The sequence below is a fragment of the Sturnus vulgaris genome, chromosome 29, assembly GCF_052056855.1.
Source record: "Sturnus vulgaris isolate bStuVul1 chromosome 29, bStuVul1.hap1, whole genome shotgun sequence".
Taxonomy (NCBI): Eukaryota; Metazoa; Chordata; class Aves; order Passeriformes; family Sturnidae; genus Sturnus; species Sturnus vulgaris.
In genome coordinates this window covers 4270869-4332385 of record NC_142271.1, presented here as the reverse complement: position 1 = coordinate 4332385, position 61517 = coordinate 4270869, and the positions used below count along the sequence as shown (strand labels likewise).

Here is a 61517-nt window from a genome sequence, read left to right as displayed (position 1 = left end):
AGGCCCTGCTGGAACTGCAGCCACAGCTCAGAGCAGGACAGAGAGAGAGGGACAGAGCAAGAGTGAGAGGAGAGAGTAAAAGAGAAGAGAGAAGAGTGTAAGAGAGCTTAAGAGAGAGATTTCCCCCTTTACAATACAATAAATCTTCTTCTATGTTGAATATTCTAATTTCTACATGACTGTAGGAATTGCTGAGTGGGGATGGTCATGACAAACTCAGGTGCTCTCTGTGTTCTGTCTTGATTTTTGCAGTTTATTTTGTAGGGTTTGGGTTTATATGAGGCCCTGCTGGAACTGCAGCCACAGCTCAGAGCAGGACACAGAAGAGAGTGTAAGAGAGAGATTTTCCCCTTTACAATACAATAAATCTTCTTCTACGTTGAATATTTTAATTTCCACTAACCAATCTAATACAAGATACAAATTCTTTAACATTTGCATGCAACCTATAGGAATCACTGTATCACCGTGTTTTACTGCTTTTTTTTATTTTTAAATTTTATCTGGGACCCTTCCTGCCGTGCCTAGGGAGGATGTCTGTTTGATTTTTGGCATTCTCAGCATCCAACATTATCTAACCAAAGGAGCCTTCAGGCATTCAGTTGCTTTCAGCCACACAGTCCAAAACTGCTCTCATTTCTATTTCACTTATATTTTCCATATTCTCAAAGTCTTTTGCTAGGTACTCATATTTATAAGGTTTCCCTAATTCATCCTTCCCAACAGTTAGTAAGTCAGGAATCTTTGAATCTTTTCGAGAGAGATCAGAGCACAGAGGTTGAATTAAAGCCTTTGAATGGACTGAATTATGTCAGGCCACTCGCACATAAAGCAAAAGTGAAAGTTTAAATTTCAGTATAGGTGAGCAAGCAAGCAAGTATGTAGAATAAGTTTTAAGCTCCAAGAAGCTAGCTTCAGACATAACAGAGTTAGAGTTTAAAATATTGCTTACATTTTTCAGTTCGAACAAAATAGACCCAGTGCTAAAAAAACTAAAATTCTAATAATTTAAAAAGTAGCAGTCTGAGTTTGTGTCTTGGCTAGTTGGAAAGTTTCTATATAAAAACATGCATTAAGAAAAGCTAGTGCATTTTACCATTGCATTTTACCATTGCATTTTGCCACTTGCTTTTATTCCATTGCTTTACTGTGTTTTTGCCTTTGAAATTGATGTGCTTTTACAATAAATACAGTAACTATGAGCTGCTCAGCTCGTGAAAGAAAAACATCCTGAAATTGGGTGCCTAACAGTGCCCAGAAATCCTAACTTCACATTTGGTGCCCCGTGTTTGGTGCCGTGCTTTACTTTGCTTTGAGCTACTGTCAGGCTTCCTCCAATGTCACTGAGGGGGTTTTTGGGGTCCCTTTGGGGTCCCTGAGGCTGCTCCTGCAGCCCCCAGTGACAGAGCAAATTCCCTAACCTTGCCCAGATGGAATTTTGGCTCGTGGGGAGCTCTCAGACCAGCGGGGTGAAGAGATTGGGATATGCAGAAAGGCACAAATCCATGGTTTATTCTGTGAAGGCCTCCTATCTACATACACCACAGTTATTGTTTTACAGGGGTTTTTTTAATCTTTTGAGGGTTTTACAATTTGCTTTCTTCTTCATGAATGTTTTCTGCTCCCTCCACACTCAAAGGCCTCATTGAAGTGTGGAAAGGGAAAGGCACAGCCCAGTGACAGAGAGCAGAGGGGGAGATGCTGCTCCTTCCTTCAGCTTAGGGAGCACGTTGAGACACTCTGGTAGAGACCTAGGAAAATTACAGCCAGGAAAAAATCATTCCCAGGCTGGAGTTTCTCCTGGTTCTCTCCCACATCCATTCCCAAGCTGACAGCTTGTTCAGCACCAGTTAGGAAAACTTTCCCCCAGGATGATAATTTAGTCAAAATAAAATTAAGAACATTAAATTAACACCTAATACCAACTGTAAGACTCGTACTACAGTCCCAGAAACGTTTTCCCAATTATCCAATGAGCTACTATCTTGTCTTAACTCTGCAGAACATCCTATAAAAGTACAAATTGTACTCTCAATAAATGCCTTCTTCTCTCTAAAAAAGCCCACGTGTGTTCCTGTCATTGCTCTCTCAGTAACCACACAAACACATCCAGGGGAGGCAAAGAGCCTGGTGAGGGGATTGGAACACAAACCCTGTGAGGAACAACTGAGGGAGCTGCGGGTGTTTATCCTGGAGAAAAGGAGACTCAGGGGTGATTTTCTCACTCTTACACCTCCCTGAAAGGTGGCTGTGCTCAGCTGGGGTTGGTCTCTCTCCAGGCAGCACTGACAGAAATAAGACACAGACTCAAACTGCACCACGGGAAATTCAGGCTGGATGTTAGGAAAATGTTTTACATGGGAAGAGTGATAAAATTCTGGAATTGTCTGCCCGGGGAGGTGGTGGAGTCACCATCCCTGGATGTGTTTAAAAAAGCCTGGATGTGGCACTGGGTGCCTGGGTTAGTGCAGGTGCTGGGCCGGGTTGGATCTTGAAGGGCTCTTGAACCCTGGGATTCTGTGAATTCTCTGGGCTGAGGGTAGGGAGGGGACTCTGCCCTTTTCCTTTTCCTTTCCTTCCCTTTCCTCCTTTTCCTTTCCCTTTCCTTTTCTCTCTCTTTCCTTTTCTCTTTTCCTTTTTTCCTTTTCTCATTTCCTTTTCTCTTTTCCTTTTTTCCTTTTCTCATTTCCTTTCCATTTCTCTTTTCCTTCCCCTTACCTTTTCTTCTTTCCCTTTCCTTTTCTCCTTTTCCTTTCTCCTTTCCTTTCCTTTCCTTTCCTTTCCTTTCCTTTCCTTTCCTTTCCTTTCCTTTCCTTTCCTTTCCTTTCCTTTCCTTTCCTTTCCTTTCCTTTCCTTTCCTTTCCTTTCCTTTCCTTTCCTTCCCTTCCCTTCCCTTCCCTTCCCTTCCCTCTTCTCCTTTCCCTTTTCTCCTTCCCCTTGCCTTTTCCCTTTCCCTTTCTCATTTTCCCCTTTCCCTTTCCTTCTCCCTCTCCCCTTCCCCTCTCCCCACACTCCCCACGTGCTCACCAGCGAAGAGCAGGGTGAAGATGATGGTGAGCTGGTAGACGGCGTGGCCCAGGATGTTTTTCATCATGGTGCGGGAGATGAGCGGTTTGTTCCTCCCGTAGGGTTTGCGCAGCAGCAGCGACTCCGACGGCGGCTCCGTGGCCAAGGCCAGCGAGGCGAACGTGTCCATGATCAGGTTCACCCACAGCATCTGCACGGCCTTCAGGGGAGAGTCCTGCCAAAAAAAATCCACCCCCGTGTCACCCCTGGGTTCGCTGTCCTCCTGAAAACCTCTCCAGGATTGCTCCGGGATATTTAACGCTTTCCTAAAAACACTCCTCAAACATTTCCCCTTTTCTCCAAGTTCCCTGCACGGCCTTCAGGGGAGAGTCCTGCCAAAAAATCCACCCAGTGTCACTCTTTGTTTCACTTTCCTCCTGAAAACCTCTCCAGGATTGCTCTGGGATATTTAATGCTTTCCTAAAAACACTTCCCATATATTTCTCCAAGTTCCCTTCAGGGGAGGGTCCTGCCAAAAAATCCACCCTGTGTCACTCTTTGTTTCACTCTCCTCCTGCAGAGAACTCCAGAAAGGCTCTGGGCAACATCTTCCTAAAAATACTCCTCAAATATTTCTGTAAGCTCCCTGCACGGCCTTCAGGGAAGAGTCCTGCAAAAAAATCAACCTTCTTCCCTCTTTGCTTCACTCTCCTCCTGAAAACCTCTCTAGAATCATTCTTGGGTATCTAACACTTTCCTAAAAACATTTCCCAAATATTTCTCCAAGTTCCCTGCACGGCCTTCAGGGAAGAGTCCTGCCAAAAAATCCACCCTGTGTCACTCTTGGGTTCACTCTCCTCCTGAAGAGAACTCCAGAATGGCTCTGGAGTATTTAACAGCTTCCTAGACCACTCCCCAAATATCTCTGCAAGTTCCCTGCACGGCTTTCGGGGAGAGGTCCTGCCAAAAAATCCACCCTGTGTCACTCTTTGTTTCACTCTCCTCCTGAGAACCTCTCTAGAATCATTCTTGGGTGTTTAACACCTTCCTAAAAACACTTCCCCTTTTCTCTAAGTTCCTTGCACGGCCTTCAGGGCAGAGTCCTGCCAAAAAATCCACCCTGTGTCAATCTTGGGTTCGTTCTCCTCCTGAAAACAACTCCAGAATCACACCTCCCCCATGTCCCAGCCCCCCAGGTGAGACCTCCCCCATGTCCCACCTGCCCAGGTGAGCTCACCTGTGTGATGCAGGCCCCGGTAAAGACCACAATGACACTTTCCCCATGTCCCACCTGCCCAGGTGAGCTCACCTGTGTGATGCAGGCCCCGGTGAAGGCCACGATCACGGCCACCACGTTGACGGTGAGCTGGAACTGCAGGAATTTGGAGATGCTGTCGTAGACGTTGCGGCCCCACATGACGGCCTTGACGATGCTGGTGAAGTTGTCGTCGGTCAGGATGATGTCAGACGCCTCCTTGGCCACGTCCGTGCCAGCAATGCCCTTGGGGACAAAGCCAGGCCTGAGTGACAGTCCCTGCCTGGCTCTGCTGCTTCCCAGAACTGCTCCCAGCAGGAAATGCCCTGGGGCTGCTGCCAGGCTGTGTTTGGCCGGGGCAGCAGAGCTCGAGAAACTTCAAGGACAGGCTCAGCTTTTTCCCAGACAGAGCCGTGGGGCAGAGAAGCTGGGAAACAGCTGGGAAACAGCTGGGAAACGGCTGGGAAACAGCTGGGAAACGGCTGGGAAACGGCTGGGAAACGGCTGGGAAACAGCCAGGAAATGGCCAGGAAACAGCTGGAGAATGGCTGGGAAACAGCTGGGAAACAGCCAGAAAAAAAAAACAGGAAACAGGTGGGAAAAAGCTGGAAAACAGCTGGAAAATGGCTGGGAAACAGCCAGCTGGGAAACAGTCAGAAAAAAAGCCAGGAAACAGCTGGGAAACAGCTGGGACACAGCTGGGAAACAACTGGAAAATGGCTGGGAAACAGCCAGCAAAAAAAAACAAACAGGAAACAGGTGGAAAAAAGCTGGGAAACAGCCAGCTGGGAAACAGTCAGAAAAAAAAGCCAGGAAACAGCTGGGAAACAACTGGAAAATGGTTGGGAAACAGCTGGGAAATGGCTGGGAAACAGTCAGATGGGAAACAGTCAGAAAAAAAAGCCAGGAAACAGCTGGGAAATGGCCAGGATGTAGTTGGAAAAAAAACCCTGGAAAATGGCTGGGGCACAGCTGGGAAACAACTGGAAAAAGGCTGGGAAACAGCCAGGAAATGGCCAGGAAACAGCTGGGACACAGCTGGAAAACAGCCAGAAAAAAACAAACAAACAAACCAACCAGGAAACAGGTGGAAAACAGCTGGAAAATGGTTGGGAAACAGCCATAAAACAGCTGGGACACAGCTGGGAAACAGAAAAAAGCCAGGAAAATGGCTTGGAAAACAGCCAGGAAACAGCCAGGAAAAAAAGACAGGAAACAGCTGGAAAACAGCTGGAAAGCAGCTCCCTGCTCAGGGCAGGGAATGGCTCCATCCCGGGCTGGTGGCCCAAAGGAGGAGAACTGAGCCCAGAGGTTCCTGCCCTGCCCCGGGGTGAGAGCGGCCCTGCAGCTTCCCAAAAAAAAAATCTCCAGACTTCCCAAAAAATCTCCAGACTTTCCAAAAAAAATCTCTCCAGTCTTCCCAAAAATCTGCAGGGCTGCGTTTCCCGGTGCTGGCACAGAGAGGCGCTCGCCCCCCAGGAATTCCATGCAGGAATTCCATGCAGGAATTCCAAGCTGTTCCCAAAGCCCATTCCCTTTCCCCGGCGTTTTCCCGGATTATCCCAGATCCCAATCCCACCTCAAAGGGGAAATCCCTGCCTGCTGCAGGGCATGGGGTTTAGGGGAACCTTCCCTGCTCGTCCTAAAGGTTCTGGAATTGCATTTGGATGCTCAACACGTTCCTAAAAACATTTCCCAAAAATCGTTTGCTCAAAATTCCCTGTGCAGCCTCCTCCCCATCCAGCTCCTGCTCACATCCCTAAAATTAATCCACAGGGAACCTGTTAAACACAACAGGTTTATTTCCCTGCTCCTTTCAGACAGGATAGAAAAGCATCAAAATGGAGTTTTCCACCAGAAATAAATTCCCAAAGCCTGATCCATCACTGTGCCTGGAATTGGGGTGAAGAGCTGCAAGGAAAACCAAATTATGGAAGAAACACCAGGAAAGGGCAGGTCCCTGCTCTGGGACCTCCAAGGAATTCCCAACCCCTTGCTCACAGTCCTGTGCAGCTCAGACTCAGATCAAACATCCTAAGAAAATTCTCTTTTTGGGTTTTTAGGCCGTCCTAGAGATTTGGAAAAGTTTCCATGGCGTGGAAACGATTCCAGTGGAAACATCCCCCCCCAAAAAAAAAACACTCGGCACATTCCTGGCACCCCGTGCACAAAAATGGGGGCATTCCCCTCCCACAGCTCCTTCCAGCTTTCCCAAACCCACCCAAAAAATACTCAGCACATTCCTGGAACCCCATCCATAGAAGGGACACATCCCCCCTCTAAATGAACCCAAAAAAACACTCGGCACATTCCTGACACCCCATCCACTAAAGGGGCACATTCCCCTTTTCCACAGCCCCCTCCAGATTTCCTAAATCCCCCCCAAAAAACGCTCAGCACATTGCTGTCACCCCATCTATAGAAGGGACACGCCCCCCTCCTCCAGACTTCCTAAATGCACCCCAAAAAATTTGGCACATTCCTGTCACCCCATCCACTAAAAAGGGGCACATTCCCCCTTCCACAACCCCCTGCACCCTTCCCAAACCCACCCAAAACCCACTCAGCACAGCCCAGCGACCCCACAGAGCAAAGGCAAACCCCAAAACCGGCCCTACCATGGCAAACCCAACATCTGCTTTCTTCAGGGCTGGGCCATCGTTGGTCCCATCCCCTGTCACGGCCACCACCTGCCTCTGGTCACCCACGGTGCTGTCGATGATTCCTGCGATGGGAACGAGAAATTGGAAAAAAAAAAAAATCAAAAAGGAAAATAAAAATGGGAAAGGGGAAAAGCTCCATCAGGCTGGAAAAATGCCAGGGATGAGCCCTGGGGAGGGGCAGTGCCCACCTTTCACCAGGGTGTGCTTGTCCGTGGGTGAGGAACGTGCCAGCACCCTCAGCTTGGGCCAGATCTTGTCCAGCTGCTCCTGCTCCACCTGCAGGACCAGGGGAAAAAAAAAGGGAGGTGAATTCCCTCCAGGAATTTCCTGTCCCACCAGAGAGTGAATCCCAAGCAGGGCAGGGCAGTGGCTTCACCCCAAGCACTGCTGAGCATCCCAGCAGCTTCCCTGTGCAGGGAGAAGGGGAAAACCCAGCAGGGTTTGGGAAAATCAGTGGGATTTGGGAAACCCAGTAAGATTTGTAAAATCCATCAGGATTCTGAAAACCCAGCGGGGTTTGGGAAAATCAGTGGGATTTGGGAAACCCAGTAAGATTTGTAAAATCCACCAGGATTCTGAAAACCCAGGAGGATTTGGGAAACCCAACAGGACTTGGAAAACCCAGCAGGATCTGAAAAACCCATTAGGATTTAGGACAGCCATCAGGATGTGGGAAATCCATCAGGATTCTGAAAACCCATCATGATTTGGGACACCCTTCAGGATTTTGGGACACCCAGGGGGATTTTGGGACACCCATGAGGATTTTGGGACACCCATCAGGATTTGGGACACCCATGGGAATTTGGGACACCCATCAGGATTTTGGGACACCCATGGGGATTTTGGGACACCCATCAGGATTTGGGACACCCATGGGAATTTGGGACACCCATCAGGATTTTGGGACACCCATGGGGATTTGGGACACCCAACAGGATTTGGGACACCCAGGGGGATTTTGGGACACCCATGAGGATTTGGGACACCCATGGGGATTTGGGACACCCATGGGGATTTGGGACACCCATGGGGATTTTGGGACACCCATCAGGATTTGGGACACCCAGGGGGATTTTGGGACACCCATCAGAATTTGGAACACCCAGGGGGATTTTGGGACACCCATCAGAATTTGGAACACCCATGGGGATTTTGGGACACCCATCAGGATTTTGGGACACCCATGAGGATTTGGGACACCCATCAGGATTTTGGGACACCCATCAGGATTTTGGGACACCCATCATGATTTTGGGACACCCATGGCGATTTTGGGACACCCAGGGGGATTTTGGGACACCCATGGCGATTTTCTCTTTGTGCTGCTGGAGGCGCCTCCCCGGCCCTGCCCCACCTCTCCCTTCTCGTTTCGGATGAGCCTGTTGAATTCCTTCCCCTCCAGGCACAGGAAGTCCTCCCCGGGCAGCAGGATGCCACACTTGGTGGCGATGGCACGGGCAGTGTTGATGTTGTCCCCTGTCACCATGCGCACGGTGATGCCGGCGCGCTGGCACTTCAGGATGGCATCGGGCACCTGGGGACAGGGACGGGGGTGGCACTGGGAATTCCGGGAATGTGGCAGCTCCTTGTTCCCGAAAGGATCTGGAAAAGGCTCTGGAGGGGGGAGAGGGAGCTGCAACTGCCACCCCAAGGGGAAGGGACCTCGCTGTCACCTCACTGTCACCTCCCCTGGGTGCCCATCCATAAAAAACAGGGATTTCCTCCTCTCCCACCCCACCAATGGCTTTATCCATCAGGGAGCACTGAGGGGAGAGAGGATGTTTGAGTGAGGAATGAGCAAATCGAATCAGGAGCCTCCAGAGCCGCTGCAGCCAGGGATCTGTAATGCAATTCCCAGATTGCCAGATCCCAGAATATCTCATCAGGGAGCAGCAGAGCAGGGGGGGAGCTCCAAACTGCAATCCAGAGGCAGGAACAGAGGGAATTATTGCATTAGCCCAGCAGACAGCTCAGAAAAACCAGCTCCAGGAGCTCAGGGATTCTTCCTGGCTGTTTCCATCCACCTTTGGCGCAGCCTGGAGCAGCACAGAACCCAAAAATTGGGAATTTCGGGTGGGAACATGCTGCCATGGTGTTGTTTAGTCCAAAAATGGGAGAGAAACACCTGCAGCAGGGAGCTGGGGGCACATCGGGGATGGGCACAGAGGGAATGCTGGAATTCCTGAAGGGATCATGGCCCCGAGCAGCAGGAATAGGGCCGGGATCAGCACAGGACAGGGGGGATTTGGTACCTCAGGCCTTACAGGATCCTCAATCCCCACCACAGCAATGCAGGTCAGGTCTGACAGGATCTCGTTCTCGCTGTCCCAGTCGGGCTCTGTGTCGGCAGGGAAGTCCCGGAATGCCAGGCAGATGGTCCTGAGCCCGTGGCAGGCCATGGGCTCGATCACCTTCTTCACCATCTCGTCCCTGTCCTTCACCTTGAACAGCCGGGGCTCCCCGTTCTTGTCCAGGATCTTGGTGCACCTGAGGAGGGAGTGGGAGGTGAGGCAGTGGCACAATCCTGGCACCACAAAAAGGGGCTGTTCCCTTTTCCACAGCTCCTTCCAGCTTCCCCAAACCCACCCAAAAAATACTCAGCACATTCCTGCAACCCCATCCACAAAAAGGGGCACGTTCCCCTTCCACAGCCCCCTCCAGCTTCCCTAAACCCCCCAAAAACCCCATGGGCACCTCCCACCATCCCTGCCTGCCCCATGGGCACCTCCCACCCTCCATCCCTGCCCCATGGGCACCTCCCACCCTCCATCCCTGCCCCATGGGCACCTCCCACCATCCATCCCTGCCCCATGGACACCTCCCACCCTCCATCCCCGCCCCATGGGCACCTCCCACCATCCATCCCTGCCCCATGGGCATCTCCCACCATCCATCCCTGCCCCATGGGCACCTCCCACCATCCCTCCCCGCCCCACGGGCACCTCCCACCCTCCATCCCTGCCCCATGGGCACCTCCCACCATCCATCCCCGCCCCGTGGGCACAGCAGATCCCGGCGATCCCAGGGCAGGGGGGGCAGGAGCAGGATTTACTTGCGCAGGATGATCTCGGAGGCGCCCTTGCTGTACATGCGGAAGCCGCCGCCGCTGCTCCTGAGCACGGTGCTCATGGATTTGCGCACGGAGTTGAAGGTGTAAACTTTGTAAAGCTTCTCCTCGGGCACCTCGTTCCTCACGGCCTGGTAATCCTGCTTCAGGTCCAGCACGAAGCCCAGCAGGGCACACTCGGTCTTGTTGCCCACCTGGCGGGGCAGCCCCCCTTCCTTCTCTGGAGGCTGCAAAAAGGATGGAAAATCCGTGCTAAAAGCAGGAAAAACACAGCGGGAAAAGCAGGGAAATTCATGCCAAACCCGTGCCAAAAGCAGGAAAAGTTCTGCCCAAAGCAGCAAAAGCAGGAAAAGCCATGGCAAAAGAAGGAAAAGCCATGGCAAAAGGATGAAAAAATCCTGCCAAAAGTAGGAAAATCCGTGGTAAAAGCAGGAAAAGCCCTGCAAAAAGCAGGAAAAGCTGTGCCAAAAGGATGGGAAAACCCTGCCAAAGGCAGGAAAATGTGGTAAAAGCAGGAAAAAGCTGTGCTGAAAGCAGGAAAAGCTGTGCTGAAAGCAGGAAAAGCTGTGCCAAACCCGTGGCAAAAGCAGGAAAGCCACAGTAAAAGTAGGAAAACTTGTGCCAAAAGCAGGAAAAGCCGTGACAAAAGCAGGAAAAGTTGTGTCAAAAGCAGGAGAAGCTGTGCCAAAAGCAGGAAGAGCTGTGCCAAACCCATGCCAAAAGCAGGAAGAGCTGTGCCAAACCCATGCCAAAAGCAGGAAAAGCCGTGCCAAACCCATGCCAAAAGCAGGAGAAGTTGTGCCAAACCCATGCCAAAAGCAGGAAAAGCCGTGCCAAAAGCAGGAAAAACTGTGCCAACCCCGTGCCAAAGGCAGAAGCCCTGCCAAAAGCAGGAAAAGCCATGCCAAAAGCAGGAAAAGCCATGCCAAAAGCAGGAAAAGCCATGCCAAAAGCAGGAGAAGCAGTGCCAAACCCATTCCCAAAGCAGGAGAAGCCGTGCCATCCCCGTGCCATCCCCGGTGCCACCCCCGTGCGGGACGAAGCGCGGCGCCTCACCAGGATTTTGGAGGTGTAGGCCGAGTTGATGGCCACGCCGTGCACGATGAGGTCGAGGATTTTGGGCAGGATGGCCTCGGGGTCGGGGATCTGGCGGAAATGAGTGTCCCCCACGAAGGCCTGCACCACCGTCATGCGGTTCATGGTCAGCGTGCCCGTCTTGTCCGAGCAGATGGCCGTGGCGTTGCCCATGGTCTCACACGCGTCCAGGTGCCTCACCAGGTTGTTGTCCTTCATCATTTTCTGCAAACAGATGGGGGGTTTGGGGTGTTCAGCAATCTGGAGAGGGGTTGCTGTGCTTCCAGATCGCCCCCCCCGCTCCTTTGGAAAACACAGCTCGGCACCGGAGACCTTGGAGGAGGCTTGTAAATGTGAGTGATGAGATAAAATCATAAATGGGCGGTGGGTTAGTGTAGGATTTATTTCGTGGGGATGGTCGGGACAAACTCAGGTGCTCTCCGTGTTCTGGTCTTGATTTTTGCAGTTTGTTTTGTAGGGTTTGGGTTTATATGAGGCCCTGCTGGAACTGCAGCCACAGCTCAGAGCAGGACAGAGAGAGAGGGACAGAGCAAGAGTGAGAGGAGAGAGTAAGAGAGCTTAAAAAGTAAGAACAAGGAGAGAAATTTTCCCATTTACAATACAATAAATCTTATTCTATGTTGAATATTTTAATTTCCATTAACCAATCTAAGATACAAATTCTCTAACATTTGCATGCAACCTATAGGAATCACTGTATCACCGTGTTTTACTGCTTTTCTCATCTCTAAATTTTATCTGGGACCCTTCCTGCCGTGCCTAGGGAGGATGTCTGTTTGATTTTTGGTATTCTCAGCATCCAACATTATCTAACCAAAGGAGCCTTCAGGCATTCAGTTGCTTTCAGCCACACAGTCAAAAATTGCTCTCATTTCTATTTCACTTATATTTTCCATATTCTCCAAGTCTTTTGCTAGGCCCTCGTATTTATCAGGTTTCCCTAATTCATCCTTCCCAACAGGTTAGTGTGGACACACACATGAGAAAGCTGGGAGGATGGTGATGCCTTAAACTTTAAGTTTTATTCTCCTTGGATGTGCTTTTCTGATGTGCTGGGGTGATGAAGACAAAACAATCCCATTCCAGTTGAGAACTCAAGGACAGTTTCTCCAAACTTCAGGCCCTGAGCACAAACAAGGTGGAAAGAGGAGGGTGGGTTCATGCAAATGAACCAAAACCTATAAAAATGTGAGATTTTGGGACCAACCCCTCCTTTTGTTTCCATCTTGGAGCCATCCAGGTAAGGGCCACTGATATTGCCAGGGTGTGGCTTTTGTAGGCCTCTCAATAAATAAATAAATACTCATTTTATTCTCCTTAACTCTGTGTGTAGCCTCTGTTCCAGCTCCTCGAGGCATCAGTGGCAGCCTGGAAAATATTCCAGGCCAGAGCTTCTCGGCTCTGCTCTCAGAATGATAAACTGGTTTTAGCTTTAGCTGGGGAGCAATTCTCCCAGGATGATAAGCTGGTGAAAACAACAGAATGGAATTAATAACAAAAATAAAACACCTGTTTCAGTGTGTGGCCAGGCCTGGCAGAGGGGTGTCTTCTCTCTGCACCAATCAGATTCACCCTGTCTTTTAAATTTTGGAAAAAACTGTACTTCAGCACGGGGGTTTCTAAATAAAACTTGTCTCCCTCCTATCCTGAAGGGTAACCACGTAGCTGTGTTTTATTTCTGCTGCACCTAAAGGGTTAATACCCCTTTCCACAGCTACAGGTTAGCTGTGTGTGTGTTTTCACTTGGTGATGGGTTTTAAATTTGAGGTTTTTACACAATAGTGGTGGGTATGGGACAAGATGGAGAATTTTGGGTGGTGTCTTTCTCTTTGTTCATCTTCTTTTTCAGTTTTCTCCACAGAACTCAGGCAGTGACCTTTGGTTGGTCAGTCAATGTCACTCTAAGAATCTATTATTGGGTTAAAGGATCAATAATGGAGGTGTTAAACTTTTATTGGTTTGTTTGGCTTTAAAAGGCCTTGAAGCAGCCTCAGCTGGGGCCATTTTTTCCCCCCATTTCTAGCAAGGAGCTGGAGGTGCTGCCCCACTTTCTGTAATTTCTGATAAAATACAAGAAACACCCAAACCCGAACACGAGAATCACCTCAACCGTGTTTGCATCAACCCTGGCTCTGGGGGGAAACAGAGACTGGTGACAAAGCTCTCCTGAGTGCTGCAAAGCCCAGCTTAAACCCCCCCCCGAGCCCTCCTGCCCTGCCTCACCTTGACAGAGTAAGCCAGCGAGATGGTGACGGCCAGCGGGAGCCCCTCGGGCACGGCCACCACCAGCACGGTGACACCGATGATGAAGAACTTGACGAAGTACTGGATGTAGATGGGGGTGCACTCGGCCAGCCAGGGCCGCTTCTGCACCCCAAAGGTGTCGATGACGAAGTAGAGCACCAGGATGATGACGGTGATGGCCGACATGATCAGGCCTGGGGATGAGAGCCAGGTGAGGGGACACGGGGGACAGGACAAGGTGAGGGGACACGGGGGACAGGGACAAGAACGAGGTGAGGGGACACTGAGGACAGGGACAGCCCCTTTCCCAGCAGTTCTGGGGTCACAGGGTTAGGATGAAGTGAGGGCACACAGGGGACAGGGACAGCCCTGCCCCAGCAGTTCTGGGGACACTGGGAACAGGACAAGGTGAGGGGACACAGGGGACAGGGACAGCCCTATCCCATCAGCTCTGGGAACACGGGGGACAGGGAGAAAAACGAGATGAGAGGACACTGAGGACAGGGACAGCCCTACCCCAGCATCTCTGTGGTCACTGGGGACAAGACAAGGCGAGGGGACACAGGGGACAGGGACAGCCCTGCCCCAGCAGCTCTGGGATCACAGGGGACAGGACAAGGAGAGGTGACAGAAGGGACAGTCACAGCCCTATCCCAGCAGGTGAGGGGACACAGGGGACAGGGTCAACCCTGTCCAGCTCAGGGGACAGGAACAAGGATGAGGTAAGGGGACAGAGGGGACAGGACGAGGTGAGGGGACAGGCACAGCCCTTCCCTACCAGCTCTGGGGACACTGGGGATGGAGACAAGGACGAGGTGAGGGGACACAGGGGACAGTCACAGCCCTGCCCCAGCAGCTCTGGGGTCACTGGGGACAGGGACGAGGTGAGGGGACACAGGGGACAGGGTCAGCCCTGCCCCAGCAGCTCTGGGGTCACTGGGGACATGGACGAGGTGAGGGGACACAGGGGACAGGGTCAGCCCTGCCCCAGCAGCTCTGGGGACACTGGGGATGGGGACAAAGATGAGGTGAGGGGACAGGGACAGCCCTACCAGAGCAGCTCAGGGCTCACTGTCACTGTCACTCACCTGCCTTCCCAATCTGCACGGCCAGGCGTGTGAGCTTCCCCTGCAGCACCGACTTCTCCTTCTTGGGCACTTTCACCTTCTTCTTCTCCTTCTCCTCGTTCTCCACCCCCTCCTGGCTCTTCAGGGGCTGGATCTCTAAGGCCACACCATCCTGAGTTTTAGCTACAGCCCGGGGGGGGCAAAAGAAGAAGAAGACACCAGGTGTGAACAGGTGAGAGACCCGGAGCAGCCTGGAGGACACCACTGAGGAGGATGGCGGTGGCAGAGAGAGCGAGAGAGAGAAATCCCAGGACAAGAAACCACTCCTGACCACACACACGTCCGAGCACATGGAAGCTCCGTGTCCCAGGGCCCTGCCACCTCTCTCCAGGCTGGTTTTGTCACCAACCCCCTGCCCATGGGTAAGGGATCCTCAGAGGTGACTCGGTCACACATCTGTAAGAAACCCTCTAGGTCGGATTTTGGGGTCTCTTCAGGCTCTAAGCGCTTTGGGATGAGCCCAGAGATGTTCCAGTGCCCCCAATCCCTCGATGAGTGTCCCAAATTTCCCCCTGGTGCCACCTCTGCAGTGCCTTGCAGGAAATACTCTCCAGGGAAGGACTGAGGGGGTGAGATGGAGGGGAAGGTTAGAAATTGGGATGGAGATTGAAGAGCAGGGAGCCAGGAATCCTCGAATCCCAGCCTGGAGCCATCCACCACGAGACAGCCTGGCTTCCTGTTCCTAAAACTGGGCTACTCCAGCTGCAAGGCTGCCCCGGGCAAACCCAAGCCTGGAAGTTTTGGAGAGGGATGGGAACCCTCCCCCCCCCTCTCCAGAGGCTCCTGTTGAGCCACTGGAGCTGGAGGAGCAGCAGTGGCCCCGGGGCCACCCCCTGTCCCCTCCTGGCAGCTCCACAGAGGAACGTCCACGGTGACAACAGACCCGACACGGACACAACAAAGCACCCGGACACATCTGACGGCAAGGAGGGCAACTCAAACTGCTGAGAGGAGAGAGAGAAAAGAGAGAGAGAGAAAGAGGGGTGGAGAGAGAGAGAGAGAGAGAGGTGCAGAAATGGGGCTTCCTCCACAGCCTGCAAAGAACAGTGTGAGAAACACTGGCGAGGAGACGCTCACGGAGTCGAGGCCATGGCAGGACAGGGTGCAAACGTCCCGTGGGCCCGGCCCTGGGGACACAGCTCACCCCAGGAAGGGCAGGAGTGATGCCTTCAGTTTGAGGTTTGTTCTATTCTGCCTTGGGTGTGCTTTTCTGATGGGCTGGGGTGATGAAGACAAAACAATCCCGGTCCAGTTGAGAACTCAAGGACAGTTTCTCCAAAATTCAGACCCTGAAAGAGGAGGGCGGGTTCATGCAAATGAACCAAAACCTAGAAAAATGTGAGATTTTGGGACCAACCTCTGCTTTGCTTCCAGGCAGGGGCCACTGACAGTAGGGTGTGGCCTCTCCATAAATAAAACACCCATTTTATTCCCCTTAACTCTGTGAGCAGCCTCTGTTCCAGCTCCCCTAGGCATCAGAGGGCACCCCCAGCTCTGCCCTGAGCACCAACCCTGAGCAGGGACTGAGCTTTAAAGCACCAAACCCTGCTGTGACTCACGGAGTTATCCCAAGGGATGCTCTGCTGGAAGAGCCCTCCCTGAAAAATGGCTTTTCCCCACACAGAGACAACAGGAAGGTTCATCTCAGTGTTGCCTTAGGATTTCAGCTTTTCTGTTTTTTATGCATTTATAATCCTGCAATTTTTTTAGTGTATAACTCCAAACTCCATATTCAGTGCTGGCTGCTGCTTTCCCATTTTGGGCAGACACAACAATTCCTCTCCAGGCCTGGGAATCAAGGACACCTCACTGCCTCAGGCCCTGAGAAATGTAAACAAAAGTGAATTGAAGGGTGAGCAAACTGAAGGTTAATTACTTCATTACCTGAAGCTGTAATTGAAAAATTAATCCCCAATATGCAAATGGACCAAACTTATCAAAGTGTGCAAACCCGTGGTCCATTTTGGGTGCAGCCCTGAGGGTTTTGTTTGCCCTAAACACACCTGGAGGCCCTTCAATAAATACAAATACGCTTTTTATTCCTTTAATTCTGCCTGCCCTCTGGTTTTGGGTATTCCCAACAAGGCACCGCTGTGGACACACACATTCACAGAGCTGGGGAATTCCAGCTTGGAAATTCTCTCCAGGCCTGGATTTCTCCTGACTCTCAGCTCCATTCCCAGGCTGACAAGCTGACTGCAGCTTCAGTTAGGGAGGAGTCTCCCAGGGTGACAACACGGTGACAAACAGAGTGGAATTCATCACCAACATTAACCCCTGGTGTCTTTCCCGTGGGACACATCCTGAGGTGCTGTCCCAAGGATGTTTTTCCCAATTGTCCCATGAGCTCCTGTCCTGTCCTGGCTGCACTGACACACTTTAAATCCGGGCTGTCTGTACAATAAATTGGCCTTTTTCCCCTAAAGAGCTCCGTGTGTGCTGCTGTCCTTTCTCTCTCTTTTCAGCTCAGTCACCACACACCCCTGGTGCTGTGGGGACACCACGGGGCCGTGCCAGGGCCACCAGCCACGGGACCATTGCACCCTGTCCTGGAAAAACGAGGCGAGAGTCCTGCCAGAGCAGCAAAGAGCACAGAGTGATGAGGAGAAGGAAGGAAGGAGGAAGGAAGGAAGGAAGGAGGAATGCTGGTAGTTAGTGTGGTGCTGGTTCAAAGGATGGAGAGGCTGGCGTTACCTTTGTTGCGGTTTTCGGGGGCTCCGCTTTTTTTACCTGTTCAAAGAGAGAAAGGGTGGAGGGCTGAGCACGGGGGAGCCACATTCCCCATCCAGCTGGGATCATCTGAGGGGCCACTCCAGTGGTCACCCTCTGGCCACCACGCCTTGGGTCCTCACAGCTCCAGAGCTCCCAGGCTGCCCTGGGCACCCCAGAGCCAGGGATTCTGAATTTCCCCACCAAATTCCTGAATTTGGTGCTCTGTTTTTCCAAGGATTCTGAATTTCCCCACCAAATTCCTGAATTTGGTGCTCTGTTCCAAGGATTCTGAATTTCCCCACCAAATTCCTGAATTTGGTGCTCTGTTGTTCCAAGGATTCTGAATTTCCTCAGCAAATTCCTGAATTTGGTGCTCTGTTGTTCCAAGGTTTCTGAATTTCCCCACCAAGTTCCTGAATTTGGTGCTTTGTTGTTCCAAGGATTCTGAATTTCCTCAGCAAATTCTTGAATTTGGTGCTCTGCTGTTCCAAGGATTCTGAATTTCCCCACCAAATTTCTGAATTTGGGAAATTTGGGAAATTCCGAATTTCCCCACCTGTAAATCACCCCTTGAAGGTGCTGGAGGTGCCTCAGATTTTCAGGAGGAGGAACCACAGAGCTCCACAGAGCAGAATTTCAGGAGAAACCCTCCTGCAGCTCCAGGCCTTTCCCTCCCTGCCACCACATCCCTGTGGGAAGCACAGATTTGTCCCCACCTTGGGCAGCACCAGACCCAGAGCAGGGAGATCTGACCCCCCAAAATCTGCCAAGGTGGCACACGGGGGTGCCACACAGGGAGCCTCAGGTGACGAGGGGTTTGTGTCACCCCACAGCTCCAGTGGGGACAAACTGGTGGCACCCATTGCTCTGCTCCCAAATCCATTGAGCTTGAAGGTTGGGAAAGCTCCAGGCATTGGGTGGCTGCCACAGCAGTGCCACTCCCAGTGCCACTGTCAGGGCACCTTGTCCTGCCACCTCCATGGTGGAAGCCGAACCTGGGAGCTCCACAGCTCCCAAATCCTGGTGATCCTGGAGCTGGGGAAGGCAGGATGGACACCCAGGGCTGGGAATGCACACCCAGGGCTGGGATGAACACCCAGGACTGTGAATGCACACCCAGGGCTGGGATGCACACCCAGGGCTGGGATGGACACCCAGAGCTGGGATGGACACCCAGGGCTGGGATCTGGCAGCCAGCACAGCCTGGGAAGCCTCTCCCCTCCCTGGCACAGGGATGCTGGAGCAGCTGGCAGTGCCAGCCTGATGCTGCTGCCAGAGCCTGATCCTGGTGAGGCCAAACCTGCTGGGCAGGGGATCAGGGGCACAGGGAGCTTCCCCAGCAGGGAATAAGCAGCTGGATGTGAAAGCTGAGCTGGGAGAGTGTTCGAGTCACCTCAGCCTGGCTGCTGCCCCACCCCTGCTCTGCCTCCTGCCATCCTCTCCTTTCCCCCAGGGAGCTCAGGGAATGCTCAGGAGATCCTCAGCCAAGTCCTCCAGGGTTTGGAGGGGTTAAAAACACCCTGTGGGCACCCAGGACTCACCTTGCCACCACCATGGGGTGGGCAATGAGCACCACAGGGGAGTCACCACCAGTTCCCCTTCCTGGAGATCCTGGATCCCCTCAGCCCACAGCTCCAGCATGGAGAGGAGGCAGCTGGAGAAGGGTCCCAAAGAGGTCTGGGAGCACGGGGGGACCAGGTGGAGGGGACAGGGAGGGACCCCCAACCTCTCCCTGTTCCTGCCTGGCCCAGAGGAGCTGACCCTGATGTGGGGGGAGCCTGTGGATGCTTCCCAGGAAATGGAGAAAAGAAGGAAAAAAGGCAGGTTCAGGGCATTTTCTTACCTTTCTTCACTTTCTTCTCCTCGTCACCTTCTCCTGCTCCCAAGAGGGTGAAGATGATCCCAGTCTGGGAGTTGATGCCCACAGCAGTCACCACCATCCTGCCCGAGCCCTCCATCACGTGGGTACCTGCACGGCAGGAATGCCACGGGCACACAGGTGAGACTCCCAGTCCCCACCCCACAGAATCCCACACTGCTTTGGCTTGGAAGGGACCTTCAACCCCCATCCTGTTCCATTCCCTATCCCAGATTGCTCCAAGCCTGGCCTGGGACACCTCTCTGAGAGCAGGACACACCCAGGCACCCTGATCCCAGCCCTGCAGCCATCCCAGAACTCACCTGACAGCAGCATGGGGTCTTTATCCATGGATTTCTTGACCTGGTCTGACTCCCCTGTCAGCGAGCTCTCGTCTATTTTCAGGTCATTGCCCTGGATCAGGATCCCATCGGCTGGCAGGAGATCCCCTGGGAGAGGAGGAAAAACAGGGATCAGCCCAGCCCTGCTGCTCCATCCCATGGGAATGCTCCACCAGGATCCAAAGCTCAGGCTCAGACCAGCTCCAGAGGGAGGAGAAGCTGCAGGTGGGGTTTGGAAGGGACAGGTGCAATAAAATGAACCCCAAGATTTCACAGAAATCCCAAATCCTCCCTGGTGCATGGAGAGCCCTGGGGAGGATTTTGCTCAGTGCTTCCCCATCGGGTTTTAATGAATCCTTCCCAGAGCTCCTGATGCATCCAAAATCCACCACGTGCACCTGCCAAGTATGGAATTGGGCCCTTGGGAAAACGAGCACGGTGTTGGATCAATCTCCTTCCTGAATGGGAGGAATATTCCCCCTGGGAAACGAGGAGCAGGCCCTGATTTATCCCAAGGGCTGCAGCTCCTGGAGAAGGAAACATCCACCAATACCTCCAGGCCAAGGAGATATTCCCCAGCAGCTCCTGGATGAGGAAACACTCCCCAACATCTCCTGGGTAAGGAAATATTCCTTAATATCTCCTGGGTAAGGAAATATCCAGCAACATCTCCTGGATAAGGAAATATTCCTCAACATCTCCTGGATAAGGAAATATCCTGAACAGAGCCAAAGCTGGGAAAATAAATTTTGATCCAGCAGCTCCTGAAAGCTTCCAGCCCAGCTCCAGGGCAGAGAGTGATGGAGTGGAGCTCCATCACCTCCAGAGGAGCTCCAACACCTCCAGAGGAGCTCCAACACCTCCAGGGCAGCTCCATCACCTCCAGTGGAGCTCCACCACCTTCAGAGCAGCTCCATCCCTCCAGTGGAGCTCCATCACCTCCAGTGGAGCTCCAACACCTCCAGGGCAGTTCCATCACCTCCAGGGCAGCTCCATCACCTCCAGTGGAGCTCCACCACCTCCAGAGGATCTCCATCACCTCCAGTGGAGCTCCAACACCTCCAGGGCAGCTCCATCACCTCCAGAGGAGCTCCAACACTTCCAGTGGAGCTCCACCACTTCCCGTGGAGCTCCACCACCTCCCGTGGAGCTCCATCACCTCCAGAGGAGCTCCAACACTTCCAGTGGAGCTCCACCACCTCCAGAGCAGCTCCAACACCTCCAGGGCAGCATTCCCACAGAGGAGCTGAGGCTCCTCCTGGGAGAAGGGAGGAGGATCCCAAGGGGAAGGCCAGCCCCACCCTGACTCACCGTACTTGATCTGGGCGATGTCCCCCACCACGATCTCGGCCACGGGGATCTGGATCACCTGGCCCTTGCGGATCACCGTGAACTTCTGCTCCTGCTCGATGCGGCTCTGCAGCCCCCGGAACTGCTTCTCCTTGCTCCAGTCGTTGAAGGCCGTCACCAGCACCACGATGATGACGGAGAACAGGATGGCAGCGCCCTCGATCCAGCCCGCCTGCGACTCGCCCTCGTCCTCCACGCCGCCCGAGGACTGCCCGCACACTGCAGAGGATTCCCCAGGGGATAAACAACCCCGTGGGATAACCCCACACACACAGGGGAATTCCCCAGGGGATAAACAACCCCGTGGGATAACCCCACACACACAGGGGAATTCCCCAGGGGATAAACAACCCCATGGGATAACCCCACACAGGGGAATTCCCAATGGGATAACCCCATGGGATAACCCCACACAAGAGAATTCCCAATGGGATAACCCCATTGGAATAACCCCATTGGGATAACCCCACACAGGAGAATTCCCCATGGGATAACCCCATTGGGACAACCCCATTGAGATAACCCTGCACACTGCCTGAGAGAAATCCCAATGGGATAACCCCAATGGGATAACCCCACACACTGCCCAGAGGGAATTCCCATTGGGAATATTCCCATTGAGATAACGCCACACAAGAGAATTCCCATTGGGATAACCCCCCACACTGCCCATAGAGGGAATTCCCATTGGGATATTCCTATAGGGATAACCCCACACACTGCCCATAGAGGGAATTCCCATTGGGATATTCCTATAGGGATAACCCCACACACTGCCCATAGAGGGAATTCCCATTTCCACAACCCCACAAGCTCCTTTCCACAACCAAATCCCACTGAGAATGGGGCAGATCCCAGAGTCCTCATCCCAAATCCCCTGCTCCCACTGGGAACAAGGCACATCCCAGAGTCCCCATCCCACTGGGAATGGGGTGGATCCCAGAGTCCCATCCCAAACCCCTGCTCCCATTGGGAAAGGGGCAGATCCCAGAGTCCCCCAGCAGGGAACAGGGCACATGCCAGTGTCCCTGCCCCGTGTCCCCGTGTCCCCTGACTCACGCTCGTTGTCCCCGCCCGGGGGGTGGTAGAAGGAGAGCCCCAGGGACACGATGGCCGCGATCTCCAGGATGATCAGAGTCACGTCCTGCAGCGCCTCCCACACCAGCTGCAGGAACGTCTTGGCCTTTTTGGGGGGGATGAAGTTCTGCCCGAACACCTGGCGCCGCTTCTCCAGGTCTGTGGGGTTCCCAGACAGGCCTGGAGGGAATGGGAACAGGGATGAGATCAAATCCCACTGCTGGGATTCCCCTGGAATTCAGTGGGGTTCCCAAACAGGGATGAGATCAAATCCCACTGCTGACCACAGGGAATTCAGTGAGGGATGGAGAACAGGGATGAGGGAAATCCCACTGCTGACCCCATGGTTCAGTGGGGTTCCCAGAAAGGGACGAGATCAAATCTCACTGCTGGCCCCATAGAATTCCATGGGATTCCCAGAAATATTAAATCCCACTGCTGGCCCCATAGAATTCCATGGGATTCCCAGAAAGATTAAATCCCACTGCTGGCCCCATAGAATTCCATGGGATTCCCAGAAATATTAAATCCCACTGCTGGCCCCATAGAATTCCATGGGATTCCCAGAAAGATTAAATCCCACTGCTGGCCCCATGGAATTCAGTGGGGGATGAAGAACAGGGATGAGGGAATTCCCATTGCTGGTCCCATGGAATTCAACCAGGAGCAGCTCCCTGCCTGTGCTGGCAGCAGGCAGCCAAGGTAAAAATAAATAAAATAGAAATAAATAAAATAGAAATTATAAATCAATAAATAAAGCAAGTAAATAAATAAGACATAATAAAGGATATATAAATAAGTAAAATATAACTAGCTAAAAACATAAATAAATAAAGGTGGGGTTTTTTTAAATTTAAAGGGTTTTTTGTCTTTTGGAATTGAAGTTTCTCTCCAAAGGAATTAAAGTGGGAAAAGATCAATAACAGAACCCCAATCAGCACAGCAGGGATCAATAACCGACAGCAAATCAAGCTCCAGGAATTTGTCACTCAGAACTGATGAAGGAGAATTTCTCCAGGATTTTTCATGGATAAATACAGGAAAAAAATGGAATAAAATCATTACTCCCAAAAGGGACCCCCCCCCCCATCCCTTTCCACCTTAAGATGTCCCTGGGGCCGCTGCCAGGTCCCGGGATGCTCCGGGAATGGCCCCGGACACTTCCTGGTGGTGCCTGGAGCAGCCTGGCAGTGACAGGGGGGGGACCCGGCCTCGGGTTCAAGGGACAGCTCCGTGTCACTCCCTGACACTTTGGGGACACCTCCCCTGCCAGCCCCGTGTCTGGGGACACCTCCCTGTCACTCTGGGGACACCCCCCCCTGCCAGCCCCGTGTCTGGGGACACCTCCCTGTCACTCTGGGGACCCCCCCTCTGCCAGCCCCGTGTCACTCTGGGGACATCCTCTGTGCCAGTCCCATGTCACTTTGGGGACACCTCCCCTGCCAGCCCCGTGTCACTCTGGGGACATCCTCTGTGCCAGCCCCGTGTCACTCTGGGGACACTCCCTGCCAGCCCCGTGTCACTCCAAGCAGGAAGAAGCATCGATGCCATTCCCAGCTCCCGCTGTGACTCCAGCCCAGCTGCAGGGAGGGGACAGCTGGCAGCCGGAGCAGCCGGGCTGTCCCCACCCAGCCCTGCCGGGGTGTCCCCACCCAGCCCTGAGCAGGATCCTGGGATGTCCCAGCCTCGGTTCCCACCCAGCGGATGGAAAATGCAGCTCACGGCCACGGAGCTGGGGACACACGTGGGGACACACGTGGGGACACAGGACAGTCCCACAGCACACGGCAGCCACGGATCCCACTCACGGGAATGACCCCAGGGCTGTCCCCCACCCTCCCTGGGGAATTGGGGGGGGGTTCGATGGCTCTGTGCTGGCACCGGGAGGGTGACAAAGGGCCCGTGCCACCCAAATGCCACCGCAGGCTCCGGGGTCAGGACTAGCAGGGGGAATGGGGGGAGAAATTTTGGGAGGAGGCCAGAGGTGACAGCAGGGAGCTGTCACCAGTCCCGGATCTGGGGTGTGGGGTGGCACAAGGAGCCACCCTGCAGGATCCTGAGCCCGGATCAGGACAGAGGTGGCAGCCCCGGGTGACTCAGGGTGGCTGTGCTGGCACAGGGCACCCAGGGTGACACTGCCTGGGGACAGCAGGGGGTACAGAGCCAGCACCTGGCTGTGGGACACCCCACACCCCCCCAAAGCCACGTGGGGAGCAGCCCCGAGGTTTGGGGTCTGCTGGCACCTCCTGGGGCACAGCTGGAGCCGCCAGAAGCAGCAGACCCCAAAGTGACCCTGGGGACACCAAAATGACACTGGGGACCCCAAAGTGACACTGGGGACACCCCAAAGTGACCCTGGGGACCCCAAAGTGACACTGGGGACACCCCAAAGTGACACTGGGGACCCCAAAGTGACACTGGGGACACCAAAATGACCCTGGGGACCCCCCAAAGTGACCCTGGGGACCCAAAGCGACCCTGGGGACCCCAAGGGCCACCCAAGGCAGGCTCTGGGGGACCGTGGGCAGTGTTTGCCCACCAGGACAGTGCCAGGCTGCAGAGGGGACAGCCAGTCCTGTGGCACCGAGGGATCCAGGTGGCATCAAAGCACTCCAGGCCATGGATCCCACAGGGGGACAGGGCTGCTGGCAGGACACCCCACGCTGGCCCTGGTGACACACAGGAGGACAAGGCCCTGTGCCACCCCGGCGGGACAATGACAACGGGGATGGGGACAAACATCTGGGGGCAGGGACACGGAGCTGGGATGTGCAGCCCGGATCAGTGGGATCACACAGGGTGTGGGAGTTTGCTCTTCCCAAAAATCCCAGCTTGGAGGAGAGAATCTTTCTTTGCTCTCTGGGATGGGATGGGACAGCTCCAGATCCAGCTTTGGGGTGGGGCTGAACCTTTCACCTCCCCTAAAAAAGCTTTTTTGGGTTCTCCTCCCGCCTCTCCTCCCACCCCAAAGCAGCGTGATCCCACTTTGGCAGGGCCCAGCACATTGTTTTGTGACCTGGGATTTGTATTTCCAGCGGGATTTCCCCCCTTCTCTAACGACATCCCGATATTGTCTCTCCTTCCCGGTCCCGTTCGCAGCTGGAAAGCTCCAAACCCGCCCCCCGCGGCACTAAAAATATCCCACAGATTGTCCCGGCGGAGCCCCCACCCCACAGGGCTGAGCCCCCACCCCACAGGGCTGAGCCCCCACCCCACAGGGCTGAGCCCCCACCCCACAGGGCGGAGCCCCCACCCCACAGCTCCAGGAAAACCCTCGGAGCCCCTCACTGCCAGGAGGCTCCAGGGCTGTGCCCAGTGCCACCCCCAGTGCCACCCCCCCAGTGCCACCCCCAGTGACACTCCCATCCCCAGACCATGGGATGGCCACTGCAGCCACCACCCTCGGGTGTCACCTTCACACGGCTCCATCCCAGAGGTGACAATCCCAAACCATGGGACAGCCACTGGAGACAGCACCTTCGAGTGTCACCTTGGTGTGGCTCCATCCCAAAAGTGACAACCCCAACGACGTGACAGCCACGGGAGCCACCACCCTCGGGTGTCACCTTCACATGGCTCCATTCCAGACGGGACAACACCAGAGGTGACAACCCCGGATCATGGGAGCCACCACCCTTAGATGCCACCTTCCCATGGCTCCACCCTGGAGGTGACAACCCCAGAGGTGACAGCTCCAGACCTTGGGAGCCACCACCCTCGGGTGTCACCTTCACATGGCTCCATTCCAGATAGGACAACCCCAGAGATGACAACCCCAGACCACGGGAGCCACCTTCCTCAGATGTCACCTTCACACAGCTCCATTCCAGAGGTGACAGCCCCACAGGTGACAACTCCAGACCTGGGGAGCCACTTCCCTTGGATGTGACCTCGACATGGCTCCACCCTGGAGGTGACAGCCCCAGAGGTGACAATCCCAGACCATGGGAGCCAGCACCCTCGGGTGTCACCTTCACATGGCTCCATCCTGGAGACGACAACCCCAGACCTTGGGAGCCACCACCCTCAGATATCACCTTCCCACGGCTCCATTCCAGAGGTGACAACCCCAGAGGTGACAACCCCAGACCTTGGGAGCCACATTCCTCAGATGTCACCTTCCCACGGCTCCATTCCAGAGGTGACAGAGGTGACACCACAGCAGGCCCACTCACCTTCGACCGGCGACGTCTTCAGCCTCTTGCAGACGTTCTGCACGCCGCCATAGGAGTCGTTGAGCCGGGCCACGGCCTCGGCGCTCCTCAGCTCCATGAGGTTCCTGAGCTCCACCATGGAGCACCCAAAGTCCCCCTCATGGTTGCCCTCGGCCACCGAGTTCCCGGGGTGGTGGTCGGCCACGTTGTTCGTCATCTTGTCACGGCGCCGCTGGGGCGGCCTCGCTCGCGGCTCCGGCGGCTCCGGTGGCTCCGGTGGCTCCGGCCTGGGGGATGCTCCGTGTGCAGGGGTTGGGGGGCTCCTTCCCTGGGGGCTTCCCGGGAAGGGGAAGCTTCTCTAGCCGAGCCCAAGTTGTGGGGATGAAGGTGTAAACAGGATGTGCATGTTACCGCGGAGGCGACCTTAGCAACGCCCGGCGTGCAGCTCCTGCAGCGGGAGGAGGAGGAGGAGGAGGAGGAGGAGGAGGAGGGCTCCCTGGATACCACAGCAACTGGAGCTGTGAAAACAACCGTGGGAAACAAAAATATCGGCGTTAGCAGGGCTTGGGAAGGAGCGAGGCGCGCCATGGGGTGGGAGAAGGGAGCGGTGCTGCCCCAAAGGGGAGGATTTGAGGGAGGATGTGGGGTCAGAGCGCTTCGGGTAAAAATTCCTGGGTGAGAAGTTGAGCTCGGAGCGTGGAGCAGGGAAAAGCAGCAGCTGCGGGGCCGGGCAGGAAAGGAGCCCAGGTGGTTCTTCACTTGTAGCCCAGACAAACCCTCCCGTGGATCTCGGGTTAAAAATACCCCTCGGCAGTGGGAAGCAGCTGCTTCCTCCCCTGGGCAGGACGCCGGGGCTGGAGCATTGCTCCTCACCCTGCTGGCAGGTAGGGAACGATCCCAAAATCCCAATATCCTAATGTCCTGATATCACAGTGTTCCAATGTCCCAAATTCCAATATCCCAATGTTCCAATATCCCAATATCTCAAATTCCAATATCCCAATGTCCCGATATCCCAATATCCCAAATTCCAATATACCAAATTCCAATATCCCAAAATCCCAATATCCTGATATCCCAATATCCCTATATCCTAATATCACAGTATTCCAATATCTTGATATCTTGATATCCTAAAATCCCAATACCCTGATATCCCAAATTCCCAAAATACCAATGTCCTGATATCCCAATATCCCAGTATTCCAATATCTTGATATTTTGATATCCTAAAGTCCCAATACCCTGATATCCCAAATTCCCAAAATCCCAATGTCCTGATATCCCAATATCCCAGTATTCCAATATCTCAATATCCTGATACCTCAATATCCCAACACCCTGATATCCCAAATTCCCAAAATACCAATGTCTCAATATCCCATCATCCCAATATCCCAAAGTCTCAATATCTCAATGTCCCAATATCCCAATATTCTGATATCCCAAAACCCCCAAATCCCAATATCCTGATATTCAAAAATCCCAATATCCTGATATTCAAAAATCCCTTTATCCCAATATCCCGATATCCCAATACCCTGACATCCCAATGTCTCAATACCTCGATATCCCAATACCCCAAATCCTCAAAACCTCAATACCCCAATATCCTGAAATTCTGATACCCCAATACCCCAATATCCCAATATCCATGGGGAAGGGGCTGCAGCACCCCGTGGGCTCTACACCAGCTGTGAGATGCCACAGGAACCACAAAAGAGAAGCCACCAAAACCTCGGAATTTCTCAGAATCGAGACTTTTCCATCAATTACCTGTGCAAAGGTGGCTCCCTGAGGGCACCCAGTGTCCCCAAGTGCTGCCACCCAGGTCACAGCCCCTCATTAAGGACAAGGGAGCCCCAAAAACGCTTCAACCGAGCCAGGCAGGGACCACGAGCATCCCACAGCTCCCTCATTCCTCAGGGATTTGGGGGCTGGGATGGCCTGCTGGCATTTCAGAGTTCTAGGGACAAATAGGGACATGGAGGGAACAGCACAGGCCAGAGGGAAAAAGGGTTTTTTGTCAGGCAGGGTTAGCTGTGCTCCCAGGCTCCAGGGAAGCTCCTGGCACTCCAGAGGCAAAAAAGCTGCGAGGGGAGGCTCTCATGGAGAGAAAATAAAATCTTCCCGAGGGCAAAATAAATAAAGAACAACGGGGGAACGGCCACTCTGTCTGAGACGGGGCCCAGGGGTGGCAGAGCAGGCTGGGGAGGGACAGGGACGAGGGACAATGTCCAGTGCTGATCCCAGGAGCACATGGGATGCACCAACCCTCAGAAACCCCACAGAGAGGCACCAAATCAGCACAGGGCTGTCCCCAAACTGCCCCAATTCCAGCCCCAGAACTGTCCCAAAACTGCCCCAATTCCAGCCCCAGAACTGTCCCATACCACTCTGATTCCAGTCCCTGGGCTGTCCCAAACCACCCTGAAACCAAATCCAGAACTGTCCCCCACTGCCCCCAAACCAGCCCCAGAGCTGTCCCCAAACTTCCTCAATTCCAGCCCCAGAACTCTCCACAAACTTCCCCAATTCCAACACCAGGGCTGTCCCAAAACTACACCAATTCCAGCCCCAGAACTGTCCCAAAACTGCCCCAATTCCAGTCCCAGGACTGTCCCCAACTGCCCTGAAACCAACCCCAGAACTGTCCCAAACCACCCCAATTCCAGCACCAGGAATGTCCCCCAACTATCCCAATTCCAGCCCCAGAACTGTCCCAAAACTGCCCCAATTCCAGCCCCAGAACTGTCCCCAAACTGCCCCAATTCCAGCCCCAGCCACGGGTCTTTCCAATCTCTGGGGCAGCACAACCCCAAAGAACCAAACCCCACAGAGCCCTCCCTGGGGGCAGCTCCTTATCGTGCCCGCAGCACCCCCAGGGCACTCCCGGCACTATCAGGACACCACAGGCACCAACTGAACCTCAGGGACAGCAGTGACACCCTCACAATGTCCCCACCTCGGCAGGGACCTGTGCCCCAGCTGCACGGGTGGGGACACTGGGATGGGGCACAAGGATGGGGACACTGCAGGGTGGACACTGGGGTGGGAGCAGAGGGATGGGGACACTGGGGTGGGGGACACTGGGGTGGGGAAAATGGGGATGGGAGCACAGGCAGGGGACACAGGGATGGGGAGAATGAGGATGGGGGACACGGGGATGGGATACAGGGATGGGGACACTGAAATGAGGACACAGGGATGGGATAGAGGGATAGGGACAGTGGAATGGGAGCAGAGGGATTGGGAGAATAGGAATGGGGGACACTGGGACGGGAGCAGAGGGATAGGGAGCACAGGGATGGGAGGACAGGGATGGGGACACAGGGATGGGGACAGTGGAATGGGGGACAGGGATGGAGACACTGAAATGAGGACACAGGGATGGGATACAGGGATAAGGACAGTGGAATGGGACACAGGGATGGGGACAGTGGAATGGGACCAGAGGAATTGGGAGGACAGGGATGGGACACAGGGATGGGGACACTGGGATGGGGACACTGGGATGGGGACACTGCAGCTCCCACCCTCGGGCCGGAGCGTTGCTGCTGCCCCATCCAGCAGGGATCCCTGGGATGTTCCCACATCCCTGCCCGTTCCCAGCCCCGTTATCCCACGAGGAGAGCTGAGCTCATCCATCCCTGCACGGCAGCAGCTCCCGGCAGCGGGAAGCAGGAGGTGGCAGGCCCAATTAAGCAGGCTCCTGCTGATTAAGAGAAAAAACGATAATTCCCCCACCCCACCACGCTCATTTCCTCCTCTTTCATAGCAACCGGCGCTGTCTGAGGAGAGCTCAGAGGTTAAGAGGGAGACAGTTAATTAATACTGTAACGGCCTAGCCCTTAATTACCCCTGATGGAGCTCAGGGGTAGCGATCAGCACTCATCCCACAGTGAGATTCCAGCCTGGAAATTGGCCTGTCCTGGGGGAAAGGAGGGATCAGCACCATCCCTGTGTCCCACAGTGAGATTCCAGCCTGGAAATTGGCCTGTCCTGGGGGAAAGGAGGGATCAGCACCATCCCTGTGTCCCACAGTGAGGTTCCAGCCTGGGACTGAGATGTGGGATGGCTCCTGCCCGCTCTCAGCATCCTCCCCCAGCCCTTTTGGGATCACAGCCCCATTCCCATCCCTGCCCCACGCCACCAGCACAGGCTCCCTGGCCAAGCTGGGAAGGATCCACCCGGATCCCAGTGACTCCAGCAGGTTCTGCCCTTCACTCCTGGAATGAATTCCTGGAGAGGAACCAGCTCTCCCTGAGGGAAGCAAACACCCCAGGTGGGACAGGAGCGGGGAAATGAGTCCCCTGTGCTGGCGCCACCTGTGCCACCTCCCAGCTGCCATCCCTGAGGAGTTGGGGCTCCATCCCTGGATCCCCGGGGCTGTGAGGGGAGGAAGGAGCAGGCTCCAGGCAGGAGGAGCTGGCGAGGAGCGGCGGAGCCGACGCGGTGCTGCAGCTGAACCTGCCCGGAATAATAAACGGCAGCACGGCACCTCTGTCCTGCCAGGGCCAGTGCCCACAGCCAGGGCCACCAGCCCAGTGTCCCCTGTGCCCAGCCCAGCCTGGGGACCCGCTGGGTTTAACCTCAGAGACGCAAAAGGGCTCGAAAAGCGACGAGGAAAAATTAATGAGCTGGAGATGCCGCAAGTGACAACTTGAGCCACGCCGTGGGTGGCACTGCTGCCACGCTGGTGGCACTGCTGCCATGCTGGTGGCACTGCTGCCATGCTGGTGGCCTTGCTGCCACGCTGGTGGCACTGCTGCCACGCTGGTGGCCCTGCTGCCACGCTGGTGGCTTTGCTACCACGCTGGTGGCCCTGCTGCCACGCTGGTGGCACTGCTGCCAGACTGGTGGCACTGCTGCCATGCTGGTGGCTTTGCTGCCACGCTGGTGGCACTGCCGAGGGCACCAGGAGCGTGGCACGTGGCAGCAGCAGCCGTGGCTGGGTCCCTGGGCAAGGACAGGGATCCTCCTGCCCCAGGATACGGGATCAGATCGCAGTGGATGGATGGATGGATGGGAGCAGTGCTCTGTCCTCCCACGGATGATCAGAGATGGAGCAATCCCTGCCCAAGCTCAGGAGGTTTTTCCATTGATCCACTGAGGGATCCATTCTCAAATGGAAAATTTTTTCCATTGAAGGATGAAATCCATGCCCCAGCTCAGCTCCTCCAGCTGGGACATCTCCCACTCACCAGGCCAAGGAAAAGCAGAACCAGCCCAGACCAACAAACCCCAGCTTGGATCCCAGGGTGGAGCAAACTGGGATCACCCTCTCCAAAGCACCTGGATCCCAGCCCCACACTCAGCCCCCCGTGGGCAGCACCCACCAGGGTCCATCTCCTCTCCCACTTTGGGAATGGGGTGTTGGGAACACTTGGCTGCCTGAGGTTGCCATGGCAAACTCAATGTAAAGCTGTCAGGGATGCTGTTTATGTTGCCAAGTGGGGAGGAAGGGAAAAAAAATTAAGAAAAAAAAAAATCAACTCCATCAAAATTACCCTTCCTTGGCTTGGGTTTGAGATTTTTTTTCTCGTTGGGAATCTGAAGCTGCATCCCCAGTGGGATGAGAGCACGGACAGAGCCACCCTCCAGATGGACAAACTGACTCCAAGAGCCAAAGCAGCCAATTAAAGCAGAAAAAAGGGGCTTGGAGAACCTTTCCTGCCCCTTTCCTGCACGTTTTCCTGCCCTGCTGGCTGGGAATTGTCCCTGGAGAGCAGCACAGCTCTCCCTGCCCAGCACAGGGACCCCACCACGAACTGGGCCCAGTGCTGGGAGGTGAAAATCCTCGGGAATGACTCAAATCACCGGGAAAATCAGGAAATCACCGGGAGAGACCCATGGGGAGGGAAACTGGGGAGGGGGGATTGAGACCCCCCTGCACCCCCTTTGGATTTGGGTGGGGGGAGCTTCATTCCCAGCAGGGAATGCACTGGGACCACTGCAACAGGCGACAGCATTGGGGACAGGGGGACACGGACAGGGGGGACACAGAGGGGGACGAGACCCCCTTGAACCCCCTCGGATCGGGGTGGGGGGAGCTCCATTCCCAGCGGGGACCATTCCAACAGGTGACAGCCTTGGGGACAGGGGGACACGGACAGGGGGGACACGGACGGGGACACAGATGGGGCACAGGGGGGACGAGACCCCCCAGCACCCCCGTGGATCGAGGAAAGCCCCATTCCCAGCGGGGGAATGCACTGGGATCATTCCAACAGGTGACAGCATTGGGGACAGGGGGACACGGACAGGGGGGACACAGTGGGGGACACAGGGGGGGACGAGACCCCCCTGCAGCCCCTCGGATCGGGGAGGGGGAGCCCCATTCCCAGCGGGGACCATTCCAACAGGTGACAGCCTTGGGGACAGGGAGGGTACAGAGGGGGGTGACACAGAGGGGACACGGGGAGGGGGGGGACACGACCCCCACGCCGGGGCTGAGCCACCTCCACGCCCCACACTGGCCATGGCCACCCGGCCACGTGCAGCACGTGGCGCCCATCCCGCGGTGATTCGGGGGGGATTGGACGGGCTGGGGGATTTCAGGGGTCCCCACGTCCCCTCCCGGAGGCACCGAGGAGCCCCCGCGGGCAGCGAGGGGGGGGGAGCCCCGCGGGCAGATCAGGGGGGAGCCCCGGGGGCCCCTCCCTTGCACACTCACCAAATCGCAATGTGCAGATGGCAGCGGCTCCCGCTCCCGCTCCTGCCTGTTCCCAGCAACACCCCTGGCAAAGGGAAAGCCTTCCCTCCTTAACCCCTGCGGCGCCGGGCCAGCCCACCCGCAGGGGACACCGCGCCCCTGTCACCTCCCGCGGCGGGGAGGAGACGAGGAGGGACAAAGCTCGTGCTCAGGGCTGGCTCGGAGGGGCAGGGGACATCCCAGCCAGGATTGTCACCCTCGGTGGGAAGGGGGAGAGGGGCAGGATGGCAGAAGGTCACGCTGGCGGAACCTCCATCCTGGTGACACGAAGGGGACGCACAGGGACCTCTGACACTCAGGGACACTGTGCCAGCTCGGGGGGATCTGTCCCCATCCAGCTCCCGAGGATCTGTCCCCCTCCCCCGGCCACCCCGGTGTCCCCTCGCCCCGCTCCTCGCCCAGGGCTGCTGCAGGTGCCGAAAGCAGAAGCGGTGCCACCCGAGGTTCCCGGGGACAGCCACCTGTGGCACCCGCGGGATGTCCCCTCCTCCCACCGCAGCATCCGCTTCCTCCAGGGGTGGGGACAGCGACATTGCCCTGCCCGGAGGGACCCGACAGCGCCAAACGTCCCCAGTGCCACCTCCTCCACAGCTTGGGGACACACCAGAGCCACACCGTGCCAGAGACCCCAGAGACCCCCCCCCCAATTCCCAGGCGGGGCACAGGAGGAAGGAGCTCCATCCTGCAAGGGTGGGGGGGAATAAACGCGGGGGGAATAAAAGTTGGGGGGAATGCCCTGGAAAAGGAGCAGGAAAACGCCCAGGAAGCGCGGCAGCATCAGCGCTGTGCCAGGGAAACCGAGTCACCAGGCGAGTCACCAGGCGAGTGACAAAGCGAGTGACAAAGCGAGTGACAAAGCAGGCACGGAGCAGCGGCTGAGCCCAGGGCACGGGGCTGGTGCCGCAGCCCGGGAATTCCAGCGGGAATTCGCTGTTGGCATCCGGCACCTGAGGCTGCTCCTGGGCACCCCCTTGGGCAGGGCAGGGTCCCCTCGTCCCGCATCCCCGCGGGTCCCCACGAGTGACAATTCCCGTCCCCCAGGCATCGCAGCTCATTCCCATTCGCGACATCGGGCTGGGGACGAGCGGAGGGGACACGTCACAAGCCACCGGCTACCACAGGCTCCGGGTGGCACACGCTGCCTGTCGGCCCCGCGGTGTCACCATGTCACCGTCACCCACGGGAGGTGCAGCCCCGGGGTGTTCCCTCCCACACGGCGCTGCCAGGAGAACAAATCCCGGTGCCAGGAGCACAATTCCCGGTGCCAGCAGCAGCCACGGGGCTGCCACGTGCTGGCCACAAGGCTGGAGAGGGACCTGGCCCCAAACCTGCTGTCACCCCCCTTGGCCGCAGACTCCTCGTCCCCACGCAGGTGACACCACGGCTGGGGAGGCCACCAGAGCATTGTCCCACCCCTGGCTGTGTCACATCCTTCTCCTTCCTCCTGCCAGGCCGTGGGACCGAGAGGAGGGATGGCAGCAGGGCCAAGGTCACGGGGAAAGCGCAGGGACAAGGCAGGAGGAGGTGACATTCCCCAAAACGAATGTCCCCGCTGCCACCCTGCAGGGCACTCACGCGGCCGCCACCCCGCTCACTGCAGCTGCCCTGGCTCCCATTTTGCTGCTGTTTTGCCTCCTGCTAATTGACGTTGGAAAACTGCTGGGTTTTGGCGTGCCCAAGGCAGCAATTAACTCCTGCAAAGGGCAGGGGAGAGGCTGGAGGCGGAACACTGGGCACGGCTTTGGCACGGATACGGCGATCCCAAATCCTCCCAGCCCCGAGCCCCAAAATCTACAACCCTGAGCCCCCCAAACCCACATCCCTCAACCCCAAACCCCCATCAGGGGCTGTGACAGCAGCTCCTGCTGTCCAGGCCTCCAAAGGCGTCACATCCATGTGCCAAAGCCACTGGAGCAGCTGCTGGAGCCGCGGTGCCGGGGGTCAGGAATCTGCCCTCGCCCCCGGCCGGGGCTTCCCCGCTCCTCAGGGTGCAGCAGCCCAGGAATTCCAGGGGGGGTGGAAGCAAAAGGAAAAGCAGGGAGCCTCCAGGCGAGCTGTCAGGGGGAATGTTTCCATCTAAGGCCTTGGTATTTCTCTGGCGGCGCCTGCACTAAATCAGCGCAGCTCCTCTCATTATTCTCTCGTGCTTTACAAGGTAGCACGGCCGGTGCAGGAATGCAGGAGGACGGGGAGCAAACCCAGCCTCTCCTGAAGCAGCAAACACCTGCAGGCCTCACCCTGTGCAGGGGCACAGCATCCCCTGTGCCACCTCACCTGGTCCGTGTTGAGGTGACAAGTGGCACAGCCCCAGGTCGGGAGGATTGTCCTGGATGCCAGCACGAGGTTTTGTCCACTCCTTCTCCATCCCACCAGGAAATGGGTTCTTCCCAGCCTGGGAGCACCGTGAAGCCACCAGGGGGATGTGGCAGCAGCTGGCACGCAGTGGGTGACCCTTCACTCCTCCTTTCCCTTCCCTCGGGGTCAGTCTCTGCAGGGACGTGTCCAGGGCAGCAGCTCCCAGCCCGCTGCCCCCACCACCTCTCCTCCCTCCTCCTCACCCATCCTGGGCTTGGCTTAGCTCTGATTCACAGCCCAGAGCCCGTCCAAAGCCGAGCTTTGGGATTTGGGCAGCTTGGAATCGTGGAGCGGGACTGGAGGATAAACACAAAGCAGCAAAACCAAGCCCTGGGGCTGCTCGGGCAGCACCACCGGGATTGACACGGAGCAGTGGCCACATCCCAGCCCTGCCAGAGCCACCTGCACCCTCCCAATTCCCAGCACACCTGGCCAGGAGGGAGAATCCTGACAGGATGGGGATCCCATTCCCGTCCCCCAGCATTTGGATACACTCCTGAAAGCAGGAGAGCCCAGGGAGAGGCTGAGCAGTGTCTGAGCTGACACTGAGAATCCTGGCAGGATGGGGATCCCATTCCCACCCCCAGCACTTGGATGCTCTCCTGAAAGGTCCCTGAGGAGCAGGAGAGCCCAGGGAGAGGTTGGAGCAGTGTCTGAGCTGACCAGGCTGCGGGGAGAGGCCACAGGGCAGGGCAGGAGGAACCCGGAGCTCTCTGCTCCAGAGCCCCAGAGCACAGGCAGAGCCAGGATTTTGGATTTTTGGATCCCAGGACAGCGGGATTTTGGCAGAGCCTGCTTTATCCCAGCCATTCCCTGCTCTCCCTGGGATGGGGCAGCCCAGGAGCAGTCGGTGTCCAGCTCATGTCCCCACACACCCAAACACAGAGATCCCAGAAATCCCCACTCCCCCCATCCCACATCCCATTCAGAAAGCGCAGGAACTTTAAACTCAGCTTAAATTAAATCAAACTCAGCAGGCAAGGCCCGACCTAGACCTGAGAGGCAAAACAACGCTCGGGAGGGACAGGAGAGCCACCAGGCAGGACAGGAGGACACAGGCCCGGTATTTTTAGCAGGATTACACAGGGACAGGGGATTCCTACCCCGAAGATCCCTGGGGGATGAAAATAGTTCCCGTCACTTCCTGCAGCAGCAGCCGGGACAAGCATCTGCTGATCTGGGGAAGGCAGCACGACAGGGACAGCCCCGGGGGTTTGGGGACACCCTGCGACAATGGGGGACACCTGGTGGCTCACCTTGTCACCGGAGTGCTGCTTCCTCTTCCCTGCTCCGTGAAGAATCCCGTGGGGAGGGGAAAAAAAAAAAAAATATAAAACCAAACCAAACCGGCAGCGATGCTTCCTAAAAATTCCTTTTTTTTTTTTTTTTTTCTTCTGGGGGAAACTGAGGCAGGAGAGGCGGGGCTGGGTGGACACCGCAGGGAAATTTGGGATTCCCGGGAAGGGAGCTGCGATGCCGAGGGTGGCAGCAGCCCTCGGGGACAGGCTGGGGACAGCAATGCCCCTCCTGCCACCGCCACCACGTGAGCCGGGATGGGTGTCCCTGCTCCGAGAATTAGGCTCGGGATTACATCCCTGCCTAAGTCCTGCCACCTCCCTCCCGCCCACCACGCTCCTCCAAGCCCTAAATCCCTATTTCCCCATTTAAAAAAAAAAAAAAAAAAATTAAAAAAATGAAACCAAACCAACAAACAAACACACAAAAAAACCCCAAAACAAACAAAAAAATAGCACAAAACCAAACAAAACAAATCCAAAACAAAACAAAAAATAAAATCAAAACAAAAAAAAAAAACAAAACCAAACAAAACCAAACAAAAACAAACAAAAAATTTAAAAAAATTTAAAAAATAAATAAAAAAAATAAAAAAACAAGCCCAGCGAAGATTTTTTTTTTTCTAACCGAAACGAACAAGCCAGCAACAAGCTGAGAAGGGGTTAAAAAAAAAAATCTAAAAAATTAGGAAAAAAAAAAAAAAAAGGGCGGGGGGGGGGGCGGCTGCGAGCGCTTTTCGCTGCTACAAAGGGTTAAAAAAAATAAAGTCGGGAAAAGCGATAGGAAAAACACACGCGGCTCCCAGGGAAGAGCGGGCCGGCTGCTCCCGTTTCCCTTCCCAACATGCCCCGCTCCTGGGAAAGTGTGGGCTGTTTTCCATATATAACTGCGAACTGTTCCATGCAGTAAGAAGTCTAATTAAAGGGAGCCAGGCGAGCAGGGAAAGGCGATATTTATCCCCGGAGAAAAGAACCTCTCCATCCCCCGAAATCCTTAATCCTGACCCTGGTTCGGCAAGGCGGGGGGGGGGGGAATATAAATTAAAAAAAAAAAAAAAAAAAAAAAAAAAAAAAAAAAAAAAAAAAAAAAAGAGTCCCGGTGGTGGCGTGGTGGAGATGGCAAAAAAAAAAAAAAAAAAAAAAAAAAAGAGAGAGAGGAAAAAAAAAAAAAAATCCAGGCGGGAGAGGCAAATCGGAGCTTGGAAAATATGGAGAAATAGGAGGGGAGAGCCAGATGGGCCAGGAGAGCACGGGGAGGGGCAGGGCAAGGGAGAGGGGGGAGCTCCTTGGAGCTGGGATGAACTGGGATAAGGTGGGAAGGGTGACAGTGACCCCCCAGGAGCCTCCCTGGGTGCCCCTTCCCCGTCCCCCCACGGTGGGGGAAGCGAAGGTTTGAGTAAACAGCAGCAGCGAGCTCGGAAAATAAATAGAAAAGCGAAATTTACGCAGGCGGGAAGGGGCTGGGAAATGGCAGGAGGCGCCGCCGGGGATCCAGGGTGGGTGGGAGAGGCTGGGAGGGGAGGGGGAGCACCCTGGGCACCCCCATCCATCCCCACCCCCCCTCCCCACTCAGGGGGTGACCCCCAGGCTCTCACCCCATCCCCACGGCCCAGCCCAACCCCACCGGTGTTTGTGGGAATTGTCTCTTCCCGTGTCCAGGGGGATGGAAAAATTAAATTAAAAAAAAAAAAAAAAAACCTTGGAAAAACCCTGGATCTGCTTTTGAGAGCAGCTTTGTTCGGGCTGTGCTTCCCACCAGCGCCAGGCACTGCCGTAATCCAGAGCAGGCACCACATTCCCCTTCCCGGGGCCTGTCCCGGGGCCAGCAGGGCAATTAAAACCCGTTAGCGCGCTTTAATTAAGTGCTGATTATCTCTAAGAGTGGGGGAGTCGCACCATCATCATCATCGTGGGCGGCGGATGGGGCTCTTTGGGGCTCTTTGCTCCCTAAAATTGCATTTTGTCCTGTTGGTACCCAGCAGCCACCCCCATCTGCAGCCGTGGAGTTTGGGCTGTCATTCCCAATCCTGAAATTCCCAGTCCTGGAAATCCCAGTCCTGAAAATCCCAGTCCCATCATAATCCTGATATTCCCAGTCCCGCCATTCCCAGCTCTGTCATTCCCAATCCTGGCAAATTCCCAGCCCTGACATTTCCAATCCTGACATTCCCAATCCTGACATTCCCAATCCTGACATTCCCAACATTCCCAATCCTGTCATTCCCAACATTCCCAGCTCCGACATTCCCAATCCTGACATTCCCAGTCCCATCATTCCCAGCCCTGACATTCCCAACCCTCACACTCTCAATCCTGTCATTCCTAGGCCTGACATTCCCAGCCCTGTCATTCCCAACATTCCCAGTCCCATCATTCCCAATCCTGACATTCCCAACGCTCACACTCTCAATCCTGTCATTCCCAGCCCTGTCATTCCCAACATTCTGAGCCCCTCGGAGCCGCTCCCACCTCCCACATCCCTGCGAGGAGGGACTGGAGCCCTCCAGCCCCTGCAGCACGGCCCCAAAGCCAGGATTTGCCAGAAATGTGCCAGAAAATCCAGCTCCCAAAAAACCCAAAAAATCTACGGTGATGCCGGGATGGAATCACAGCCAGGCTTTGCCATAAATCCCAGCTCCCCCCCCAAAAAAAACACCTACAATGGTGCTGGGATGGAATTCCAGAATCATGGCCCCAAAGCCAGGCTTTGCCAGAAATCCCAGTTCCCCCAAAATAAAACACCTACAATGGTGCTGGGATGGAATGGCAGAATCCCAGAACGGTTTGGGATGAATCCCAAACCCATCCCATCCCATGGGCAGGGACACCTCCTGCCATCCCAGCCCGCTCCAAACCCCAATCTCCAGCCTGGCCTTGCCTGGATAAACTCAGCCTCAGACACAAGGGGGACAAGGACACGGCGCTCCCAAAACCCCAGAGCCTCCAAACCAGAGGGACAGAGCGGCCCTGGGGTCACCTGAGGTGACAGTGGCCACCGGGCAGGGTGTGCTGGCCACAGCTCTGGCACGGCCCCGGCCCCGCGGGCACGGCCCCAGGTGGGTCCCTAAGCAGCAGCAGCGCTAATCCCGGGATAAACTAATCCCGGGATAATCGCGGCTTTAGCAACGATAGGGCCCGGATTAGTGCCACAATCCCGGTGTCAGGGACACTGCGCTGGCACCGAGCGGTGACAGAGCCAGGGGAGAGGGAATGCAGACAGGGATCCCGGGAATGCAGACAGGGATCCCGGGAATACAGACAGGGATCCATGGGAATACAGACAGGGATCCCGGGAATACAGACAGGGATCCCGGGAATACAGACAGGGATCCATGGGAATACAGACAGGGATCCCGGGAATACAGACAGGGATCCCGGGAATACAGACAGGGATCCATGGGAATACAGACAGGGATCCCGGGAATACAGAGAGGGATCCCGGGAATGCAGACAGGGATCCATGGGAATACAGACAGGGATCAGTGGGAATACAGACAGGGATCAGTGGGAATGCAGACAGGGATCAGTGGGAATGCAGACAGGGATCCCGGGAATGCAGACAGGGATCCATGGGAATGCAGACAGGGATCCATGGGAATGCAGACAGGGATCCATGGGAATGCAGACAGGGATCCATGGGAATACAGACAGGGATCCTGGGAATACAGAGAGGGACCCTGGGAATACAGACAGGGATCAGTGGGAATGCAGACAGGGATCCTGGGAATACAGACAGGGATCCCGGGAATACAGACAGGGATCAGTGGGAACACAGTGAGGATCCATGGGAACAGAGTGAGGGATCCATGGGAATGCAGAGAGGGATCCACAAGGGATCCCAGGAATACAAAGAGGGATCAGTGGGAATACAGAGAAGGATCCATGGGAAAACAGTGAGGGATCTGTGGGAATACAGAGAGGAATCCACGGGAACACAGTGAGGGATCCACCAGGGATCCATGGGAATACAGAGAGGGATCCCTCATGGATCATGGATCATGCCTCCCGGGCACTGGAGCCCAGCATGGACACACCCCCGTGGCTCAGGGTGGCAATTTCCACTCCCCATCCCAATGGGAAAATGCCAAACCCACGGAACCCAGGATTCCCCCTCCAGCCCATCTGTCCCAGCCAGGATTGCTCTGCCTGCTGGAATCCCCTCCATTCCCAAGGCTTTGGCTCCTCTTCCCTTTCCCAGCATTTTCCCTGCAGAATTTGGGGCTGCACCTTCCACAGAGCCCAGGCAGGGGCTGGGCAGGTGGGTTTTGCTCCTGGAATAACGAGGAGAGCGGGATTGCAGGGTGACAGCTTGGATTGGGATCATCCAGTACTGTTTGGGGTCACCCAGAACTGGCTGGGGTAACCCAGCACTGTTTGGGATCCTCCAGAATAGTTTGGGAATCACTCAGCACTGTTTAGGATCCCCCAGAAGTGTTTGGGGTCAGCAGGGACTTTTTGGGATCACTCAGCACTGCTTGGGACCATCCAGCACTGCTTGGGATCCCCCAGAACTCTTTGGGATCCCCCAGAACTCTTTGGGATCCCCCAGCACCACCTTGGCTGCTCCCACCCTCCAGGGGAGGCAGGTCCTGGGTGAGGAGGCTGAGATTTGGGAAAATCCTTCTGCTCCCTGCTGGCTTTTCCTGGATCCCTTCCCAGCGCCCCAAAGGATCACCCCGAGAGGGGACTGAGACACAGCAAGGCCGGGCTGTGCAGGCAGCTGGGAGGAGGAAGGGAGGCTCCTCATTGTCCTTTCCAGACAGAAAAGGGACAGTCCCGTGCCTGGAAGCGCCAGGAAAAGCCAGGAAACCCTTCCAGCCCCGCACGGCGCTGCAGAAACTCCATCTGCAGCATCTTCCCGGGATTCCATGCATTTCACGTCCGACTGCAGGAGCCCGAGGATCCCCTGGCTGCTGACCTGCAGGAAACACCCGGCTGCTGCTGCTGCTGCTGCTGAGGGAGGGGAACAGCAGCAGCAGGAGGAGGAGGAGGAGGAGGAAGAGCCATTCCTGCACCCAGCTCTGGGCGTGCAGAGCTCCAGCAGGTGCCCGGCGAGGCGAGACAGGCACGGAGCACATCCAGGGATGGGGAGAGCTGGGAAAACAGCGCCGAGAAGGGAAGCAGGGAATGGGAAGGGATGAAAGGCAGCAGGTCATGACAAAACCCAGCGGTGGATACGGAGCTGGAGCACGGCGTGGGTGGATTTTGGGCCCGTGGGATCGGCTGTAGCCATCCTGGAGAATCCAGGGACAGCAGGAACAGCCCCCTCTGGATGAGCCTCCCCCAAAACAGGGAGCGGCGTCTCAGCTTTTTCCACATCCTCTAGGAGCCCCAACCAGCACCCAGCACTCTCCAATAAATCCAAAATACCCCTGAGATGAGAAATCCATGGATTTAACACCCCGTGGAACAGCCAGGCCGGCTCCCAGGGGCACAGCACACCCCGGGGATGCCAGGTAGCAGGATGAGGTTTTCCAGCTGGATTTCCCCACGGGGATACGAGCCCTTTGCTTTCTCCTTCCCCCAGGAAATCTCCTGCTGACTCGGGGAACACCCTCAGGCGCAGCTCTGCGGGGAGGAGACACTTCCCAGCCACAGCTTTGGTCCTTCCCTTCGCTTTTTTGGCCAGTCCAGTTGGGGTCAGATTGGAGCGCAATCCGTCACTTGGGAAATAACACCACTCCAGGCCTCCTCCCTCAAAGAAACCTCAAAAGACAGCATTTAAGGCGAGCTTAATTTGGACAACTAAAAATAGCCAGCACTAGTCACAGTGGAAAATGCAGGATGTGGAGCTTCACCCTCTCCCAGCTCCAGCCTGCACACGGGGGGTTTGTGGCCCCCAGCCCCACAAATTTGTCCCTAGGGATCAGCACAGCCTTGGTCCCACAGGGAATCCCGCAGGACCCTCCAAGGGTCTATCCCAGAGCCCTGCCCAAAACTTTCCCAGGCAGGATGTGGTGACTCAGAGCCACGTCTGCAGCGGGACACCCAGGAAAGATCCCAGCCACGCTTCCCAGCTTCTCCCAGCCTGGCCAAGTCTCTGATCCCGGCTCCCTGTGGCTGATTCAGCCCTGGGTGAAGGCAGCCAGGCCTGTGCCATGGGGATAAATCCCAACTGTCATTCCCGTTGTTCCAGAGGGGGTCACCCACACTGTGACCCCTCTTCCATCCCGGGGCTCCTCCAGTGCCAGCCTGGCATTCCCAGCTGCCAGCACGGCCACAAATCCAGCCTGCCCTCATTTCCCTGCGCTCTCCCCCCTCCTTGCACTAATCCCTGCCTGCTCCAGAGGCAGGAATAATGTTTAACTCAGGTTCACGCCGGAGCACGAGCTCCCTCCCAGCCCGGGGTCAGCCCCAGGCGTGTCCCCATCACCGGGGCTGTGCCAGATCCCTGCTGCTGGCACGGCCACGTGCCCGGGGCTCCGGCAGGAAGCCCCTCTGGAGTGGGAAGCTCCGGGAAGCTCTGGGCACCACGTGCTGCCAGCTGCAGGATCTGTCACGCCGGGGGATTGGGATGCAGCCGTGCAGGTGCCACGAGAATCCCACAGCCCGGCAGATCCCGCTGGGAGCCATTCCCATCTCCCCGGGGCTCATCCCAAAATCGGCTCCGACAGAACCAGCATGAGAGGGGGGCAGTGCTGGAGGATCTCCTGGCTCATCCCAGTGCCCCTGGGCTGCCTGTGGGATGGCAGGAGTGGGAAAGGAGCTTTCCCACTGATCCTGGGCTCTGCCCCCAGCAGCTCTCCAGCAGCACGGGGTTATTTTTAAGAAGCAAAGCGAGGAGCTGGAATGCCACGAGGGCCACGCCACGAAGCCTCTGGAAAAGCTGGAGCCCCGGAGAGGCGAGGCACCGGCATTCCCAAATTCCCAAGCAGGAACAAAAGGCGAGAAGCAAAAGGCCGAGGGCACTGCAGGGGCCACGGGCACCTCCCGGCCGAGGGGTGGCGAAGGGACAGCAAAGCTCCAGGGTCCTGAATTAGCATCTCGAGAAACGGCGCCGAAAATCAGACACCTTGTGCCCGAAATCCGAGCCCGGACCTGCAAATCTGATCGCCGACCCCGATGCTCAAAGAGCAAAGGTCGCTTCCAACCCCGCACAGTCCCTGCCCTGCAATCCCCCCCCCCCCGGTGCCCGCATTCACCCCCTGCCCACCGCCAGCCCCCCCAGCCCCAGCAGAGGCAGCAGGGCGAGGGCCAGCGGCTTATTTTTAGCCTGGAGAAGGCAGGAGCCGGCAGCAGCCATCCCGACTCTTGCCCTTGGCATGGGACACGCCGCTGCCCCCCGGCTCTGCAGCGCTGTGTCCCCACCCCGGGCTGGCATCACCAAGCCTGGCACCGCTCCTTGCGCCCGGAGGAGGAGGAGGAGGAGGATGCTGGGCTCAGCCTGGAGCCGGCCCCGCGGCACAAGGAGCGGGATTATTTACAGCTCCTTAACGGAGCGAGGCAGGGCTGACCTTTGAGAGAGCCGCAGACAAAGAGGAGATGTCGGGAATCGCTGCTGCGGGATCCTTGCAGACCTTGGGGGAGCGAGGAGCCGGCCGAGGCCACGGAGAGAGAGAGAGAGAGAGAGAGAGAGAGAGAGAGAGAGAAAGCGCTGGGATCCCAGCCTGGGAAAAGGAGGGATCGGATTCCTCCGTGCCCGGACAAACTCTTCCGGGTGGGGACTCCTACGCGCCCGGGCACTGCTCGCTGCTCCTTCCCTGGGCGGCACAAAAACACCGCGATCCGGCACGGATGGCAAAACCGGGGCTGCTCCTCGCCCCCGGCGCCCCGCTCGGCTCAGCCCAGCTGCCGACTCATCCCTGCCGTGGAAGCGTCGAAGGAAAAGTTTCCCCGTCAGCACAAAACGCCGACACTTCTTGGCCCGAGCTTCCCCTTGGCTGCTGCTGCTGGGCTGGCCAGGAGTTCCCCACGTTGGGGACACGCCAGGGATCGGCTGCAGTGGGCGGGGGTGGCAGGGGACAGGCCTGGTGGCACTGGTGTGGCACTGGTGTGGCACTGGGGGCTGCCCCAGCCCCTGGTGCCACAGGGAAGGGAGGGATTCCCAAGGCCAGGAGCTCTCCCATGGGCACTGTGCGATGGGATCACCGATCCCACCTCCCTTCCCTCCCTGGGATCACCGATCCCACCTCCCTTCCCTCCCTGGGATCACCGATCCCACCTCCCTCCCCTCCCTGGGATCACCGATCCCACCTCCCTCCCCTCCCCATGGGATCACCGATCCCACCTCCCTCCCCTCTCCATGGGATCACCGATCCCACCTCCCCCCCCTCCGTGGGATCATCGATCCCACCTCCCTCCCCTCCCCATGGGATCACCGATCCCACCTCCCTTCCCTCCCTGGGATCACCGATCCCACCTCCCTCCCCTCTCCCTGGGATCACCGATCCCACCTCCCTCCCCTCCGTGGGATCACCGATCCCACCTCCCCCCCCTCCGTGGGATCACCGATCCCACCTCCCTCCCCTCCCCATGGGATCACCGATCCCACCTCCCTCCCCTCCGTGGGATCACCGATCCCACCTCCTCTCCCCATGGGATCACCGATCCCACCTCCCTCCCCTCCCCATGGGATCACCGATCCCACCTCCCTCCCCTCCCCATGGGATCACCGATCCCACCTCCCTCCCCTCCCCATGGGATCACCGATCCCACCTCCATCCCCTCCCCATGGGATCACCGATCCCACCTCCCTCCCCTCCCCATGGGATCACCGATCCCACCTCCCTCCCCTCTCCATGGGATCACCGATCCCACCTCCCTCCCCTCCCCATGGGATCACTGATCCCACCTCCCTCCCCTCCCCATGGGATCACCGATCCCACCTCCCTCCCCTGCCTCCGGAGCTGTGGGATTTCAGCAGAGGCTGCTGGTGTCACAGCTGTGTGTCCCCTCCCCAGCCTGATCCATATTTCGGTCCCCATTTAGGACTTGATGCCATGATCCAGAAATCCCAGGAGACACCACCAGAGTCCCCATGTCCCTCGTCACCAGCCTGGGCCACAGTGGCCTGGTCACCCTGGAGGGAGCAGAGCCAGCCCCAAAAGGGAATCCCACAACCCCAATTCCTGATTCCAGGGTTCTGGCTGTGCATCAGCTTGCCACGTTCAAATCCGAGACCCCTCCCCGAAGCTCACAAACGCAGGAGGACTCTGAACTCAGCTGTTACTCACACAGAGCTCTCCTCTCCCAGGATTTAAGGTGCTTAATTAGCGGTTTAAAAGAGTCACCAGCAGGGTGGGTGACACCCCAGCGGGTGTCATGTGCTCTGCAGGGCTCCAGCTTCCCTCCTGGCCCTACCCAGGCTTCCCTTGTGTCTTTTTTCCCTTTTCCTAATGATCCAGCGGAGGGGCAGGGTTTATAAGTCCATGCAAACTCTATTATCCCCGTGCATTAAAGCCAAAAGCAACTAATTAAAACATCAAAGTCACAGGGTTCATTAGCTCGGCCTCGGCGCTGCTAGGAGGTGACAGGGATTGTGGCTGTCACCTCACTGCTCCCAGGGACCCCAAAACACATTCCCTGTGCCAGTGTCACTGGGAAAAACACTGGGCTGGGCAGGATCCTGCCACCTGCCTGTCCCTGTCCCCCAGCTGGTCACCTCTGCCTGCACCAATGTGGAGAGGAGGGAGGTTGGGGACAGCTCTGCCACCCTCTGCCATCAAAGCTGCTTCCCCCAGGAGCATCTCCAGCCCCATCACCACCCGTCAGATCCCTATTCCCACCCCAACAAGGGGGAGAGGGATGGGTTCAAATTCCCAGCTCGCCCTCACTGCTTCACCTCCTGCTCTGCCCAGCAGATCCCCTCCGCTGTGCCAGAGCAGCCATTCCTTCCTTCCCGGGAGTGCTGCAGGCATCCAGCGGCTCCCCTGCATCCGAGGGCTTCCCAGCAAGCCATGGGACATGGGAACACCAGGGAAGTGGCACCGCTTGTGCTGCAGTGGCCACTTCCCATCTAAGGGCCTGCATTCATTGCCATGGTCACACTGGGCACTGGTCACACTGAGCACTGGTCACCTCCCACTGCCACGGTCACACTGAGCACTGGTCACTTCCTGAAGGATCTGCATCCCATTGCCATGGTCACACTGAGCACTGGTCACACTGAGACTGGTCACTTCCTGAAGGACCTGCATCCAATTGCCATGGTCACACCAAGCACTGGTCACCTCCCACTGCCATGGTCACACTGACCATGGTCACACCAAGCATTGGTCACCTCCCACTGAACACTGGTCACATGGAGCATTGGCCCATCTATGGACCTGCATCCCATTGCCACGGTCACACTGAGCTCTGGTCACACTGAGCAATGGTCACCTCCCACTGCCATGGTCACACCGAGCACTGGTCACTTCCCATTGCCATGGCCACGAGCACTGGTCACACTGAGCACTGGTCACTTCCCGAAGGACCTGCACCCCTTTCCACGGCCACACCGAGCCCTCCTGCCGGGGCTCCCTGTCCCTGCCGGGGCTCCCTGTCCCTTCCCAGCCGCTCCCGGATCCCGGAGCGATGCCGGGGCTCCCAGCACAGATTTTCCGCCGGCTCCTTTCCCAGCACGGCGCAGCCGTGCCCGGCGGGGAGGAGCCGTGGGCGAGGAGGAAGCCGGAGCTGCCAGCCCTTCGCCGGGCCCTGCGCGGGGAGCAGCAGCACGGCAGAGCACGGGCGGCGGCTGCCAGTCCCCCCCACCGCAGGGATTTGGGTCCCCAAATCTCCGCAGGCTCCAACCCGCGCGTGTGGCCACTGCGGGAAAACTCCGCGCGTGGCCTAGCAGGGAGGAGAAAAAGGAAAAGAGAAAAAAATTAAAAAAAAACCCAAAAAACAAAACCACACAAGCCGAGAGAGGAGCGGGGAACGCGCGGCCGGGGCAGGGGAGGAGCAGGCGGGGAAGGAGCGGGTTCGTCTCGCAGGGTTTGGGGACAAGGGGAAACTCCGGGCTCAGCTCCACCCCGGCGCTTTCGGCTGCTAAACAATAGTGGAGAGGAGCAGCCGTCCCTCCCTGCTCTTACTCATCCTGCCCAAGGACCTGTGCCACCCTTGGGCTGCCCCCGCCCTGCCCGGCCCTTGCCCGGGGGCTCGGGCACGGCGGCTCCCGGCTCCGGAGGCGCAAGGCTCGGGTGACAGCGACAGATCCCCCCGGGAAGAGATGCGGACCCACGGCACGCGAGCGGCGAGCCGGCAGCGCAGGGAATTCCCTCCGTCATCATCGCCAGCGGAAAAAAAAAAAAAAAAAAAGAGGAGAGGAAAAAAAAAAAAAAAAAAAAAAAGAAACCAACACCCAACAACAGCCTGCGCCCTTCTCAAACCTCTCTACCTGCAGCGCTCGCAGCACTTCCCAAGTGAAGCGGGGAAGGAGCCGGGGCTCGGACGGGGAGCGGCACCCAGGGTGGGACGGGGCCGGAGCCCGCGGGGAATGCGCGGTGCCGGGGCAGGAATGGGGAAGCGCTGCCCTCCCTCCTGCCCTGGGCGCTGCCCGGCCCCACCTGCCCCATCCCGGCACGGGCACCTTCCCCGTGCCAGCCACGAGCCCATCCTGCCCGGCCGGAGCGAGACACAGCGAGGCCTCCAAACCCACCCCAGCCCCACCATGGAAGGAGGGTCCAGCACCCCAAAATCCGATGGCACCCCCAAGAGTGGTGCCCACGGGTGGGGTCACCCGGGGAGGGAAGCCCAGGGCCGGGGAGGGATCCCCGGGGCGCGGCGGGGTGGGGCTGGCGGAGCGCGGGGGCGTCAGCCTCCGTGGCTCATGATTTAATAATTCAGGTGCGTTTCAGTGCTCAGAGAAGCGAAAGATTGAGGGCAGTGTCTGGAGCCAGGCGGGGCGCAGGCAGCGGTGCAGCCCGGGGGGGTTTGGGGTGAAGGGGGGGGGGGGTTCAGTTCGGGGGTCCCCCGGCCCCGGGATGGCTTTGGGTGCCCCACGGCGAGCTCCGAGCACTCACCTCCACCCCAGCTCGCTGCCCTCGGCTCCTGCCCGTCCACCCACGTCCAGGGCTGCCGGTCCACGGGCCACGGGCAGAAACTGGCTGCACTGGTTTGAGCTTCGCAATGCAAACCCCCACCCAAGCTCAGGTCTCCAGAGATAAGAGCACAATAACCTATTGTCCCTCCTCCCCTCCCAACATCTCCACTCGCCTCTGGCGAAGCGGGGAGGGACCACCCAGCCCCGCACAGCCCCCCCCGCCCCCGCCGCCGGGCAGCCCACGGGGGGCACGGACCCACCGAGCCAGGCCAGGGATGCTGAGAGGCTCCAGAGCCGGGGCTGGCGTGCAGGGAGAGCGCTGGGGGCAGAGGCGGGAGGAGGCGGACGAGGCCAGAGCCTGCCCGGGCTTCCAATAGATTTCCTGATTTATTTTTTAATTTATTTTCCGCCTCCCCACTCCTGTTTTCTCTGCCGTGGCTCTGCCCAGCTGGATTGGTGCAGGCAGCAGGGGGACGTGCCCAGCCGTGGCGTGGGCAACCCCCCACGCATCTCCCCAGCGCATCCCACCCTCCCCAGCGCATCCCACTCCCCCCCCGAGTCACCCCACTCCAGGCAGGGAGCAGCCCCCCTCCTTTGCCGCCCCACGGGTGGGGAAAAACCACCCCAAACGCACCCACGCAGCACCTTCCCCGCTCTGTCCTTGGGCTGCCGCAAGCCCCCCTCCCCTTCCCCCGCCTCTTCCTTCCTCCATCATCCTCATCCTCCTCCTCCCCGCAATGCCACAACTCGCTGCCTCCCAAAAAAAAAAATTCCAGCAACACGCGCCACCGGGAACCCCGCGTCCCCCCCTCCCCCCCGCACCTTCCTCGCCACCTCAAGGGCGGGCAACAAGTTGTAGGATCCGACCGGAGCGTCCTCCACACCCCAAATACCGGGGGGCTGCCGGAGCTGTGCCCCCCCTACACGAGATATTTGGGGGCTGCACGCCCCACAGCCGCCCACGCCCCAGAGCGGCCGGACCGCGGTGCCCCCATCACCGCACCCCTCCCCACGTGGGATTGGGGTCGGAGAGGGGGGTGGTCCCACGACGAGCCCCTCCATGATTTAGGAACCCACACCAATCCCCCCCTATCCCACCTGCTGCACTGGGACGGAGCGGGGCGGGTGAAATCCCCGCTGGCACTGCCCCACCCGCCCCGGCAGAGCGGCGGCAGCGATGCTCCCACCCACCCGCCCCTACAAAAAAAAAAAAAAAAAAAACCCTCCGCAGCCACCCCACGCCACTCCCGTGTGTCCCCCCCCAGCACCTGAACCCCTCGCGGGACCCCCGTACCCCTGTGCCGGGGTCTCCCCGCGCACTCACCGGCTCCGGTCCCACGGCGCCCGGCTGGCGGCGGAGCCCCCGCGACTGGCCATGGGATGGAGGGGGGGCAGCGGTCCCGGAGCTAACGGGAGAAAATGCTTGTCATGGCAACCCCCGTGCCGTGCGGGGCCGTGCGGGGCCGGGCCGGCGAGGGAGGGGACGGCGGGCACGGAGGGGGAGGGCTCGTCCCAGCCCGCCGGGGGAGGGGCTCCCTTAAGGTGGCTGCACGCCCCGACGGCGGCTTAAGGGGGAAGGAGAGAGGAGCGGGGTGAACGGGGCAGGGTAGGGGGACAGCGGCGTGGGGGACCCCAAACAGGACCGGGAGCCAGGGGCAGATGGGGGGTGCACGAATGGAAAGGGTGGGGATACCCCCGAGAAGAATGGGGACCCCCGGGCAGGGTGGGGACACACCGGACAGGGTCCTGGCTGCACCCCCAGAAAAGGTGGGGACACACTGGATAGGGCGGTAGGTGCACCCTCGGGCAATGAGGGGACCCCCAAAAAAGGAGGGACACACTGGACGGCGTGGTGGGTGCACCCCCGGGAAAAGTGGGGACACCCCTGGGTAATATAGGGACCCCCAAGCAGGGTGGGGACACCCCTGGGCAATGTGGGGACACGCTGGACAGGGCTGTGGATGCACCCTCAGAAAGTTTGGGGACCCCTCAGGACAAGAGAATGTGTAGACCCCAAATAATGTGGGACCCCCACGGGCAGCCCCAAGCAGTGTGGGGACCCCAATGGGCAATGTGGAGACCCCCACCCCCAGGCCAGAGTGGGATGTGCACTCCCAAAAAGTGTGGGGACATCCCCAGGGCAATGCGGGCACCCCAAAAAACGAGGGCACCCTCATGCCCAAACCCCTTCCCCACTCCGGGTGCGGGAAGGAAGGAATTTGGTGACAAAGTTGGTGATTTTTGTGGGGTTACAGTGGCTTGGGGGTTGATCCCCCGGGTCTGACCCACTTTGAGAGCATCACTTTGGGGGTGCCAGCACCCTGAGAGCCACGAGGGTCCAGCATGACCAACCCCCACACCCCCTTTTTTTTTTTTTTAAAGCAACCCGGATAAAATTCCTCATGGAATCCTTCCCAAAGCACGGAAACGCTTTGGCCCGAGGGCAGGGGCCAGCAGGGCTGGGAGGGGGCACCTTAAATCCCCTCCCGGAGGCCCAGTTTGGGCTCGCAGCGGTTCCAGTTAAACCAGTGGAACACCCGTGCTGGGCACAGCCCCTCATTAGCCTCTCATTAGCCCCTCATTAGCGATCCCAACGGTTTTTTCCCCCCTTGAGGGCCTGAACCTCCAGAATTCCACATTCCTGAGCGCTCCCAAGAGCCGGGGCTGGACAGGGGACCCAACCCTGGGAATTCCTCCTCTCCATTTTCCAACAAAATCCCTCCCTCAGCTCACCGGGAGGGACCTTCCCGCTGATCCAGGCGTTCTTTTGGAGCAGGGAATGTTGTTTGAGTAGTAATTAAATTTTGGATTTAATTCCATCTCCTCATCCTTTGGAGCACGACCTGGCCCTGAGCTTTGCTTTGAGAGGAGGAAAATGCCCACGGCTGGGAATTCCTCCTCGGCATCTTCCTGGGGAGTTCACAGCGTTATTCCTCGAAAATAAAATATTTCAGGGCTGGGGATTCTCACGACAAAAGCGAACGCTGAGACTCAAAAAACAACCCCAGGCCTCTTCCATTGAACTGCTCCACTCTTGCCCGACACAAAAAAAAAAAATGGGAATAAACAGGGAGATTTTATTCCTTCACCAAAATCAGCCAAGCCTGACCAGACTGGTTCTCCATGAGGCCGGAACAGCTTGGGAAAGAGGTGTTGGAGCAGCTGGCAGGCGTCGCTTCCAACGGGCCGGGATGCAAAAGCGCTATTGAGACATAATGGCCTTTTCCAACAGGTTCTGGGAGCTTGGAAAGCATCTCCGACCATCTGGATTGGGGCTCCTGGAAGGAAATCAGCTTTTCCTGCCTCAGGGAAGCCGTGTGTGCGAGCAGGGCAGCTCGGCAATGCCGGGAATGTGCAGCCGGCTCCGGCTCCCGGGTTTGGGTTGAAAAAGGGGAAAAGCAGGTTTAGCACCCGGGGCGGTGGTGGAGGGAGGGAGCGGCCAAAAATCCGTGTGGGAAATGTGATTTTTGCGCAGTGGCAGCACCGTGAAAAGCCTCAGAGCATTTTTTTTTTTTTTTTAAGGAGAAGCACATGGAGGAAAAGGGAAAATCCTGGCAGGAGCCAGGCAGTGTCACCTCCAAGCCAGCGTCGAGCCGGGAAAAATTCCTTCATGGAATATTTTGGGACACTCTGTGTCGTGTCTGTGCCCCTGCTGGTGTCACCCCACCCTCAGCCACAGGCCACCTGCTCCTCCTGGTGGCTTGGCCACCGCCGGGGTGGTGACAGAGGTGTCCCCACGCCGGAGCAGGAAGGGGAAGGACACAACCCCTGAGCCAGCAGAGCTGCCACTCGTGTCACAGCCCCAGTCCCCAGCTGCAGCAGGGGACAGCCCTGGGGCAGCTGCAGGTGTCACAGCCACGGGGGTGGCAGTGGGGACATGTTGGCTGTTGGGGTGACAATGAGGACAGGCTGGATTTGGGGTGGCAGTGGGGACAGATTGGATTTGAGGTGGCAGTGAGGACAAACTGATTTTTGAGTGACACTGGGCACAGGTTGGATTTGGGGTGACAGTGGGGACAGACTGGTTTCTGGAGTGGCAATGGGAACAGGCTGGATTTGGGATGACAATGAAGACAGGCTGGATTTGGGGTGACAATGAAGACAGGCTGGATTTGGGGTGACAATAGGGACAGGCTGGATTTGCTCCTGTCAGGAGCTCTGAAGGAGATTCTGGATCCCACCGGGAAGCCCCTGCAGGGCTGGGCTGTGCCTTTGTCCTCCTCAGATCACGGCTGGATTGTTCTTTATTCCCTTTTTTCCGTGGCTCTGGCCATGCATGCAGGGATCAAATCCCCCTTCCCAGCCGGGATCCAGGCAGGAGCTCTCTCCTGGATAGGGGAGGGATTCCTGAGTGGATTCCTGGAGGGATTCCTGAGTGGATTCCTGAGTGGATTCTCTTGTTCCTTGTACCCAGTGCCTGTTTCAGGCTCCTCTGGATCCCCACCTCATCCCAAAGGCCTCTCCCTTCCCAATCCTTGGAAAATCAGCCAAACTCCCCCAGTGCCCTGCAGCACCCCAGTTCTCCATCAGGGACTAAATCCCAATGGGAATCTCTGCTGTCATCCCGATTTTTGCCACCTCTTTTCTTCTCCTCTCTTCTCTTTTCTGGCAGAGAAGCAGAGCAGTGCCCAGCCTGGGCAGTGCCAGGCCTGGAGGTGACCCAGCAGCACCAGGGTAAAATAAATAACTCCAAAATAGAAAATATCTCCACCAGGCTCTTCCCTCAAAAAAATTAAAAAAAAAAAAAATCATCTGACTTCCCTAATGATTTCCCTTTAAACCCAGCCTCTAATATTTGGATTAATTTGCCTTTAATGCCTCCCAGGCTGGGAACTTGTAGGTGGAGTTTTTGAGCCCGAAAAATGAATTAAATCAGCCGAGTTGTATCAGCCAAGTTACAAACCCATCAAAACCCGGGGCCAGATCCTGATCTCATCCCCGGAGGGGGCGGAGGGGGTAAATCCAGCGCCGCTGGAATACGCGGGGAAGGTTTTTTTGTCACGGTGCCGGAGCTCCGGGATTGGAGCCGCCGTGTTTCTCATGGAAACACTGAGTGACTTTGGAGCACAAGGCAGAGTCAGGCGTCTGTAAAATCTCTCTCCATTCAAGGGCTAAATATAGGGAGAGAAAGCGCCAGGGATGTGACTCGCCGTGCTCGGGGATAAAAAAAAAAAAATCAATTAAATAAACCCTGGAGAGGCTCTGCCGGGAATGCCGGCGGGTCCTGGGGGCACCGCGGAGCTGGAGCTGCTGGAAAAGGGGATTTAAGGGATTTTCCCTGCTTTTTCTCCCTCTTTTCCCTCTCCCTGCTCATCCCTGAGCTGCAGCACCCGGAGGTGCCTGTTCAAGGTTGGGATTCCTGCCTGGAATTTGGGATGCCGATGGAAAAGGTCCCATCCCGGTCCCACGGCATCCTCAGCAATTCCCTGCTCTGCTCGCGGCTTTCCCCTCACTCCAAAGCCTTTGGAGACCCCCCCCAAAAAAAAATCCCCGCAGCCACGGAACTGCTAATTAGCCATCACCGCACTAATGAACCTCTCCTAGCCCATTCCTGCTCCCAATTACTCCGACAGCCCCGTTAATTCCTAATTAAGCAGCTCCTCCATGGGGGAAAAGGGGCTTGACAGGAGAAGCGAAAAGGCAGAGGAGGAATTTGGGGATTGGGAGGGATTTTTGCTTTATGGCTGTAATTAGGAGACGAAATTGTTTGCTCACCTACGGAACTCATCACCAAAGTGCCTGAGAGCCTTTCCCTTCCCCATCCCTGCACATTCCCGGTTGGAAGCACGGCAGGATTTTAAATTTGTTTAGGGCCTGTTATTAAATCCTCCCAAAATTTACGACAGCTCAGAAGGAGCCTCTGGGCTGCTGCTTCCCGAGCATCCCTGGGCGGGATGAGAGAGAATTCCGGGATGCTGGATCCGTGTTTTTCCATGGATCCCCCCAACCAGGATCCCCAAATTCCCCTCCCCGAGCAATTCCCAGGGGAAACAACTCGGAAAACCCCCTGGAGCTCCTCCGCTCCCTCCGTCCCGAAATGAACATTTTCCCCTCCAGTTCCGACCTCGTTTCATTCCTCACATCAAGGAGGAACCTTGTACTCGGTGTTTGCAGCGCGGTAACAGCTCGGGGACCTCGGTGGGCCCGAGGAATGTCCCCGCAGCCGGCGGTGACAGCGCGGTGGGCGGTGCTGAAAGGGACGGGAGCGAAGTGACAGAGAGAGAAAAACGCTCAGCCCGTCACTCCCGAGCTGTCAGCCCCGAGCTGGGGAGGCGGGGGAGCTCCCGAGCCCTACTTTGGGACTTTTCTTCCCTCCAGGGATGCGGGGAAAAGGTGCTGGAAAAGAGCCGGAGGTGCCCTCGGTGCCACCTGGATCTCGGTGACAGCACAGAGCTTGGGGGTGAAATCCTGGGATGTCACAGCAAGGGCAGGGACCACCCCACTTTTGTCACCTTCACCACGTTGTGGGGTCTGTCGGAGGAGCAGATCCCCAGGCGCTCCCAAAATCCAAAATTCGGAGGCCAAACCAGCGGTGAAAAGCTCAGGGGCAGCCCCTGTGGCAAAAGCCACGCGGAGCCTCCAGACGTTCCCATTCCTCCGGGATTCTCCGCATTCCTGCTTCCAGAAAGGTCGATTTTCCCCCCTAACCCCCACCTTTAGGTACTTGGAGGACGCCGGGTGACGATAAGGGGACATCAGTGGCGTTGATGGCACAGGGAAAAGCCGTGGGACATCCAAAAGAGGAGTGAAATACCCAAAAGAGGGATTAAATACCCAAAAGAGGGGTGAAATACGCAAAAAAGGGAGTGAAATACCCCAAAGAGGAGTGAAATACCCAAAACAAGGGGGTGAAATACCAAAAAAGGGGTGGAATACCAAAAAAAAGGGATTAAATACCCAAAAGAGGGGTGAAATACCCAGAAGAGGAGTGAAATACCCAGAAGAGGGGTGCAAATGGGTGTAAAAATCTTGGATGCAAAGGTGACCTCTTCCCAAAATGGGGGGAAAAAGAGGGAATAGGGAAAACCAGACACATTTCCAAGCTCATCCCTGGGAAAACAAACCAGGAACGGCTCCTTTATTGGAATAATAACCATCAATAATGCATCGCCAAGGAGCTGCAGATGAGTGCAATTAAAAAAAGCAGCGCATTCCCCGAGCAAAAAAAAAAAAAAAGAAAAAAACGAAATTATTCCTCACAGCTTCCCCGAGATTTATGGAAATGAAGCCGTTCCTGGAGCTCGGCTGAGCTGGGGAGCCCGGGTGGAAAAGCAGGGGAGAAGGGAAAGAAAAAAAAAATGCAAAAAAAAGGGCCCTAATGTAGGGATTTATAAATATTTTACAGCCGAGGAGGAGTGGGGAGCCGTGGATATAGATGGGATTGCGGGCGGCCGTGGTGGGAGGAAGGAATTAATCACAAAAAAACGGAGGAGAAACTTTCCTCCGGGAGCACATGGCCGCACCCACGGGCCCCCGAGGGGCCAGGGAAAGTTTGGAGTTTGCTCAGGGAGGTGCAGATGTGATGCCCTCCCTCCCCCTGGCAGCGTGCCCGGGCCTGGAGGAGGCACCAAGAATTCCTTGAGTGCAAATATTGACCGGGAAAAGCTCCTGGATAAGGGCTGGGAAAAGCACGCTGAGGCAGGAGGGGGTGATTTGTGATTTTGGGGCGGCTCAGACACCGCAGAAATTCCCATTCCGAGGTGGTGGGGCAGAGGAGGGGATCCTGGAAAGAGGGATAATCTCAAATCCACGGCCTGGTATTCCCAAATTTCTCTGTTATCCTGGATCCAGAGGGGCCCTGGCAGCTCCCCCTCACCTCCTGCCGGGAATGGAGCAGGGAATGAGCTCCAGGAAATGTCACCTGGGGTGGGGACAGCCAACCCCCGTGTCCCTGGCAGGGAGGGGAGTGTCACCCCCTGCCCTGGAGAGCGTCAGGGAGCAGAGGGAGGAATTTCATGGGATCCTGGAATGGTTTGGGTAGGAAGGGGCCTTAAAGCTCATCCCTGGGGACAAGGACACCTCTCACTGTCCCAGGCTGCTCCAAGCTGGGACACTTCCAGGGATGGGGCAGTGCTCCAGGTTTGTGGAGCTGGAGCCATTCCCCCCTCCAGGCAGCTCCATCCCTGGGGCCAGGGGAGGCTGGGGCTCCCAAATCTGCAGGGATCCTGCTGAGGCTGGAATATTTTCCTTTTCTTTCCCAGTGCTCGGTTTGTGCTTCACAAGGACTTTGCAGCAGCTGGAACATCCCTGAGCACAGGGACAATCCTGCACCAGTGGGGATCCCATTCCCAAACCTGGCTCCATCTGCCGGGTCCTGGGTGCTGAGAGCTCCTCAATCCTCATGGATCCATCCATGGATCCATCATCCATCCATCATCCATCCATGGATCCATGGATCCATCATCCATCATCCATCATCCATCATCCATCCATCATCCATCCATGGATCCATCATCCATCCATCATCCATCATCCATCATCCATCCATCATCCATCCATCATCCATCATCCATCATCCATCATCCATCCATCATCCATCCATCATCCATCCATCATCCATCATCCATCATCCATCCATCATCCATCCATCCATCCATCATCCATCATCCATCATCCATCATCCATCATCCATCCATCATCCATCATCCATCATCCATCATCCATCATCCATCATCCATCCATCATCCATCATCCATCATCCATCATCCATCATCCATCCATCATCCATCCATCCATCATCCATCATCCATCCATCATCCATCCATCCATCCATCATCCATCATCCATCATCCATCATCCATCATCCATCCATCATCCATCCATCATCCATCCATCATCCATCATCCATCATCCATCCATCATCCATCCATCCATCATCCATCATCCATCCATCATCCATCCATCCATCATCCATCCATCATCCATCATCCATCCATCATCCATCCATCCATCATCCATCCATCATCCATCCATCATCCATCATCCATCATCCATCATCCATCCATCCATCATCCATCATCCATCCATCCATCATCCATCATCCATCATCCATCCTCCATCCATCATCCATCCATCATCCATCCATCATCCATCCATCCATCATCCATCATCCATCATCCATCATCCATCATCCATCATCCATCCATCATCCATCCATCATCCATCATCCATCATCCATCATCCATCCATCCATCATCCATCATCCATCCATCCATCCATCATCCATCCATCACCCATCATCCATCCATCATCCATCCATCATCCATCATCCATCCATCATCCATCCATCCATCATCCATCCATCATCCATCCATCATCCATCATCCATCATCCATCATCCATCCATCCATCATCCATCATCCATCCATCCATCATCCATCATCCATCATCCATCATCCATCCATCCATCCATCATCCATCCATCCCTCCCTCCTCCCATTCCCGTATCCAGCCTGGAAAAGCTCCATGGCTCCTGCTGGGAGCCTCTGCAGGTACAAAAACCTCCCAGGGCTTCTTTAAAAATCCAAGAATTTCTCTTGGCGAGAGAGAAATGAGTCACGGCAGGGAGAGAGGGAGAGGAGAGAGAGCTCAGGGCAGCAGGAGGGAAGGAGAGCTGGGAAAATAAAGGGATGGGAATAAAGGGATGGGAATAAAGGGATGGGAATAAAGGGATGGGAATTCACTGGGAAGCAACTATGGCATGGGACACCTGATGGAGCTGGAGATTTGGGACGGAGCCACTGTCACTGAGGGCAGGATTTTCCCTGCAGGATTTGCCCTGCAGACACTCGAGCTTTTGGAACGCCAGGCTTGGAAAAGCAGATCCCTGCCTTGCTTGGGAAGGTGACAGCGACATCCCAGCTGGGCGGGGCACTGCCCCCAACAGGGGAGGGTCAGTTTGGTCACCAGGAGGAATTTTTCCGTGGAAAAGGCAGGATTGGAAGTGCACAGGGAGCTTTGGAGTCCCCATTCCTGGAGGTGCCCAGGGAAGGCCGGGATGTGACACTCAGGGTGACAATGTGGGGACCGGACACAGCTCGCGGGGATCCTCAGCCCCGCCGAGTCTGCGATTTTGGGGCACATGGGGCTGCAGGAACCAGCCCGGCTCTGCCGGGATCGGGTCCGCGCTGCGGCTCTGGCACTGCTGTCCCTCCCTCCCTCCCTCCTTCCCTCCTTGCCTGTGTCGCACATCAGCGGTGACGCCAGCAGCTCCTGTCCCCGCTGAGTGCTGAGACAGCCGATCCCAGCTCCCGGCTCTGACGTGCGAACCTGCCCTTCATTCCAGTCACACCGAGCTCTTTTCTCTCTTTTTTTTTTTTCTTTTTTCTTTTTTTTTTTTTTTTAATCCCTGCCGAGCCCCACTTCGCTCTCACTGGACGCGATGAAGCACCGGGATGCCCCGGGCTTGGCACTGCCCGGCCTCCCCAGGAGCAATTAAAGCTAACGAGGGCCACGGGCTGAGCTGGCAGCTGGCGGTGAACCCGGGTCAGGAATGACACATCCCATCCGTAAAGGATGGCGGTGGACGAGGCTGAGTTCCGGGAAGAAAAAAAAAAAAAAAAAAAAAAAGAGAGAGAGAAACGAAAAACCAAGGAAGGGCAGGAGGGGAGGGAGAATCCGTCCCCAGAGGCCGGGAAGGGGAGGGGGCAGCTCAGGGGATGTGGGATGAGATCTCTGCAGGATTGGGGTGCTGCGGGTTGGGGCTGGAAGGGCAAAGATCCAGGGTAGGTGTTGGAGGTAGGGATGGATGGGATGTTCCAGGTGTGTCCCAGATCCAGCCTGAGTCCAGGAGTGCTCCAGGACCCAAACCTGAGTCCAGGTGTGCTCCCAGATCCAGCCTGAGTCCAGGAGTGCTCCGCTGGCTGATCCCAGAGAAGCACATTTGGTGATGGAGGAGGTTTCTGGATGGGAGAGGTCGGGGCCTCTTCCAGAGGGATCCAGCAGAGCTGGAGAGGGACTGGGGACAAGGATTGGAGGGACAGGACACAGGGAATGACTTCCACTGCCAGAGGGCAGGGATGGATGGGATGTTGGGATGGAATTCCTCCCTATGAGGGTGGAGAAATTCCCAGAGCAGCTGTGGCTGCCCCTGGATCCCTGGAAGTGCCCAAGGCCAGGTTGGACATTGGGTCTTGGAGCACCCTGGGACAGTGGAAGGTGTCCCTGCCACGACAGGGGTGGCACTGGGTGATCTTTACGATCCCCTCCCACCCCAACCATTGGGGGAATTCACCATTCCCAGGTGAGCTCTGGGATCCCTGCAGCTCCTTCCCCGGGTTGTGCCTCCACCGAGCCCCCGGTTCTCAGGGCAGGACCCACAGAGGACCCCGGGAGCGAAACCGCAGCCTCTGCGCTCCCTCCCGAGCTGCACAGAGCCGGTTCTGCTCTGCCGAGCTGGAATTGGCTGCGGATCCCAACCCCCGGCATTGGGAACAGACCCTCCTGTCAGGCAGGAGCTGTGGGCAGCGCCGCGAGCAGACGGGGAGGAGGAGCAGCAGCAGCAGCAGCAGGAGGAGGAGGAAGAGGAGGAGGAGGAAGAGGAGAAGGCACCACGGCTGCAGGTGCGGGCTCAGCTCTGCCCAGGAACCCGGGCAGGCAGAGATTCCCTGTGCGCCATCCAGGAGGGATTGAACCCCCAGCCCTGGCCGCTCACAGCTGTCCTTTGTCCCCGACCCTCAGTGACGAATATCCTTCCTCCCATTCTCCCTGAAATCCCAGCCTGTGCTGGGCCGGGATTGGGATCGAGGGTTTCCAACCCAGATCCTGGAGGAGATCAGGCAGAGATCAGTGTCCGGCTTGGGGACACACCAGTGTCCGGCCTAGGGACACATCAGTGTCCGGTTTGTGGGCATGTCCGTGTCTGGCCTAGTGACAGATCAGTGTCCTGCTTGGGGACAGGTCAGTGTCCGGCTTGGGGACAGGTCAGTGTCCAGCCTGAGGTCACACCAGTGTCCGGCCTGGGGACACATCAGTGTCTGGCCTAGGGACACATCAGTGTCCTGCTTGGGGACATGTCAGTGTCCATCTTGGGGACAGATCAGTGTCCGGCCTGTGGACACACCAATGTCCATCCCTTGGACACACCAATGTCCATCCCTTGGACACATCAGCTGCTTTTGTCCCTCGTGTCTGGCAGAACAGCAGCAGCAGCGCCGGGAGCAGAGCAGGATCCTGATTTTTGGTGTTTTTAGAAGGAAAGGGAGCCTGGGGAAGAGCCCGAGGCACAGCAGCGCTCTCAGCCCACCACGAGCCGCTCCCTCCCTCCCTCCCTCCCTCGCAGGAAGCAGAAGTTCGCTCCTTCCCCCTCGCTCCCCACTCAGATTTTCCAGTGACCCAGCGCTGATGGAAACTCGGCCTCTCTCTCGCCCTTTCCTCTCCACGCTCTTCGGGTGTTGTTTTTTTTTTAATTTCCAGCTTCCCCCCCAGCCCTGGCTGACCCTTGGAGGACAAAGCATCACCTCTGGCACCGGCACAGCTCTGGGCTGCTCCGAGCTGGGGAGATCCACAGGGAAAAGTGGAAAATTCCCGTTCCCAGCTCCATTGGGAATCCCCAGCAAAGGGGGGTGCAGCCCTAAGCAGAGCCCATCGTGACATGGGGGATGGGCCCAGCCTGGCCAGGACAGGGAGGGGACAGGGAGGGGACATGGATGCAGCATCCCCCTTTATAGGGATTGCTTTGGGAAAACTGGAACAGCATTCCCCTTTTCTTTGGGATTTTTCAGGGACAACCAGGAGCAGCATCTCCCTTTGCTTTGGGATTTATCAGGAGCAGCATCTCCCTTTCCTTTGGGATTTATGAGGGAGAGCCAAGAGCAGCACCTCCCTTTCCTTTGGGATTTATCAGGAGCAGCATTCCCCTTTCCTTCGGGATTTATCAGGAGCAGCATCTCCCTTTCCTTTGGGATTTGTCAGGAGCAGCATTCCCCTTTCCTTTGGGATTTGTCAGAGACATCAGAAGCAAAGCTGCTGCCCAAGGGGACAGGCAGAGCCCAGCCTGGAGCACCCAAACACCCCAAAGGGACAGCCCTGTGACACTCCCATGACACAGTGCAAAACTCAGATATTGAAGCGTATTTTGGGAATCTGGGAACAACTGTAAAAAGCTTCCTACCCATGGAGAGCCTCGCTGGAGCTCCCCAGCAGAGCTGGGCACCCCTCAGCTCCCGGCCAGCTTCACAGCTCCTTTCCTGGCAGTAAAAGCACTCCCAGCAGGGCTGGATCCCGGCTGGATCCCGACT

General features: G+C 56.7%; 1 protein-coding gene across 4 annotated transcripts; it reads right to left on the bottom strand.

Annotated features, from left to right (window-relative positions):
* Positions 1 to 1496: 1496 nt before the first annotated feature.
* Positions 1497 to 49741, bottom strand: ATP2B4 (ATPase plasma membrane Ca2+ transporting 4). 4 transcript variants are annotated; one of them, XM_088180354.1, is made up of 17 exons: positions 49604 to 49741; positions 25974 to 26470; positions 21781 to 21978; positions 20683 to 20940; positions 19354 to 19479; positions 19016 to 19141; positions 17155 to 17190; positions 14422 to 14583; positions 13313 to 13527; positions 11051 to 11293; positions 9980 to 10221; positions 9180 to 9414; positions 8282 to 8461; positions 7113 to 7200; positions 6880 to 6986; positions 4316 to 4507; positions 1497 to 3241 (listed from the first exon to the last, which is right to left on the bottom strand). In XM_088180354.1, exons 2-17 carry the CDS (start codon positions 26167 to 26169, stop codon positions 2960 to 2962), a joined length of 2886 nt encoding a protein of 961 aa, XP_088036480.1. In that variant the 5' UTR covers positions 26170 to 26470; positions 49604 to 49741; the 3' UTR covers positions 1497 to 2959. The 4 variants fall into 4 exon arrangements, with proteins under 4 accessions (XP_088036480.1, XP_088036482.1, XP_088036481.1 ...); XM_088180356.1 differs by lacking the exon at positions 49604 to 49741 and adding an exon at positions 36279 to 36307; XM_088180355.1 differs by lacking the exon at positions 49604 to 49741 and adding an exon at positions 32629 to 33111.
* Between the last annotated feature and the right edge of the window lie 11776 nt (positions 49742 to 61517).

What these genes read in the sequence shown, in the direction of transcription:
- ATP2B4 (XM_088180354.1), bottom strand. Translation starts at nt 26,169, where the DNA reads ATGACGAACAACGTGGCCGACCACCACCCCGGGAACTCGGTGGCCGAG. An exon ending in AGGATCCTGTAAGGCCTGAG is followed by an intron (nt 8,462 to 9,179) that starts GTACCAAATCCC and finishes CCCTGTCCCCAG; the next exon opens with GTGCCCGATGCCATCCTGAA. An exon ending in CAAGCACACCCTGGTGAAAG is followed by an intron (nt 6,987 to 7,112) that starts GTGGGCACTGCC and finishes TTCCCATCGCAG; the next exon opens with GAATCATCGACAGCACCGTG.